At 37.0% G+C, this 72,089-nt stretch overlaps 2 long non-coding RNA genes across 2 annotated transcripts; both read right to left on the bottom strand.

Annotated features, from left to right (window-relative positions):
- Positions 1–22,366: 22,366 nt before the first annotated feature.
- Positions 22,367–22,790, bottom strand: LOC121253287. The gene is made up of 2 exons (XR_005938392.1): positions 22,709–22,790; positions 22,367–22,505 (listed from the first exon to the last, which is right to left on the bottom strand). It is a non-coding gene; the product is annotated as an uncharacterized LOC121253287 (long non-coding RNA).
- Positions 22,791–23,074: 284 nt separating this feature from the next.
- Positions 23,075–41,702, bottom strand: LOC121253286. The gene is made up of 3 exons (XR_005938391.1): positions 41,693–41,702; positions 34,250–34,257; positions 23,075–23,310 (listed from the first exon to the last, which is right to left on the bottom strand). It is a non-coding gene; the product is annotated as an uncharacterized LOC121253286 (long non-coding RNA).
- Between the last annotated feature and the right edge of the window lie 30,387 nt (positions 41,703–72,089).

Below are 72,089 nucleotides of genomic sequence, written 5' to 3'. Positions count from 1 at the left end.
TAATGAATAGTTTGTCTTAAGAATGAGTACACGATGTTTAAGCCTTAGAGCTGGCTTAAAGTTGTGTATTATGCTTGGTTTGGATTATAATAAAATGTTGGTTAGATTGTGCATGAATAGAGGAAGAGATGCATGTATTAACTAGGGTTGAGTTGTATATGTTGATAGTGTGTCTTAACCTCTAAAGTGAATCATGGAGGTTTACTTTAAAGGATAAGAACATGAAGTTGAATGCTATGTGTTGACCTCAAGTGGGTCTGAGGCTACAACTTGAGAATTAGAAGATGGTGATAAAAAAATCATAGATGATGGATTGGATAATAGAGTATGTCTAAGTGAAGAAAGTTTAAGTAAATGGTAGTATTATCTAAGTTCTAAGTTTAAGTTACTTATGCACTTGAAAAGGGAATTAAATTAAGTTGTAAATGCATGTAGGTTGCCATCTAACATGCACATGAATGTACTATATGAAATGAAACTAGCATGGAGTCCAAGTAAGTATTATGCTCATATGCTTCTAGAGTTTTCTAAATAATATGAAAATGAAATTGTTATGAAAAATATTCTTTTTATGCAATAAAGGAAAATGAAATGGTGTTTATGAAAGTATGCTAAGTACTAATGTTTTAAGATATATGTATGTAATGGCCTTCTTTGGCAGCCCCTATCTATGCACCTCAAAGAGTAATTGTATGCATGTGAATGGATGTTATATGTAGTTATTGTATTTATGTTCTATGAAATGAATTGTTGAGGCTTAAGCTTGATGCTAAGAAATAATGTTTGTATGATGATATGAAAGAGTATTTAAATGAGGATATGAAATGATATTTAAATGAGGCTATGAAATAAAGTTTAAATGAGGCTATGAAATGATATTCAAAGGGTGCTCTGAAATGATGTTTACTAATGATGTTTATGCTTGTGCTTTGGAATTATGTTTGTAAAATGAAATGTACAGATGAATGAAAAAAGGGAAGGAGTGAAAGGAATGAATGAATGAAAAGAAAGGAAAGTAAATGAACGAAAGTTTAATGTATGAAGCTACGTAACGACCATGACTGAATGAATGAATGATGGTACCAATGGATCGGCAGAATGCAATGTCGGATAAGTAGTACTAGTAGTGCACCCAGTGTTGTCCACTGACTGAAAGGGATTCCCAACCTGTGGCCACATGTGGAATCCGGGTCCAAAAGACCTCTAACCCCAATACATGGGGCGTAGTAGTGTGTACCAAGCAGAGGAAAATTGATAAGAGTTAATTAAATGTTGTGAAATCGTTGAACTCTTTATTAATGAATGTACAATGTGTGGGAAATGTTTTATAAGAAAGGAAAAGCTTTCTTTTTTTTAAAAAAAAAAAAAAGAAAAAACCCACCTTGTAATGTTTTCAAAGAAATGAATTCTTTATGCAAAATATGTGGATGAATGTCAAATGAATGAATGAAAACCTATGTTAATATATTTTTACAGTATGAAATAATGCTTACTAAGTATTCAACTCGTTTTGTTTTTATGTATGTCCCTCCCCCTCCCAAGAACAAAATAAGAATGAAATAAGTGTTAGCATAAACATAGCCCAAGGGAAGAGCGACTGACGTCTAGTCTCATTCTATGTAATGTATGAAAGAATATTTTGTAAAAAGACTTTTCAATTTAAACCCTAAACTGGTAATTCTAGTTTTATCAGTTTCAGTCCTATTTTTCCAATTTTAGTATAGTATTAGTGGATTATATAGTTAGTATAACTATAGTTATATTGTGATATATAGTAGATTATATAGTGAAATAATATTAGTATAACTACTAATACCACAGTGATTTATATAGTTATTTATATATAGTGGATTACTGATAGTATTAGTATTAGTATTAGTATTAGTGCATATATATATATACATATATAATAGTATCATACAATGATATAATATTTGATTATGTATGTTAGTGATAATATGCTAGTGATAATATGTTAGTGATAACATGCTTGGTTACATATTTGTTAGTGATAATATAATGATTACATACACTTTTATATGAGTGTATATGATCAAATGTATGAAAATGTCTTTATTAAAAAGAATATATATTATAATGTATTATGCTATAAAATGTATGTATCCTTAATATATATATATATATAGTTTATATTAATAACATATGATCAAATGTTCATGTTTAAGATGAAAAGTTTATGTTGTATTAATTTTATGTTATAAAATTAACATCTTTAATGATAATGTTATATATATCAAATGTTATATTAAAATTTATAAGATTAATTTTATGTTATAATTTTAACTAGTTTTGTTGATTTGGTATTTTGGGAGGCTTTCTAAGATGTAGATATTTTTAAGTCTTTATAGATATTTTAGTTTGTTATGTTGAGGTCTTTCTTCGGCTTCCTTGTGGAGGACCATATATGTTTGTTTTGAACAAGTTTATTTATATTTTATGGAGTTTTGGAGTATATATAATTATGTTATGGGAGATCATCTTAGGTGATAGGAGCTAACTTCCTGAACCTTCGGGATCGTGGGGATACAATTGGTTTCAAAGGTGAAACCCAAAGATCGAAACCTATCTCTGAGATCAGTAACTTCTTAATATAAGGCCCAAACCATATAACCTAGACTCCGAAAAAACAAGTCAATAAAACAAATGGAACCTCATTGAAATATTATAAAAAATAAGAACTTCTCCTTCCCAAAAATGTGGGATTTCATACACCACTTACCTTAACATGATGAAAACAATTAATTCACATCTAGTTCCAAACTCCTTAATAATTTAGGAGAGTTGAGCTGATAACTATTAGTCCATGGTGTATATAATATGTACATGTGTGTAACACCCCGATCCCAGATGGGTCAGAGAGTTACTTCTATCATTTAAACTCACATATCACAATGCAGATATAGACTCCAATTTCTTAATTACACATACAAGTCACTATTTCAAACCAACTATTCCAATATAATTAATCTAAAACAACACAAGCTCTTAATATAAATGTCAACCTCTCACATACCATTTCACCAGGACCCATAAATTTATCAAATAACATTCTTAATAACCATGTCATCTTTTTGTGCTTAATCCACTATACTTAAATAATCTCGATCCTCAACTGAAACATTCAAATCATTTGAAAAATATTGTGGATCAAGAGGTATGTTATTAATAACTCGGTAAGTAGAGAACAAATACTAGTACGTAAACATGAGCATTTACAGAATTCAGAATGCAGAACAAACATTTACTTTTAGAATGCAAAATCAGAACATTTACTTTCAGAATGCAAAAGAATCAAACCATGTTATCAAAATATTAGAAGAAAACTTTCAGAAACATTCTTATTCAAAATCATTTGGCATATCATAATCTCAGACATCATCATCATATCATATCGAAGCATCAGATCAGGATAAAGACTATGTTTAACCTCTGTGGCAAGGTTATAAACTATCATTATATTTGTGGCAAGGTCATATACCACTATTATACCCGTGGCAAGTTCTTAATAGAACAAATCAGAAACAGAACAAGCCCATATACTGATACAGAATCAGAAAGTCTTGCCAAAGGTTTTCATTTACCACATCATATCAAAACATAGTACTCAATGGATTCAACTCATTTCACATATTCAAAAAAGAATTCAAAACATCTTCACATCACATGCACAAATTTTCATAAATTTCATATTCGCTATTTTTGCACAGTTCAGAAACAGAATGTCAAAAATTTTCCCATGTCTACACTTGTCATGACAGAAAATACTTTGTTATATAGATTTCATGAGTATGCAGATCACATATCTAAGGTTGTTTTCATATTTTTTTTCAAAACAAACATATGTATTTTCATAAAATCAACCTCAATCATTGCTTTTACGCAAAGTCTAGTATGAGAACCCTACTTAACTCAACTTTTTAATTTCTCTGAATTTTTTTTCCCACAACTATGCCAAACGAATATCAATCGTCATTTATTAAATAGACACATAACTTACTTAAATCCCTAATTAAACACGAATTTTGATATTTAAGCCTAAGATACTAAAATAATATATTCTTCCTAGAGATCTTAAATTCTCGTAACCCTAAAGTATCACGATTGGCAAAATTAATCGATACCTACTTAATTTCTCCGATTGTTACACTCTAAATTATTTATGTAAAATAAAACTAACATATTTACTCAAATAAGACTAAGCCCGCATAAAATGTGACACCCAGACTCCCACATACGGAAATACGGGAATCGTAACGTCGGGATGATGATAACACAGGTCATGCATCCCAACGATAAGTGCTAAGTGTGTGTACATGCAGAAAGTGTACAACAACAAAAATGCAGCGGATAAATTAAATGCTAGTCATTTAAGTACCAGAATTTTAAATACAAATTTACCAAAATAAAAGTAGTACAGAAAGGAGTTATACAATTATCCCAAAAATATAGTACAAAAATCAAAACACATAAACCAGTGGGAAACAAATCCCATAATCCCAAGTGACCTCATGTCACTCCTTCGGTGGAGTTGATCCCTCAGGCTCCACATCCTTATATGTATCAAAATCTACGGTACCATAAAACGATACCATAGGGTAAGGAAAACCACATGAGATATGAATCTGAGTAAGTAAGAACCCAAACAACCCAAGAGATAAAAGTGCATTAATGCAACCAACAAATATGTGTGCATATGACGGAACACGAATGTGACCCAAAACCCTCATTTTTTTCGAAAATGATTATTTTCTAATGCACGTCAAAAATCTCATTTGACCCAAAACATGCCATGAATAATATTCATCATTTTTCCAGAAAATGGACCAAACATAAACCAACCATTTTTCCAAAAAATGGTGCTCGTAACCATTAAATCGTAAACCTCCATTTTTTCGAAAAATGGCCCAACATAATCATTTATCAGACACTATAGGTGGGACTCTACTACCATCCCTGCTTACCACCATCCCTACCGCATGCATCGTAGGTGAGAATCATAGGCGAGACTACCAACATCCCTACAACTCGCGCTGTAGGCGAGAATCGCAGGCACAACTACCGCCATCCCGACCGCGTGCACCGTAGGAGGGAATCACAGGCAAGACTCTCCCTCCATCCCTGCTTACCACCATTCGTACAGTTCATTTTCACATAAGGGGTAACTATCAGAGCAATATAGGCAGGAATCACAGGCAGGACACTACCACCATCTCTACAGCTCGCGCTGTTGGCGGGCATCGCAGGAGGGACTCTACCACCATCCCTGATTACCCCCATCCCTACAGTCCCATTTTCCTCTCTCTCAAACTGTTTAATCCATTCATTTCAAACATATCCAAAATCATCTCTCATATGAAAACCCAGTTTTTATTCACAACACATGAGCATGCAATAAATGTCGTAATGCCAAACACAACATAAATGCACGCAAGCATAATTCAATTAAATAAATAACCTATCCTCACATCCAATCGACCTCCATACTCCTCGGACTCAATGTCCGGCACAACCAACCAGACTGCAGAAGATTTGTTAGTCTAAAAATATATTTAGATCTCTAGAATTCTTTGGAAAATTACTTACAATGTTAAAATATAATTTTTGAAAGATCAATGAAGTGCAAGAGGTGGCGATACAACAATGTAACAGTGCAAAATGGACAAGGGTTGTAGGTCTCAAAAATCCAACTTTTGAACGAGGACAAACAAAGAGCTGGGATGGCTAGGGAATGGCTTAGGGGTGGTGGTGAAACTACTGGTGGTGGTCGTTGATAGTGGGTGGTGGCGAGGGTGGCAATTGAAGGCCAAAAAGCAAAAATCAAAAAATGCAATGGATGGGCTTCACCGGTGGCGAATCAGAGCTGAGGAAAGGTGGTTTTGGAGACTGAAGGGTCGGCGGTGTTGTGGTGAATAGTTGGTGGCCAACGGCGACATGACGACTACACTAGAACGAAAAAGGGCCTCAACTTAAATTCCCTCATGGCGGTTAAAGGTGGCACGAGAGGGGTTGAGATTGGAAAAGGAGGGATGCCTACCAGAGGGGATGAGAATGAGAGAGGCGGTGTCACTCACGAACGACGCACTAGGCCGATGAAGAAACGGACGGAGAGAGGGGAGGGGGTTGTAACACATGAGAGGAGAAAGAACCAGAGGGAAGAAGGAGAAAAAGGAAAAGAAGGAAAAAGAGAAAAGAGGAGAAAGAAAAAGGGGAAAATGAAAAGGTGAGGGAAAGAATGAGGTCCAATCCTCACAATTTGAGTCACAAAATTCATCCAATGAAAAAATTTCAAAATAGTAAGTTGAATAAAATAATTTAAACGCAAAGACTAGTTAAAATAAAATAATAATAAAAATCCAACAATACAATAATCTTAAAGTTCAACATTAAACTAATTTAAAGTAAAAAGCAACTTAAATGCAAAACAATAATTAATACCAAGAAAGCACATCATAATAAATTTCACAACTTAAAAATCATAAAATAAATCCAACGAGAAATCCGATAAATTTAAAACAAGAGAACCAATATTTAAATTAATTAAAATATTCCTTTAACTACTAAAATACGGAGTATCACATCCTCTCCCCTTAAATAAAATTTTGTTCTCGAAATTGGTAAGGTCAAACATTAAAGCCAAAGCCGATACAAGATACAACTTAGAACATGCTTGAGAAAAACATACCATCAACAACTTCCAAACGAGCATGAGTAATGCTATTCCAAGTCTACTCCTATAGGCGATTCCATCATACTCGAATTAGTCCCCCAGTGGCACATCACGCCCAGTATTCCTAGGGTGGCTATGTTATCCAAAATCTCTTTTTCCACAAGAACCTTAATACAACATCCAATAAATTTCAATAATTAATGGCACCATACAATAATCTGTGCTAACCTTAATCGACTCCTATGCTATAACTTCCAAACATTCATTGTATTCTACCCTTGGTAACCTAATGGCCACTTTCAAAGTTAACCATCAATAACATAATTGGTACAATTGAGTGATTAATCTCTAACTACAAGTATCATCTCAAAATTTCAAGTCACCACTAATTCCTCAAAATCAACACAAAATTTGAACTCCTAATTACAACCAAAATATCAAGCTCTTACTGCGCACTCTCGTAATTCGCCACATGTATAAAATTTATGTCCTCATAAAAATAACACCATCTAGTACAAGGCGACTCCATACTTACTAACCAGAAAACTCTTACCACATTTTGGTAGAAAATACTCTCTTTTCCAAAACCATGAGTTATCACTCATATTCCTCGATTAACTCTCACTGCCTTAATCAAAATCAATATTCTGCAAAATCCATCTATGATCATTGACAGAAAACTAGTATCAATCAACCTCAGCATCCCAAATTGAAAACAAGTAACATCACCCCCAAATACACCCGTCTCATATAAGATACAGAAAATACCTTAAAAAGCTCGAATCCAACCCGGCCAACCAATAAGAGTGCCTATAAACTTCTACCCAACAAACTAAACCCAAAAGCTCATCACTGACATTCTGAATATTATCTAATCTAGTAGTGACTAAACTCACTATGAACCACCATTGACGTCACCAAAACATTATCGACACTTTCTTGGTAACTCACCCACCTACTTCTACTCTAATAAGCTAGTATTAGCACGACTAGTTCCTTCAATAGCACATCACTATTAAACCTCAAGGCAAACCATACTGCTCAAATCTTCAATCCACTAAAAACTATTGCACAACACCTATGGATCCTAATGCTTTATTAACTCACATACTTGATTATGTTATCCACCACTGATGCCTAAGCTTCAACTTCCAAGATTTTATCATACACCATACATAGTGACCCAACAATCTCTCTTCGAGTTAAATAACAATGTCCATAATTCTCTCAACTGGATGCTCAATCTCCAAAAGAAAGTATAGCCTCAAAATTTAAATTTCTATGTGACCTCAAGTCACAATTCATTCCTGAAGGTAATCACAACAATTATTGCCAACCATCATTCCATTGAGTAACCCGTTTTGACTGTACACTTCGATCAACTCACTAAAAACTCAAAGCCAAGGTCTCTTGAATTTAATACTATTGTATCAACTCCTCTTCAACACCTACCAAAGCCACTTCTTCCAAGGCAAAAAAAATGAGACTAGGACCTGTACTCTCCGAAATCAATACACACTCACCACTACTATGCATCGATCTCATGCACCCTTAGCCAAAACCAATAATCCTCCAAACGTACAAGTGATCCATCACTACCATTTCTATCATCTGGATCTATATCCAAAAAATCAACAAGAATCATTTCCTAAATCCGCACCATCTATTATCCTTGAACTAGATATGGATCAATCATAAAACCTGCCACTATAACCTTAAACTAATAACAATTATTTTCCCGAATTCAATCCAAATATTCAATCCTCAGAGAAATACACGAACTAAATCAATACCTTCAATCCCTAATGAAATATTCTCCTTCAAAGTTCCCATATCAATAGCTCAACTCTGATCAACCCCATTTTAATGGTTATAGCCTAATCAGTCTCCAAAATAATTCAAGCTAGCACATCAAGCCTGCGGAACTAAAAACTCCACTCTCATTATAAATCAATTCGTCAAGTTTGCAATTCTAAATCTTAAACTATATTAGAATCACTTTTCAAAATCTGTAAAATCGATGAACTTATATCAAATAAAAAAACAATCTACTCCCAAAACTTTCAAAATCGAAAACATTAAATGATAACAAATTATTTTCTAAAGTCTGAAAAACCTTAAACTTTTGGTGAAATTCTCATGAACCTATCCTTGGAGTTGGTTGAACTTACAACCTCCTACTCTATAGACTATTTCATAAACTCCACAAAACCTAAGACCTCAATTATCCTACTCCCTGAAGAGATCACCCAGACCATGTTGTTCCCTTCATGCCTCGATATTATAAAAGCAACTCAAGTCGATAAGAGTTCAGACATACTTCACTAAATATTCATACCTATCAATGACATCCTTAGTCGTACCATCTTTCTGCCATAGCGTAATCTTTAACCTCACTTTGACTCAAAACAAATTAAAATATAATATAGTAAAATAAATTAAAATAAACACAATAACATAAAATAAAATAGAATAATAAAATAAAATAACATACGACAAAATGAATAAAATAAATGAAGTAGTACACAATAAAATAATTAAAACAAATAACCTACCATAAAATAAAACAAATAAAATAAAATAAATGAACAAACAAAGTAGTATACAATAAAATAAATAAAACCAATAAAAATAACAGACTTTAAATTAAATAATTTCAATCTACAACTTTATAATTTTCTGGTACTTCACCTACAGGACATATGGTTTTACCTAGAGCTGAACAACTCTGATACCACCTATGAAGTCCTGACTTCAATATTAAACTAATTAAAAATAAAGAGCAATTCAAATGCAAAAAAATAATTAATACCAAGAAAGCACATCATGATAAATTTCACAATTTAAAAATCATAAAATAAATCTAACGAGAAATTTGATAAATTTAAAACAAGAGAATCAATATTTAAATTAATTAAAATAATCATTCAATTAAAATACACTAAAATACGGGGTATCACATAAAGTACATCTCTAGTTTATTATTTGCTTAAAATAATTATAACAAAATCTATTCAAATAACCAGCAGAATTTCGTAAAATAAAAATAGACTTGATTCGATTTAGAGCGTTGCAAATAAAGCTAAACACTTACTGTTTACTATTGGAATTCTATTGCAAATAGAAAATTTAATTCCAGCTAATATAATTAAAATCTTTAACCATTTCTTGTTAAACAAACTTTTTTGGGCTAATATAAAGTGAGACGAAACCCACATAAAATAACATAATAATTTTATATAATCAAATTGAGGCTCATTGTAAAATAATGCCTCACCTAAATTACCTGTTCAAAACACCGTTGTCTTGCTTTGTGACTAAAAGGGCATAAATATAATTTAATCTCAAAAAGTTTACTTTACTTTACGTAAATGCCTTAGGGGAAATTTAAGCAAACCAGTGACCACTTTCATTTTATTTGAAAACAACCATGCTTCATTGTGGGTAGAGAGCAGCAGAGGACTTATCGAGATAACAAAGAGTGGCGGCAAGTGGCTAGGTGCAGTGGCAGATCACTATGGAAGGGAGAGAGAAAGTGCTGAAAGAGAGAGAGAGAGAGAGAGAGAGAGAGAGAGAGAGTGAGAGTGAGAGAGAGAGAGAGAGTGAATAAGGGAGGAAGATACAAAAGCTTCCGATAGTGTAATGGTGATCGACTTGGGCAATGTCGCACAGTTGGGCTATGGTGCACGTCGGCAAGTAGCTGTGAAGCTTTAGTCATTAGAAGCGGAGGTGCAATGGTTGACTCTGTTTTCAGCCTCTAAAAATAAATGCTCTTTGGTTTAATCGCAGTGATGGTGCAACGGTTTGCAGCTGTGTTTCCAAATCTAGAAATGACCTACAGTGGCTTTATGGCTAAGGTAGGCGGTGACAATTGTGTAATGGCTTAAACCTAGTTGATAGAAGGGTTGAGGGAGGTAGGTTGATGATGGAGGCTACCGTGTCTGGGTGTGCAGTTTTCTATTTTGTCGTGAAGCATGGTGTGTGGTGCTGGTTTCCATTTGACGACACAAAGTGGTTAACGGTGGTAGAACACTGCTTGGCTTCATGTTTGGTGTGGAGGACGTGCGACAGTGGCTGGTGAAAAAAAAAGGTTTTGTGCGTTGGATTGGTTGGGTTTACAATGGGGGATGCAAGTTCTTGGGGCAGATTAGGGTGGCTGGGTTCGTTGGTGTTGGGTCTCAAGTAGTGGCCACTAGTGGTCTGCAATGATCGGGAGAGACTATGAGAGAGAGAATCGAGAGCATGAGAGACATGGATAGAGAATTGGGCATATATGTCCAAGCACATAGTATTGATCAGCATACTCTCTAGGGTCCAGTTCAAATTTAGAAATATAATCCTTAACATGAAATTAAAAGCCTAACAATAATTTCACCCCAAATTCTTAGATTAACTTCACATGAAATAGTAAATAAAACTCTCAACATAGATATTGACCTCATATGAATAGTAAAAGTAAAACTCTCTAAATTTAAGTCTCAAGCGATCTCAAGTCACTAATTTTCGAACCCTCACCACATTTACCCTCAAACCATCATACTACCAAAACCATGCTTCCATTCTAGTACCTATCAAGATAACTCTTATCATGCCTTGATAGCAACCCGACTTCTTGTCACTTAATTTCACATCTCACAATGTAGATATAGACCCTAATTTCTTAATTACACATACAAGTCACTGTTTCAAACCAACTACTCCAATATAATTAATCTAAAAACACCACAAGGTATTAATATAAATGTCAACCTCTCACATACCACGTCATCAAGGCACAATAAATTTACTAAGTAATATTCTTCAATTACCATGGCATATTTTTGTGCTTAATTTACCATACTTAAATAATCTCACCCAAGCTCCCTAATCTTGATCCTCAACTGAAACATTTAAATCATCTAAAAAATATTGGGAGATAGGGGGTGAGTTATCAACAACTCAGTAAACAAAGAACATATACTAGTATGTAAATATGAGAATTTTTAGAGTTTAGAATGCAGAATCAGAACATTTGCATTCAGAATACAGAATCAAAACTTGTTATCAAAATATCACAGTGAAAGTTTTAGAAACATTCTTATTAAAAAATCATTTGGCATATCATAATTTTAAACATCATATTCATATCATATCAAAGCATAACATTGGACAGATACCACATTTAAACCTCGTAGTAGAGTTATAAGTCATCATTATACCCATGGCGGAGTGGTATACCACTATTATACCTGTGGCAACACCATATACCACTATTATACCTGTGGCAACACCGTATACCACTATTATAACTGTAACTGGGCCGTATACCACTATTATACCCGTGGCAAGGTCGTATACCAATACTATACCCTTAGCGAGGCCTTAACGGAATAGATCAGAAAGTCATGCCAAACACTTTTAGATGCCACATCACATCGAAACAGAGTACTTAATAGATTCAACACATTTCACATATTAAAAAACATATTCAGAATATTTTCACATCACATGCACAATTTTTCATAAATTTTATATTCGTTATTTTTGCACAATTTAGAAACAAAATATCAAAAATTTGCTCATGTCTACACTAGTCATGACAAAAAATACTTTCTTCTTATACAAATTTCTTGAGTATGCATATCACATACCTATGGTTGTTTTCACTTTTTTTTTCAAAACAAACATACATATTTTCATAAAATCAACGTCAGTCATTTCTTTTATGCAAAATCTAGTATAGAAACCTCACTTATCTCAACTTTTTAATTTCTCTAAATTTTTTCCCCAGATTTTGCCAAACTTATATCAATCGTTACCTATAAAATAGAGACGTAACTTACTTAAATCTCTAATTAAACACGCGCTTTTATATTTAAGCCTAAGATACCAAAATAACCCATTTTTCCTGAAGATCTAAAACTTTCGTAATCCTAAAATATCATGACTTCCAAAATTAATCAATACCAGCTTAATTTCTCCGACTACTACACTCTACATTATTTATGTAAAATAAAGTGCACGGCTAACATATTTACTCAAATAAGACTATGCCCGTGTAAAATACATCTCTAGTTTACTATTCACTTAACATTATTGTAACAAAGTCTGTTAAAATAACTAGTAGAATTTCGTATAACAAAAATAGACTTTATCCAATTTAGAGCGTTAAAAATAAAGCTAAACAGTTACTATTTACTATTGGAATTCAATTGTAAATAGAAAATTTAATTCCAGCTAATATAATTTAAATCTTTAACTATTTCTTGTTAGACAAACTTTTTTAGGCTAATATAAAATGAGACGAAACCCACATAAAATAACATGATAGTTTTCTATCATAAAACTAAGGCCCATCGTAAAATCACGCCCCACCAAAATTACCCATTCAAAACACCTTTATCTTGGCTTGTGACTGAAAGGGCATAAATGTAATTTAATCTCAAAAAGTTTACTTTACTTTACGTAAAGGCCTTAGGGGAAAGTTAAACAAACTAGTGACCACTTTCATTTTATTTGAAAACAACCCAGCTTCATTGTGGGTAGAGGACAGTAGAGGACTTACCGAGAGAAGCGACGAGCAGTGGCAAGCGGCTAGGCGTAGTGGCAGATTATTGTGGAAGGAAGACAGCAAGTGCTGAGAGAGAGAGAGAGAGAGAGAGAGAGAGAGAGAGAGAGAGAGAGAGAGATGGAGAGTGAGAGAACACAGGAGGAATATACAAAAGCTTACGACAGTGTAATGGTGATCTACCTGGACAGTGTCTCACGGTTGGGCTATGGTGCACAGTAGTAAGTGGCTAGGAAGCTTCAGTCGTTGGTAGTGGAGGTGCAGCAGCCAACTCTGTTTTTGGCCTACTAAAACAAAGACTCTCAGTTTAATCATGGTGATGGTGCAACAGTTTGTAGCTATGTTTCCGAAACTAGAAACTGACCTACGGTGGCTTTATGGCTGAGGTAGGTCACGACAATTGTGTAGTTGCTTAGACCTAGGTGATAGGATGGTTAAGGGAGGCAGGTAGACGATGGAGGCTATGGTGGTTGGGCGTGTAGTTTTTGAAGACTTTTGCTAAACTTGTCTCACTTGCATGAGATGCTAATTGTTTTGAGAATATATAGCAACAAATATTACAAGGAAGGAACTATAAAAGGGATGATATAGAGGATTTTCAGGAGGCTTTTTGGGGATTACAAGTATTCAAGAAACAAGTTTCTATACATAGTGTCCAAACAAACTCCTAGAGTTACGGTGTGTGAGCTATAGGGCTATCACTCCCCCTTAAACGAGGTCGAGGCTGTAGGCCAAATTTGTTGCGTAGATGATGCAATGGCAGCTTTGCAAGAGGCTTTGTGAATATGTCTATGAGTTGATGCTGAAAAGGAACAAACTTTGTTTGAAGAGATCCTAGTGCCACCTTTTCACGTACATAATGGAAGTCCAACTCTATATGCTTGGTGCGGCCGTGAAATACTGGGTTTACAGTCATGCGTAAGGCACTAATATTATCACATTGCAAAACATGGGATAAGGTAGGTGAATGTCAAGGTCATGAAGCAAGAAGGAGAGCCAAGTAAGCTCTGCTACAGTGAAGGCCATAGATCGATTTTTGGCCTCGATGCTTGATCGAGCTACGATTGGCTGCTTTTTGGTGCTCCAAGATATGCATTTGCTACTAAGAAAGGTGCAGAAACCAATGATGGAGGACGAGTGGTGGGGCAACAAGCCCAGTAGGCATCAGAGAAGGCGTATAAGTCCAAAGTGCTGGAAGAGAGAATGTAGAGACTATAGTCAGTAGTACCATGCTCGTAGCATAAGATATGCTTGACAAGCTTGAAACTTTCAATCGTTGGTGCATGCATGAATTGACATGCATAATTGACACAATAAGAAAATCTAGATGTGTGAATGTTAGGTACTAAAGACCACCAACCAGGTTATGATAGTGAGTAGGATCATTGTATGGTTCATTTAAGGATGGTTTAGTGCGTGCTCTGGAAGGCATTGGTGTGGAGATAGGTTTGCACGAACCCATGGAGGCGCGCTCGAGAAGGTCTGAGGCATAACGAGTTTGAGAGAGCACCATGCCAATTGTAGAACGCTGAACCTCAATGCCAAGAAAGTGATGGAGAGTCCCTAGGCCTTTAACGAAAAATTATGTGCTAAGTTGAGAGATGAGCCAATCAAGCTTGGTTGGATTTTCACCGGTGAGGACCATGTCATCAACATACAAGAGTAGGACCAAGAGACCATCAGGTGAGTTGTAGATGAACATACTAGGATTGGTGACACTACAGTAGAAGCCAAGTCAAAGGAGAAATTGACTGAGATGATCAAACTAAGCTCGAGGAGCTTGTTTGAAGCTGTATAATGCCTGAGAGAGTTTACAAACATGGTTCAGATGATTTGGGTCAGTGCATCCCGATGGCTATTGCATATATACTGGGGTAGATAGGTAGCCATGGAGGAATGCATTTTTTACATCAAGTTGCCAAATGTCCCAGCCTTTAACAATAGCCACAGTGAGCACAAGTCGAATATTTGCCAGTTTGATGATCGGAGAGAATGTGTTCAAGAAGTTGAGACCATCTACTTGATTGAATCCTTTTGCGACTAACTGAGCTTTGAGGCGATCCAAAGATCCATGTGGCTTAAGTTTTGCTCGATAAACCCATTTGCACCCAACTATGTTCATAAAGGATTGTGGAGATACAAACTGCTAGGAGAAGTTGGCAGCAAGGGCTGCAATTTCTTATTTCATGGCGGTTGTCCGGTCAGGATGGCGTTTGGCCATAATGACTGAGCGAGGAAGAGAGGGTATGTCTGAAGAGAGTAAAGCCACATGCAAAGATTGGTACTTTGGGTTTGGTTTACAGATTCCATCTCTGGAATGTGTGAGCATTTGATGTGTTGCCATGGTTGGAGCCTTTGAGATAGTTTCAGAGGAGACTATGCAAGTTGTAGGGCTTGTACACTTTTGAGCAGTAGTGTTTGAATTGGTAGACTGGATCAAAGAAGGCATCAATTCATGTGAAGAGGATGGCATAACAGCTGTAGATGGCTGTCGAAGTATCAGTGGTGCAAAAGCTGATGCACGTGGAGTGTCACACAGTGTCTATGAAGAGCCTTGTTCATAATCAAAGAAGGTACTAAGCTCACTTTCAGTTGTGTCATCGTCATAGAGTTTAGAAGGAGAGTTATATATGGTCAGATAGATTCGTCAAAAATGATGTGGTGAGAAAAATACATGTACACAGTGCTTGATGCTATACCCCAAAAATACACAAGGTAAAGATTTTGGATCAAGCTTATTGTTCCTGTAATCACCAAGAAAAGGAAAACAACATGAACCGAAAACTCTTAAACTAGAATAGTTTGGTTGATTTCCAAACAATCTGAAGTATGGAGAATCCATCTGAAGTGTTTTGGTGGGAAGATGATTTATTAGAAATACTGCAGTGGAGAAGCACTCAACCTAGAATCAGGGAGGAAGATAAGCATGAAATATCATAGTGAGACCCAACTCGGTGATGTTTCTGTGCTTTCTTTCGGCTTTGTCATTCTGTTAAGGCATATTTGGGCATGCAAATTGGTGACAAATACCTTTGGCTGCAAGATGTTTGAGAAAGTTTTGAACGTTGAACTCACCACCCTCATCGGTTTGAAGTACATGAATTTTGGAGTTAAATTGGCTTTTAACATAATTGCAAAACATAGTGAAGCTATTAGAAAAGTCTGACTTGTGGTGCATGGGAAAAAACCAAGTGAAGCCAGTGTAGTCGTCAACAAATATAGTGTAGAAGCGAAATTTTTCATGAGAAAGAACAAGGGCTAGACCCCATAATTCGCAGTGAATCTTTTGGGAAGGCGATGTCACTTTATTTTCACTATTGAGAAAGGGAAGTTTACAAGATTTTCCCATTTGACAACTTGTACAAATGGGGCTGCTATCATTATTTTGTAACTCATCATAGAGATAAGTTTACAAGAATGTAAATTATTCAGGACTTGAGGGTGGGGATCTCCAAGTCGGAGATGCCAACGATCATAGGGCTCATGTCTAAACCTGTTTGAGAAGCAAGCACTAGATGGATGATCAAGCACTAAAAGGCCACCATTCTTATGCCTCGTCGCCATTACTCGTTGTGTTGCCTTGTCCTTTATCACAAAACCATCACCATTAAATTCCAAAGCATGTGGGTAATCAGTTGTAAGCTTGCTAATGGATTACAGGTCCTTCTTAACTTTCGGAACAACTAACACATCATTCAATGAAATTGAAGAGGAACCAGTACCAAGTTGTGCTTGACCAATGTGAGTAATATGGAGAAATTCACCATTGCCCACCATGAGACCCTCATACTAGTATAAAGTTGAAGAGAATGTAGTATACTTGGGTTGTTAGTGACATGATCCGTAGCTGCTATGTTAGGCAACCAATCGGTCTCTTATGCATCAGCAAGCGTAACAATAGCTACAACTTGGGGAATGCTATCTTTCATGAAAGAGTGATTAAATCGATTGAAGCAGCGAACGGCAATATGATTTCTTTTATTGCAGATTTGGCAAAATAAGACATCATCCTTTTCAGCTTTGTGAGAGATGGAGTTGGAGGAAGATCCATACTGGCCATTTGACGAGCTGTAGGATTTGTTTGTTGAGTTTGAAGAGCCTTGATTGAAACCACAATCCTTAAGAGTTCAATGAAGAGTTGCCTTGACTACCATTGTGTAACGCCCCAGTCCTGGATGGGTCGGAGAGTTACTACTTGTCACTCAAAAATATAAATCACAGTTCATATATAAACTCTAACTTCTCAATTACACATGAATCTCAATGTTTCAAACTCCTACTCCCAAAATAAATAACTATGAACACCACTAAGTCTCAAAATAAACTTCAACCTTTCAAAATACCCAATCGACAAAGTAAAATATAACTATTGAATAAAAATGCTCAGATAACCAAAGTAGTCTCTTTATACTTATTCCACTATGCTCACGTAGCCTTATACATGATTTCTAGTATTAATCCCCAGTTGTACCATCAAAATTATCTGAAAAATATTATGGAGATAAATGGTGAGTTATCAACAGCTTAATAAGCAGAGAACATATACTAGCATGTAAATATGAGTCTTTTCAGAAAGTTTGGTATGCTGCAACAAAACATTTCATTTTCATATGTAGACCTTAGAAATGTGTCATCAGAAAATCAAAGCGATTTTTCAATCTTTCCACACTCGAAAACCAATTATTCATATTCAAATATTCGTCTCATATTGAAAGACCCTTTTATATTCAAAACGCTTTGGCATAATATAACTGAACATCTTCATCTTATCATATCATATCGTATCGTATCATATCATATACCATGTTTAACCCCTGTGGTAGGGTTGTGCTATCCCCTTTTTCAATTTTGGAGCCCCGAGTGTGCACACATGAAAGAACACATAAAAGACCACTTTATTTCTAAAGAGGGTACACTTATATCATATCATATCATGTTGGTACTAACCATATCATGCGAACTAGTATTATCATATCAGAATCATATTCAGAATTAGAATCAAAATTGATAAGTATGCCAAAGGTTTTTCATATCCATATCATATCAAACCACATGCTGAACATATTCATATCATTTCCATTTGATCAAAAACAAACCAAATCATTTTTATATCACATGTACAAAAATTCACAAACATCATATTCGTTCATTTGCACATTTCAGAAACATGTCAAATATTGCTCATGTTTACACTATTCATGTCAAAAGCATTTCTTTTCTCTTTCATACATATCCCATGAGTGAATACAAAATATATACTAAGGTTGTTTTTCACATTTTCATTTTAAAATAAGACGCACATTTTTACAAATCAATCTCAGTTCATTTCTTTTTATGCAAATATAGCATAAGAACCCCGCTTACCTTGACTTTTTTACTTTTCAGAAAAACTTCACAATAGTGTCAAATGAATATCAATCATCACCTATAGAAACATTCATGTAACTTGAATAAATCTCCAATTTGAAAAGTTACTTCGTAATTACACCTTAAATACCTATTTTAATTAATTACACCTTAAATACCTATTTTAATACCTCAAGACCCAAAATTCTCATAACCCTAACATACCATCATTTTCCAAAATCCATCAATATCCGCTTACATTCTTCGACTAAGATATTAAATTCTAACTTATTTGCTATTAAAATCAAACTATAAAGTTTAATACAAGATGATATAATTATATCAAGATATTCTAAATTAAACAACAAAATTTATTTGATAAAAATAAACTAGAACATATTTAAAGTGTTTAAAAAAATAAAATTACACTGTTATTGTTTACTCCTAAAAATAAGTTTGAAAGAAATCTTTACTTAATAACAATTTAAATCATTTCAATAATTTTGGTATATATAAAAGTTTTTAGACTATTATAAAATAAAATAGAAACAAATCCACTATCGTCTAAAACCTTGTGAGACCAAGCCCACCTTAACAATTTAAGGGTACTATCGTAATTACACCCAAAGGTAAAGGCTAACATGCAGACTACGTAATCGGAAACGCCGGGCAGGGAAGGGCATATGGTTATCGAAAGCTATGTGTAGTAGTGGCGCCGCTGGGAGCGGTGGCAGGTCACTGTGGAAGAAAGTGAGATATTGACAGAGAAAGTGAGTGATGATAGATAGAAGGAGCAACCGTGAGGGAAGGTTCGGCGCGGCTTACCAAGAGGGAAGGAGGCGTGCAGGGGGCACTTGGGCAGAGCTGGGAGGCTGACGCTGGCGATCTGGACTTCCCTGTCCCGTGGCTGGTGGCACTTAACGGAAACGAGAGCTGGGAGAGTGGGCTGCTCTGTTTTGAGGAGCAAAAATAGGGGTCTTCTGCGAGTTAAGTGAGGTGGTTTCCAACGTGTAGGGTGCTGTGAAGGAGTAAGGGCGGTGGTGGTGGTTTGTTAGGTGGTTTCTATGGCGGTCTTCATGTTGCACTGCGGTGCAGTGGGTGATCTGGTGCAGCAACGCCACAGATTGCTACACCGGGTTGTGTCTCTGGCTGGGCTCGTCGTGGCAGTGGTTGGGGTGCTGCACGGCTATTCCTCGATGGTTCCCTGGTTAATGCTAGGAGATGTAGCTGCTGGGCTTCACGCGGTGGTGGGGACATGCACTGAAGTTGGACGGCGGGAGGAGCATGGAACGCTGCTCAGAATCATGGTTAGTCGACAGTGGTGGGAGCAACACAGTGGCGCACGGCGGGGCTTTGGCCTCACCGTTTGCTTGTTCCCACAAGGGTGGTGCTTCCGTGTGAAGCCTCTCGTGGCTGTAGACGCTGATTCACAGTGTTATGTGTGGGGGTGGCATCAATTTTTTTTTTTTTTGAAGGATGCAGCTGGCCTTGCTGTGGCTGAGGAAGAGAAAGCTCGCTGGAGAGAAACCTAGGAACTGCTGTTTTGCTGTGGGCTGTGGGAAGAAATTGACCAACCGAGTTGGTTTCTCTACAGGTCACAACGGTTGTGGCATGTTGCCGTGTTCTTTGAGTGCTTGCTAGACGTGGAGACATGGGGGAGAAGGAGCAGGGACGAGAAACCGTCGAGTGGGTGTGGGGTGATGGGGCTATGTGATGGTGGCTTAGAGCGGTTCCATGGTATTGTGATTAGGAGAGATCTGCCATGATAGCTAACAACATTGTTAACGGCTTAAAGATGGAGAGAGTATGAGATTCTATTTTCGTATATGCAGCCTTAGTTTTGCTGGAAACCTTGAGAAAGGGGAGGAAAAAAATGTCGTTTATCGAACGGAGTAAATGACGTTAATAAGGGTTTTGGGCTCAGGTCATTGGGTCTTAAATTAGTCTCTACATAGGTACGTACGTACGTACATACATACATACATATATAAAGGGTAGGGCCTGCTAGACCCGGGTGTTACATATTGTGCCTTTTACTTTTATTATTGTTGTGTTGGCCACAGAAAGCCATATGAGGTGTTGCTTTAGCATCTAAGTTGTGCCTTTTAGCATAACTTTCAAGCAAGGTGACCATTTCTGAGTAGGCAGGAATAGGGGGGTCGAAGCATGAGTTGGTAACCAACATCATCTCCTTCAACATATTGAGGAGGGGTCTTGGTTTCAGCGGAGATAAATCCTTGGAGATCATAACTGTCAAGAATATTTAGCATTTAGGTTTTCCAAAGGAGAAAATTTATTGAGGTGAGGCGAAGAGAGACAAAATTGGCAATGTTTTGGGAGACAAGATATGGGTAGTCCTCCTGTGGAGTGAAAATGGAAGGAGTGGAGGTAGTGGACATGTTTGAAGGTATTGTGTAGAGAGTTCTTACAACTTACCATTCGCTATGTGATACCATGAAGACTTCTGCTAAACTTGTCTCACCTGTGTGAGATGCTAATTGTATTAAGAATATATAGCAACAAATATTACAAAGAAGGAACTATATAAAGGATGATACAGAGGATTTTCAGGAGGACTTGTGGGGATTACAAATATTGAAGAAACAAGTTTCTATACATAGTGTATAGACAAACTCCTAGAGTTACAACGTGTGAGCTGTAAGGCTATTAGTTTTCTGTTTTGCCGTGAATCGTGGTTTGTGGTGCTGTTTCCATTTGAACACAGCTGGGCTTCGCGTTTGGTGTGGAGGACGTGCGATAGTGGCTGGTGAAAAAAAGAAGGGTTATGTGTGGGATTGGTTTGGTTTACAATGGGTGATCCAAGTTCTTGGGGCAGATCATGGTGGCTGGGTTCGTTGATGTTGGGTCTCAAGCGGTGGCTGTTGGTGTTCTACAACGAACAGGAGAGACTTTGAGAGAGAGAATCGAGAGCATGAGAGACATGGTCAAATAGAGTTTGTTGAGAGAGAACTTGAAGGGAGAAAAAGGTTGAAGAGGTGTAAGGAAGTGGAACTCGAGGAGGGAGAAAATAGGGGAGAGGGATTTGGAAGAGGCAATCGTTGAGGAGAGGGAGGGAAAAAAAGATGAAAAGAAAAGGGATCCCTTACCTAAATGACATCGTTCACCAAAGGGGCTGGTATCTTCGCAGGATGGGCCAGGTTATGGGCCTGGGTAGTACGGTGTGTGCATGCTTTTGTGTATTTTCTAACACATTCAATTTTGGACCATGTTTTAGCACAAAACGACAATTAGAGAAGAATGGTTCAAACAAAACATGCAAAGTTTTCAGCATAAAAAACGACTGAAATTGCTAGACGTACTACAAGAACATTAAAAAACTACATGGATCCATTCCATTGCCACTGCTTATTACCAACGTAGTCAATATGTCATGCATATTGCATATCAATCTTCCTAACATAAGTGGTGGAATGGTTACAATAACAAAGGCAAATGAAAAAAACATCAGACACTCGAGGATCTTTCCAACATTAACGATTGAGATGTCAACTTCCTGGTAGCTACGCACCTTTAAAGCCCTTCGTAGCAATCCTTGAAACATTTATCAAAGCCAAACTCATTCACAACATCTTTCCAATCATCAAAATTTTCCAAGACCTTCAAAATTGTTGTCCCCTGATCACCAACGACTATCTTGCCATGAGTAGTACCTTTGCAGAGCACAACCCATCCACTGTTACTTTGGAAGGAATGTAACAATTCCTTGTGATCCGATTGCTTCGCATTCACTAGTTTTTGTACATCCCGTATTCTGCTTCCTTCTCCAATCAATTTCTTCTCTATCCCAATGTTCAAACTTTTTGAAGTTATATAATCACAAATTTTATTGAATTCAGTAGTAAAACTTTCCCTAAAGCTGCTGGAGACGGCAAATCCATAGTTGAAAGTGTAATTCCTATCATCCTGATGATTTTGAACAACATATGTCAAACCTAAAATCGTGTTGGAAAGTACGTTAATATGCATGTATTTTGTTTAAAACAACTTATAATATGCATGTATAGGTAAGTTGATACGTGTATGTCTCCGGCCAAGACCCCTGATCACCATCTCTTTTCATTTATGTGTACGTATGCATGCATTTAAAGTTTCGTAAACAACTTTACCTACCTCAGGCCACTGCTCGACGTGCCATACCCCTTAGGTTGAAAATGCAATCCTTCAGGCATTATAGCATTTTCATCTCCCTTCGTGGATGGGAAGACCTTCATTCCGAATAGCCGAATCATGCGGAGAGCATTTGGATGCACCACCACCCCTTGTTGGTTTATCACCACGACAATAGGCTTATTCATTAAGCTACAATATTCATTCTTCATGATCCAGATGTCTGCTACTGTTGGTGGAAAACCCTGCAGTATGTACCACGACAAGTTGGACTGCAACATCTCGAACTTCGCTTGCATGTCAACGGTCCAATGCTCCACTATTGGCATCCATACAATTTTATATGGTTCATCCTTATATCTCTAATCCCATAAAAAATGGGCTTTAAAATCGAGATTTCTTTAACGAAGATGTCCATGACGTCCGAAATGAACAGTAAAACATTCTTATTTTCAGAACATCGATACTCAGCTGGGTTTGCAATTAAACAGTTCAAAGTATAAATGAGTCAAAGAAATAATGTTAAACTGATTAATGTGATCTCTACTGCACATATTTTAAACGAAGTAGTAACATAAGATTTTGTAGGTAGCATTAATTGCTATTTTTCCATCCCAATAATGAAGACCCAGCTCGCTGCCAAGCCCAGGCCCGTGGAAGTGTTTCCAGAGCACGTCGCATCTTTTCGCGCCTTTTTGCCATTTTCATGCATGCCCTTTCATCCGCTTCCTCTAGGTTTTTATCTCTTTACTTTTTATAGCTTATATATATGTGTTAAGCATCCTTGACCTAGATTCAGTGCCGCTACTCTCTCTTCACGCTCGCAGCCATCCAAACTTTTCTGAGCCTCCACCTCTCACTATGAACCTCAGTCCAGACCGCATCACCATGCAACAAGCCGTTGTTTCTCCATAAAACACAAAACCAAAGGGCTCGATTAGCAACCAGTAAACTGCCACCACCAAAGCCGATCCACGTGCCGCAACTCCACCAAACACAGCCCACGCTGGTACATCAGCCACTCTGAGTTCACCACCCCAGTCGTGCGCCACCGCCCCTCCGAGTATCCCGTCCAGTTCTCAGATGTCGGTAAAAACCACCACACCTGTTTTTACACCAAGAAACAGAGGAGTGTTTCCTCCATAGTGTGCCCTCAACCTACCAACCCGCGCCGCCAGTCGTCGTCCCGTCCCCTCAGTCCGCCACATGCCACCTCAGTCCTCGGTAAGCCACCAACACTCCCTCGCTGTATCTTCCCCTTTCGGCTTTGCTCTCTCCCGTCTCTTCTCTCACATTATCTCCCTTTCCCTCATTTTGCTGCTCTCTCTCTCTTTCTCTCTACCTGTGCGATGTCGTCGGGGAAGTCACCACCACCGTAGCCCAGCTTCCATCGCACTCCCACGGTGCCACTGCCTCAGTTTTTCGTGGGTATGTACCTGCCGCTACTCACATTTTGGGCCTCGACTTGTTTTTATTTTTGTTGTTGTTTGTTGATACTTACTTAAAAAGGAAACATAGGGTATATATCGGTTAACTTAGTAGGAAGGAGAGTGTATTTTGGTTTTTACCGTTCTACCCTTCTAATTAAAAGCATGCTTTATTTTTTTGGAAAGGTTTGGGCTACAAGCACTACAACAAAAAGGGTCTTTTGGGACAAAAATTTTCATCCCAAAAGATCCCAATTTCGTCCCAAAAATGTTTTTGGGACGAAAAAAATTCATCCCAAGGTCGTTCCAACATCACTGTGCCAAAAGGTATTTTGGGACGAAAATCACCATTTCATCCCAAAAAATATCTTTTAGGACGAAATTGAAGGAAACCGTTCAAACATGTTCAAACGGTAATTTCTTTTTGTCACGATTGAAATTTGTCCCAAAATATCGTTCGAACGGAAACAATTTTAGGTTTGAACAGTAGTGACGTGTTTGAACGATTGCGAAATATGTTTGAATAAACATGAATTCGTTCGAACGGTATGAATTTATCTTTGTATTCAAACGTTAAATGGTCAAGTCGAACGGTATATGGGTTCGAACGGTATAGTTTATGTTCGAACACGACTGAAATAAATGACGTTCGAACTTTACGAACATAAATTTCGTTCGAACATTATGTTAACGTTCGAACGCTATTGTCGTTCAAACATAGAGTTCGAACGTTTTATGTTCGTTCGAACGAAATCTCTTTAATTTAAATTAATAATAGAAAACTAAATAGATATTCATAATATTTGAAAAAATACATTAGAAACTGTTTAACACTCACAAAAGTGTTATAATAAGCGCAAACTAAATAAATAACAGTCGAGACGGGCATTGTTCGAACATAAATAGATAATCCCAAAATCTGTACTTAAAAAGCCATCAGTTGCTTGGAGGCCTGTAATGTTGCATAAGCCGCTGCATTTGGAGTTGCATCTGTCTTTTGAACTCTTCTTGTTGTTCTTCATGTTGTTTGAGGCACATCTCCATATCTGCTTGTTTTGCCAATTGAGCCTCTAACTCATGCTGCCTTATAGTCAATTCTTCGATTTTGGAATTCGCATTCTCTAGAGCTATAGAAGTCATAGATGCGTTCCCAGAAGAAAAGGAAGAGGGACCAGGCTTTACACAACGACCCAAACCCCTCAAATATCTTGAACGTTGACCCAGGACTTGTGTAAAAATATCAATATCACTTGTTGAGGAATTTTGATCTGACGCAAATTCAGCACATAGGGCAACCATTTTATCCTAGACATATATAAGATAAAGAATTAATATCATCATAAATGTTCTAATATATTTAATTAAAATAGGTTATAATACTTACATAATTTTCACGGGCATCAGGATGAGTCCACTCTCCATTACGATCAGTGTGCGATACAGCATATAATTTTGTCAGATCATAATTGCTACAATAAATGTGTTAAGATATAAAGTCATTATGATTCATCCAAATAATTAACTATATCCAATAAAAAAAATAGCAATACCAATTTCTTAGAAAGACGATGGAAAGATCTTGAGCCTGCATGATGATTAATTTAAATTTAATTATACCTGATATGATGGATCCTCAAACATGTCACAAAATTTTTCCCACTCAGAAGGTTAGACATCCTGAAAAGGACGATGGCGTGCATCTTCTTTCTTCTCAAACTTATTATAATGCTCATGACACCTCGTCTTATATTTGCGGAATGCATTACCCATAAGCGCTTCCACAGTCTTACGCTCCTCTCTCCGACCAAAATTTAATTCGAAATCATCCTTGAAAAAAATAGTCACAAACACATTATCATTTATAATATTCTAAATTTAAGTAAAATATAGAAATTTATTCTATTAAATCAATGTTTTAAACATTACCAAACAATGCTTCTTGATAAGCTCTTTAACATCTTGGGGGACTTTCTTCCATGAAGTCGTTGCCAAAGGTGCGTAAGTTTGTGTAAGTGCACCCACATGCGATGCAAGCCAAGCTGCTCATTGTCCTTCGCCTCCGATATGTTCGTCAGGAATGTTAACCTTGATCTTACCCACCTTCTAATATTTTTCTAACGTCACCCCTCTAGTGGTGCCTCGACCTTGACGAGATTGTACTGTAGACTTTATAAAATATAACATTGTAATCAATTTCGTTTATATGTCTATTATAGGACCTTAATTAATAATTTTTATGAGTATTAGATTTTTACTTTGTTCTGTAGAGTCAATCTCTAATGGTGAGTCTGAAGGAGAGTTAGGAACAGGTGGAGATGGGTTGCGAACTTTCTTCCTCTTTAGCGGCATAATTTCAAACTACTGATACATTCAATAAGTAAAATATTTGTCATCAAGTGTAATGTTAACACATAATTGGTCAATCATAATCTGTATTAGTTTCATTTGACAATTCGCTCTCATCATCTGTAGATATTTCAGATGATTCAACATTTTCCTCAACTGTCGCATCAACAATTTCAACTTCAATATCTTCTCTATTTAATGGAATCATCTCATTCTGGCTCAAATCCACAAACAAATTTAAGGCGGGTTGACTCTCTTGGTATGCTTCTTGAGTAGAGGAGTCATCTTCTTCTTCATCTTGTCCTTCCGCTTGAGGGATAACATCATATATATTTCTTCATACCATTTTTGTACTACTCGCCATTTATTTCCTAACTTCGTGTCATCTAAGTAGAATACTTGAGATGCTTGAGAAGCCAAAATAAAAAGATCATCTTCATACCATTTTTTGATATATTAACACTAAAAAAATATTCATCATCACGGACTCCAGTACGAGGATTGTTTAAATCCCACCAATCACACTTAAACAGATACACCGCAAGCTCTCCCAAATATTTCATTCCAATTATATTGACAATAACCCCATAGAAATAAATATTTTCTCCATCATGACTTCCTTCGACTAGGACACCACTATTTCGGGTTTTCCTATAACAATCTCGATCCATTGTGTGATACCTACTTTTCCGAGAAATACATGCAGAATATCGAGCAATGCTTCTCAATGGGCCACGCGCCAATGCATAGAGTTCATCTGATATATCATTTGGATTATTCGCATGCATTTGTACAACCTACATATTGAGTAAAGCATATACTATATCAAAATTGAAATTAATATTTTTTCATTGGTTATGAGTAACGCATATGTAATGTCATTACCCGTTCTTCAAACCATCTCGGGAACTCCTCTTCATGTTTCTGGTTTATATCATTTACTCCCAGTTCTTTGAGCACGTTAATATGATCACTGAAATTGATGATTACCACAAATCTTTTATATTCTTAGACTTTTTTAAAAGTAAATGAGGGAATTTAAATTAAGAAAAAGTTAAAACTTATTTCAAGTAGTTCCCTATCTCAAGGCAATTGTTCAGCACGCACCACTGAGCTTTCTCGAACTTTCTTCCACAGAAGTCATAACCACACATTGCACCAATTGGATGAACTTGTTGGGAAAACACAAAAAACACATTTCGTTGTCTTGCTCGGTCAACGTCAAAGTTTCTTTCTGGCCGATCAAACCGAGTGTCAACTCTGTGGAAATATTTGGAATAGAAGGTATGCCACTCATCGTCAATATATGCTTCTGCAATTGATCCTTCTAGACAGGCCTTTTTACCCACTGTACGTTTCAACTTTCCAAGAAATCGTTCAATTGGATACATCCATCTATATTGAACTGGTCCTACAAGCCGAGCCTCACGTGGCAAATGAACGGCTAGGTGAACCATGACGTCAAAGAATGACGGTGGGTAAATACTTTCTAGCTTACACAATATTATGGCAATTTATCGTTCCATTCGATCCAAAGCTTCAACATTCAACGTCCTAGCACATAAGTCTTTAAAAAATGCATCCAACTCAGTCAAAGCCACACGCACATCTCTGGTCAAGTACCCACGGATACCAATAGGCAAGATATGCTGTAAGAAAACATAAGAATCATGACTTTTTAATCCAGTTATTTTCCAATCATTTGTTTTCACACACCTTGTTAGATTCGAGGCATCACCGTCCGGTAATTTTATCGTCATTAGCCACTCACAAAATGTAACCCTTTCATTCCTTAACAATGTATACCACCCAATCGGCATGTAGACAGACGAACCATTTTCTTGCAATTGCATTTCCCGTCTTATTCCTGTAACACCCCGCATTTTAGTGTATTTTTACTAAAGGATTATTTTTATTTATTTAAATTTTATTCTCGTATTTTAAAATTGGTTGGATTTTTAATGAGTTTATTTCTATGATTTTAATTGGTGAAAATTAATTTTTATGTGCTTTCTTAATATTTATTTATTGTTGTGCATTTAAATTGTTTTTCATATTTAATTAATTACTGTGGGATTTAATTATTTCAATTTGACTTTACAATTACGTTTAAATTGTTTTATTTAACTTGAGGTTTTGAAATCGTTTCCGTTGGATTATTTTTGTGACCCAAGTTATGAGGATTGGACCTCATTTCTTTTCCCTCTATTTTTCTTTCCTCTCCTTTTCTTTTCTTTCTTTTCTTTTTTTTCTTTTTTTCTTTTCTTTCCTCCTTATTTCCCCTCCCTGCGCGCAACTCCCTCTCCCTCCCTCTCTCTCCGTCCGTTCTTCCTCTTCCCCAGCCCACTGCCGTGCGCCGGCGGTGGTCGACACCGCCTGGCCGACCAGCTCCCCCTCCCACCGGCGACCTCACCCCCCAAATCCCAGCCCCTACCTCTCCGCCGGTAGCCCGCACGCACCCCTCGAAGCTGCGGGCCACTTTCACGCCAAAGCCGCCGTGAGCCAGCGGTGGCCTTCACCGCCCACCCCATTGTGTTCCCCTGCCGCTGGCGACCTCACCCCACCAACCTCACCTCCATCCGCACCACCGTTAACCACCAGTAGCCCTTCAAAGCCGCGGCCACCATTCGTTCCAGCGCCGCCGTCGCACCACCATTGGCCACCATCTTCCTACCACATCATCCTCGACCTCTTAGCAACCCATTGGACCCAACCCCACCTCCAATCCGCCACCGGTGAAGCTCCCCATCCACATTTCCGATTGGGTGTTTTTGGTCTTCTACCACCCATTTCGCCGCCACCCATGGCCAACCACCACCACTACTAGCTTCACCGACCTCCCTAGGCCCTACCCTATCAATCTTGGGTCTTTGTTTGCCTCCGTTTGAAAGTTCGTATTGTGACCCACGGCCACAGTGTATTTTACACTATAGTGTGGCTCAAACGTCGCCTTTTTCAACTTCGTGATCCTCGTAAAATTATTATATTGCACTGTAAGTATTTCTCCAAAAAACTTTCGTAATTTAAATGTATTTTTGCACTAACCCATTTCACTGTATTTTTTGGCATGCCGAACTGAATCCGAGGAGTTCGGGGGTCGGATGGATTTGTGATTAGAGTTATTTGGTTGGATTTGATTGGATTGGTAATTGTTGGTTTGGATATTGTGTTGGTACATGTGCATTTCATTATTTCATGCATGATCATGTTTGTAAAAGAAAACTGGGTTTTCGTGTATTGCATTTATGTTCATGTGTTTATGAAAACTGGATTTTCATGTGAGAATGGATTTTTGGTGCGTGTGTATCACGACCCCAAGCCGAGATGGGGCATTAACTCGGTGGAGCTCCTCTGGTTACTCGGGAGCGGAATATACTGAGTAACGTCCCCTGGATTGTCGCCGGACGACAATGGGATCGGACAAGATGGTCTCGTGCCGACTCCGTGGTCCTTTTGCTGGCGGGGAATAGAGGATGTCTGACCACGTACGCGCTGGGCGCGGAACTGGGCGTCGCTCGTTGCGTAGTGTGGGTGCTTGGCCATGTACGCACTGGGCGCGGAACTGAGCACCGCTACGAAGCCAGGACGTGCAGATGGTCCATAGGGGAGGCCATGGTGCATATGGAAATAATGCATGGTGCATTTGGAATTATTTCACTATTTTCTGGAAAAATAGTGCGAGTTGGATTTTGGATAAATCATTTTCTGGGAAAATATTTTACGGATATTTTGGGCCAAAATGAGATTTTGGCGTGTGTTGGAAAATTATCATTTTCGGGGAAAATGATGTTTTGTGGAAAAATGCATATTTCATCATGTGCATGCATGTTAGTTGCATTTAATGCATTTTATATTACGTTGTTATTTGAGGTCATACTTACCTGCGATACCATTTTGTGGTAACGCAGATTTTGATGCAGATGAGGAGGAGGAGGGCGAGCCTGAGGAGACGGCTCCTCAGGGTGTGATCGTGTTGTCACCATCCTGGCGTCTCAATCCCTGTGTATTTATATAAGGGGGATTGGGGGCGCCACAATTCCCAACCGCTTCAAATCCTTCCTTGAGTTTATTGCATCATTTGTTTTTCCTTCAATTGATATCAATGTTCCCATTCGGATTTGCATATATTTTTTTTCAATATGTATAACATCAAGGCTATGCCGCAATTTTAACTTTAACCAATACGGGAGTTCGAAAAATATACTCTTCTTTGTCCAATTCAACTCATTCGTAGCTTTTTCTATTTCGTTGTTTTTTACCAAATTCATTACAACCAATATCTATAAATTGTGCAAGTACATCTTCGCCAGACAAATATAGTGGAGGTTGGCCCCATTTAACAGTTCCATCAAACATTCTAGAATTTTCACGCCATATATGGTAACTAGGTAAAAATCGACGATGACCCATGAAACATAATTTCCTCCCGTATATAAGCCATTCAGATTTGGTATGTTTGTTACAAGTTGGACATGCCATTTTCCCCTTAGTACTCCAACTTGACAAATTTTCATAAGCGGAAAAATTATTGATTGTCCACAACACCGCGGCATGCATCTTGAACGACTTTCCGGTTGACGAATCAAATGTGACAACCTCATTCTCCCACAAATTTTTCAATTCTGCAATCAATGTGACAACCTCGGACTGGGATGAGCAAACTCATCATGAAATATGGATCTTTCATACACTTCCACGGTGGTAGATTATACGGCATAAGTACAACTGGCCAAGTACCATGACTAGTACTCATGTTCCCAAACGGATTAAATCCATCTGTTGCGAACCCAAGTCATACATTACGCGGTTCTTCAACAATCCATGGGTGTTCCTGATCAAATTCCTTCCACACCTGGGAGTTAGCAAGATGTGACAAAATATCATCGTTCCTTACTCTGTCTAATGAGTGCCATGTCATGTTTACAGCCGTTGTGCGTGACATAAATAATCGTTGTAATCTAGGTATCAATGGAAAGTGGCGTACGACCTTTTGTGGAACATTTGCCTTGTCCGATGTCCATCTTGACTCGTGGCATATAGGACACTAGTTCAACTGCTCATTCTCTTGCCAAAATAATATGCAGTCATTCTTACATGCATGTATTACGTTGTAATCAAATCCGAGTCCTCGTTTCAACTTTTTTACTTCATAGAAGTTACGAGGTAAAGTATTGTCTGTCAGCAGTGCCTCTTTAAACAGCTCAAGTAACATATTGACTACCTTAATAGATAATTGACACATTGATTTTATGTGAAGCAATCTTACGGTAAATGACAACTTACTGTATCTTCTGCATCCTGGATATAGCTCACGCTGTGAATCATTCCACAAGAGTGCAAAAGTGTTATGGCCCCCATCATTTGAGCTTGATGTGTCCGTGTCACCTTCATCCATAAACATTCTCACACCAATCGCACCTAACATTTGCTCCATATCCTCATCGTATTCATTTCCAACAATCTCTGGTTGTACATCTTCATCAATCTCTTCTTCTTCATGTGGAGCCTCAAATGAAGTTGGATATGGTTCGCCGTGTAAGACCCAATCAGTATAACCCTTATCAATACCTTTGACAAACAGATGCTCTCTCACCAAGTCTATCTTATGAGAACGCAAATTCCTGCATTCTCTGCATGGGCATCTGATACGCCCATCACTATCACATGTACCCAGTGCAAACTCCAATAATTTCTTAACACCTTCAGCATATACATTGTAATTCTGACTCAACCGATTGCTAACTCTCATCCAACTCTTATCCATGCCGACTATATTCATTACAAACAATCACATGTGCATCAGCAAACAACCATGTATCATGTACCAATCAATGAGTATGTCACGTTTCACCGGGTAGTTGGTCTTATCCCATTTGGGATTGTAAGATCATAGTTGCCAACCTATGATGTATTATCTGTCACGTCCAACAAAATTTCGGCAGCATCTCCCCATAGTTCTCCAAATATGCTCGTTTGGTTGTGTTCACTGATGATTAACACGTCGTTGCACCATCACTGAAACTACATATCTGGAGAACAATGGATGAATCTACCAAAATCATAATGTTGGACGACAACAGATATAGTTCTATAGTTTGCGAGAATGATCTTACAATCCCAAACTGTCCACTCTGGACAATTCAAGAGTTATCAATCAAGCATTGATCCGGATTGATAACACTCGAATGGGTCTAAGCTTTATTTTGATGAACAAACAATGCAAGATATGCTAACATATGTCAAACAATAACAACATATTATTTATACAACAATACAACAAAAACATAATTAGTAGGTATTATTTCAAGATTTATTCCAGATTTTAATTTAAATATTAGTTTTATTAATTTAGAATTAAGTATTTAAGTATTATTAAATCTTAACTATTTCTATTTTAATTTAAAGATTTAGTAGTATTTTAATTTACAAAATTAGTTTTATTAATTTAGAATTAAGTATTTAAGTATTATTAAATCTTAATTATTTCTATTTTAATTTAAAGATTTAGAAGTATTTTAATTTACAAACTTCATTTTATTAATTTAGAATTAAGTATTTAAGTATTATTAAATCTTAACTATTTCTATTTTAATCTAAAGATTTAGTAGTATTTTAATTTACAAACTTCATTTTATTAATTTAGAATTAAGTATTTAAGTATTATTAAATCTTAACTATTTCTATTTTAATTTAAAGATTTAGTAGTATTTTAATTTACAAACTTCATTTTATTAATTTAGAATTAAGTATTTAAGTATTATTAAATCTTAACTATTTGTACTTTAATTTAAAGATTTAATAGTATTTTAATTTAAGTATTAATTTTATTAATTTAGAATTAACTATTTAAATGATATTAAATCCTAATTATTTGTATTTTAATTTAAAGATTTAGTAGTACATATAATTTATAACTATTCGGAAATATTTGTATTCAAAATGTAAATACATTGATGTAATGTTTACGTTCGAAGGATGCTAACCTATGTTCGAACATAATGAATACGTTCAAATGGTAATCCTAACCCCTTCGAATGTATTCATTTCAGATTTCAGTCGTCCTCAACAACGCCGAAAATCCCATTAATCACAAACTCACAGCAACATAAACAACAATATCAAAGCATACAAATTTCTAACATTGCAAAATATTAAGTTCAAACCATGCATGAGAATATAAACGGTATACTTGAATTTTTGGAGATGAAAAGGGAAGGAGATGGTGATATGCCATGCGAAGAAGCTCCCCTACAAGTAGTAATCTGAGAATAATTGAGTGAGATGGAAATTGTTTTGAGTTTGGGAGCTAGTTTGAGGAAGAATACCTCTGGTACGCGAGGGGGTAAACTTCGGGCGACACTGAGAGGGCGCGCGAGAGGAGAGCGACAATATTGTGAGGTTTTGTCGTGTTTTTGTAGAAGATTTAATGGTCGAACGGTTATTTACTAACCGTTCGAACGAGAAAATATTTAGCGGGAGAAAATTCCCTCCTAGATTCTCACATTCGAACGTATAAATAGTATGTTCGAATGTTATTGAATTGTTTTCGCTTGAAAATTATCCGTTCAAACTTTTATTTTTAATTGTTCAAACGGTATTGTAAATGTTTATTAATCTTTTATTTTTCATTATATCTTTGAATAAATGAACAACATTAATATATATAGACATATTAGATGATACTATAGTTTAGTTGGCGGGATATTTTCTCACCACTGCAATAATCCGTTCAAACTATAATAAATTACGTTCGAACTGTAATCCAACAGTCTTTACTTGGCGGGAGTTTTTCCCACCATTGCAATAATCCTTTCGAATGTTATTTTCATACGTTCAAATGCCACATATGTGTTCGAACGGTTTACGAGTACCGTTCGAACACATAACCTTTATGTTTAAATATAATTTTTTTCATCATTAAATGAGAAGTACTATAAGATCATATGTATTGGTTATATATACTATCATATATATAGTAATATATACTATCATATATATAGTGATCTATACTATCATATGTATTAGTAATATATACTCACATATATATAGCCTCAAATATACTGAGGTCACATAATAAAGTATAGAGAAATTTATAAGATGATAGTATATTAGTAAGCTATACTCTATATATATATATGCTGTATAGTATCATATATAACTTATATAGTAAAGTATAATGGAATATATAGTATGATATATATTAGTTAAGTATAAACTCATACCATATAGTACTATATGTTATCATATAGTACTATATATATATTACAACTTGATATATAACACTTTAATAGTAAAGTATTATGATATATTACTATTATAATATAAAAAAATACATATAAGTTATTATGTTTTCATTTAAAGTAGTTGGAGATGATGCCCAAATATATACTCTGAATAAAGAAGAGTTTAAAATTAACAAAAAATATCTCAAACAAGATTATATGAAAAAAGAAAATAGTCACAAAAGAATAACATTTTTCTCAACCTTTACAAAAATAGAAAGAGATTATATTCAAGAAAAATATTACGAAGATTTAGAAAAAGTACAGACCAATATACCTTTCTTTACATGGTTTGAGATATATAAATCAAACCAATTATCTACCATAAACAGGACTACTAATCAATGGATTAAAGGAGAAAATAACCAAATTATTTATGAAGAATATCCCCCTTTTAAAGCCATCAAGTACAATCAAAGGAATACTCAAATTCTGGCTACACCAATAAAAAAACATAATATTGCAAATACTGAAAAAAACCTTGATAATATAATACAACAAAACAATTATACTAATTTATATTTAAAAATCATGGGTAAGCAATTAAAAAGGATTGAAACCCAAATATCTCCTATAAAACCCACTATTAAAGAAATAGAAGAAACTCCCTTATTTGTTCCCCACGAAATTCCATCCCATTTAAAATCGATTTTTTCCAAAAACAAAAATGATTTATTGGAACAGATCTCTAGTAAATTAGAAAAATTAACTATTAGTAACACTGCTACCACCTCAAAACAACCACATATTAATGTATTAAGCAAAATAGACTCACCCGTAATATCTGACTCTGAAATTAGTAATATTGAAAACCAATTTAAAAATCTAGATTTACAGATAAACAAGATTAGAGGAGATCATGTTAATAACTTTTCGGCTAGAGATTCAAAACAGCATGTCTCTATTACTCGTAATTGGTATCCCAGACCTACTCCACCGGATATGCAATTCGAGGAAAGAGAACATATAGTAAGATCAGCCTTCGCACCAGATGTATTATACGAATGGAATATAGACGGATTATCTGAATATGAAACACTAAATCATTTTCAAGAAACGATTATGGTAGCCAACGTCTATAAAAGTTACAGAAAAATTGATCATCAAGTAGCACACATTATTGTTACAGGATTTACTGGCCAACTAAAAGGTTGGTGGGATCATTATCTTTCACATGATGAAAGGTCACGTATATTAACAGTCTATAAATATGATGAAAATATGCAAATAATTAAAACGGAAAATAATTTACCCCTAGAAGATGCTGTCAATACATTAATATATGCATTAACTAAACACTTTGTTGGTGATCCCGTTCAATTTAAAGAAAGAACTAGTGATTTATTGATTAATCTTAAATACCATCAATTATCTAATTTCCGTTGGTATAAAGATGTATTTCTAACTAAAGTTATGATCAGAAATGATTGCCAACAGCCATACTGGAAGGAAAAGTTCATAGCCGGACTTCCATATTACTTCGCCCAAAAGGTACGAGAATCATTATTAAGATCAGACGGTACTATTGATTTTCATAATCTCACATATGGTGATATAATAAGTAAGATTAACAGAACTGGATTAACTATGTGCAATGATTTAAGATTAAAAAAGCAAATGAAGAAAGAAAAGAAGTTTGCTAGAAAAGAATTAGGTACTTTTTGTGAACAATTTGGTTATACTCATTTATTAGCCCCCTCAAGAAGACACAAAAATGAAATCAATGAGATAAAACAGAAAATTAGAAATTTAAAAACATACAATCTTAAATTAGAAGTTTCAAACGAACAACTATTACAAGAAATTATATTATTAAAAATAGAGAAAAATGGGAAAAACCTTCAAGAAGAAAAACATAATATTGAACAGGGAGAATGTTCAACATTAGATGAAACGGACAATTTTATTAATATTCTTAATAAGATAAATTTTCAAAAATGGTATGTTGAAGTAACAGTCTTAATTAATCAAGAATTCTCTTTTACTACAATTGCCCTATTAGATACAGGAGCGGACTTAAATTGTATACAAGAGGGATTAATACCTTCTAAATATTTTGAAAAAATAAGAGAAACATTATCCCAAGCCAATGGAACAAAATTGAATATAAATTATAAATTATCCAATGCACATATATGTAATAATGGACTTTGCTTTAAAACAATATTCATCTTAGTAAAAAATATTAATACCAAAGTAATCTTAGGAAATCCTTTTCTTGCAGTACTTTACCCTTTCTCTGTAACAGAAGAAGGAATTTCTACTAAAATACTTGGACAAGAGATACAATTTAAATTCATATTTTCCCCGGTACCAAAAGAAATTAACTCTTTAAAGAAAATTTCATTAACCAGATAAATTAATTTTTTAACAAAACATAGAATTAGAAGAAAGGAAAACCAAATAAACTTCTTAAAACAAGAATTAAAATATAAAAGAATTCAAGAACAGTTAAAAGACCCATTATTAACCCAAAAAATTGATAATTTCAAAATTACAATTGAAAATGAAATATGTGCTAACCTACCCAATGCCTTCTGGATTAGAAAACAACACATAGTAGAATTACCCTATGAAAAAGAATTTTCTGAGAAAAACATTTCAACTAAGGTTAGACCTATCCAAATGAATAACGAATTACTAGAATATTGTAAAAAAGAAATTAATGATTTAAAAACAAAAGGATTAATAAGAAAAAGTAAATCACCATGGAGTTGTGCTGCCTTTTATGTCCAAAAACAGGCAGAATTAGAAAGAGGAGTTCCTCGTTTAGTAATAAATTATAAACCTTTAAATAAGGTATTACAATGGATTAGATACCCAATTCCTAATAAAAAATATTTATTATCCCGATTACACAATGCTACAGTATTTTCAAAATTCGACATGAAAAACGGGTTTTGGTAAATCCAAATCGCTGAAAAAGATCGATATAAAACAGCTTTCACAGTCCTCTTTGGACATTTTGAATGGAATGTTATGCCCTTTGGATTAAAAAATGCCCTAGTGAATTTCAAAATATTATGAACAAAATATTTACTCCATTCACTTATTTTTCAATAGTGTATATAGATGATGTATTAATATTTTCTTCATCTATTGAACAACATTGGAAACATTTAAATATTTTTGTTCAAGTTATCAAACAAAATGGATTAGTTGTCTCCTCATCAAAAATAAAACTATTTCAAGAAAAAAATTAGATTCCTTGGACATGAAATTTATCAAGGAACTATTGTTATTACTATTTTATTGCTATTGTTATTCATATCTTATTTTTCCTGATATTTACGATGGATTTTTATTATGCTCATAGTACTGGATTTCGCGATTTGTATGAGTTAAAATGCACAGAATATAATTTAAGAATGGAACTACAAATCTTGATGGATAATATAAAAGATCTTAAAAGACAACAACAATTAATGAGGCAAAATTATACATTAATGATGTTTAAATATCATGTATATCAAAGTAGGCAGTCTGCGATAGAATACTATGAAGCTGACTGCACTTTCCTAAGAAACGAAATTAATAGCATAAGAAACCATCTGAAGATACTTGCTTTATAAAAAAAAAAAAAAAAAAAAAAAAAAAAAAAGAGTAGGGGAATCACTGATACAAATTTTACAAAGATAACCCATAACTAGAGAGAAAACGTAATCTTGTACAGAATTATTTGTCGCTTTGCTGGGCAATAATCTGTCACGAATAAATTTTTAGAGGGATAATATTTTGATAATTTCTGCATGTCATGCTGGTTAGTCAGATAATAATTTTTTGGAGTCACAAATTATGAGGATCATAATTTGTTAATTCCAGTTCAAATGGATCTTTAGAATCCATCAGTTGTACCGGATGGTAAGTTGAATAATCTGGAGAAGGAGATGCAGCTTGGTTGCCCTGAAATTGAGAGGCCTGTTGAGAAGGAGAGGCCTGATGGGCTGGTGATAATGCGGGTTGCTGTAGTGGAGATAATCTGGGTTGTGCTTCTTCTTCATCGTCACTGTCTGATATTTGTGACATCACTTCAGTTATTTTTTTCAAATCCTTCTTGTTTGTAATGGATGCTAATTGTGCTTGAAATCTGCTTCGTTGGACTAGGACTTCCGGAGCTTTGGTAACTTTTAAAAATATCTTCAGTACATGATCATAATTGTATTTTTCCCACCATTTGATGGAAACTCAATTAGTAGAGCAATAGAATTTGCTGATAAATTTCCAGATGAAATAAAAGACAAAAATCAATTACAAAGATTTCTAGGAAGTCTCAACTATGTTGCAGATTTTTACCAATCTCTCAGACCATTATGTAAACCATTATTTAAAAGATTAAAAAAGAATCCACCTCCTTGGACAGAAAAACATACTAATATCATAAAACAGATTAAAGCCCCTATTAAGAAATTACCATGCTTAAGGCTTCCATCTCCTCATACTTTTAAAATTGTTGAAACAGATGCCTCTGATATAGGATACGGAGGAATTATGAAACAAAAATTATCATCCAACTCGGAACAGATAGTTCGATTCCATTCAGGATGTTGAAATCCTACTCGAAAGAATTATAGTACTATTAAAAAAGAAATTTTAGCTATTGTATTATGTATTTCTAAATTTCAAGATGATTTATTGAATCAAAAGTTTTTGCTTAGAATAGATTGCAAATCAGCCAAGGAAGTTTTAATTAAAGATGTGAAAAACCTGGCTACCAAGCAAATATTTGCCAGATGGTAAGCTATATTAAGTATTTTTTATTTTGATATTGAGCATATTAAAGGAGAATCTAATTCTCTTCCTGATTTTCTATTCCGAGAATTCTTACAGGGAAAATCATGTCATCTTCAAAGTCAAAAATAAAGTCCAAATCCTCATACGCACGGCTGCCATCTCCTCCCTATCCTTCACCCTGTCCTTCTGCAACTCCAAGACCTTATACGGTATTGGGGTCATTACCACAAAATATTAGACCCTCTTACAATCCATTTTCACCATTAGCCTCTCCAAAATTAGCAACCTATTCCAAAGCTGTTTCTCCTCCTTCTCCTTCCCAAATTATTAATCCTCCATTATTATCTCAACCTTCTTCATCTCCTATTATTAGCAAATCTCATTGGCATCCAGTTTTTCCTATTGAATCTGAAATTCAACATCTGTCTGACCCTCAGAAATTACTTGATGTCTTTCTCCTACCAGACTGGCATTATGTTCCACAAAACATTAAGAAAACCCAGCATTTTTATGAATTTATATTAATAGATACTGACTCAATTATTCTCTCAGAAATTCCTTGTTCCCTTCAAACTCAACCTTCTCCACCAGCGTCTCCAATTATTGCTTTTCATAAAGCCACTATCAAGCAAGTTCTCACCCTGGAACAACGGGGAAAAAATCCCTACTTAACAAGAAAATTCTCTCATCCCTATGATCCTCCTTATTATGATTATTACGATTACCAACAAGCATGGACAAAAATGTTTTTAAAACAAAACAAAAATTTGCATCATTCATGGTTCCTTCATTTTGATAAACTACAGGAAAGTAAAACACTCTTGAAATGGTTCTCACTATGGTGGGAATATTATGGACCCGAGCCTCTTCTCCTTCCTCTTCCCCTTCAGGAAAGTCTCCAAAATTTCATTTCACAGAATGACAGTCCACCAGCATTAAACCATTGCTCACCCCTCTTACTCTTCTTTCTTAAAACAAAATTAAATTGGATTATGAAATGAGAATACGTTATCAAACCTCATCACTCTCTCAAAACCATTATGTTCCTAGCCCGTCAAGTTTCCATCAAATGGTGGGAAAAATACAATTATGATCATGTACTGAAGATGTTTTCAAAAGTTACCAAAGCTCCGGGAGTCCTAGTCCAACGAAGCAGATTTCAAGCACAATTAGCATCCATTACAAACAAGAAGGATTTGAAAAAATTAGCTGAAGTGATGTCACAAATATCAGACAGTGACGATGAAGAAGAAGCACAACCCAGATTATCTCTACTACAGCAACCCGCATTATCACCAGCCTATCAGGCCTCTCCTTCTCAACAGGCCTCTTAATTTCAGAGCAACCAAGCTGCATCTCCTTCTCAAGATTATTCACCTTACCATCCGGTACAACTGATAGATTCTCAAGATCCGTTTGAACTGGAATTAGCAAATTATGATCCTCAGAATTTGTGACTCCAAAAAATTATTATCTGACTAACCAGCATGACATGCAGAAATTATCAAAATATTATCCCTCTAAAAGTTATTCGTGAGAGATTATTGCCCAACAAAGCGACAAATAATTCTGTACAAGATTACGTGTTCTGTACTATGTTTGTTTTTAGTGTCGGCTGACACTGTTCATGTCTTTAATGTCAGCCGGTACTGTGTTTGTCTTTAGCGTCGACTGATACTGTTCTTATAACGGCCGGTACTGTTCATGTATTATTAAAGTTACTGTTTTAGTGTCTATATAAAGGGGTTCACGAGGCAAAAAGGGCATTCAGAATTCTAATCTGATATCCCTTCCTCTCTCGCCCAAACCTCTCCAGTCCAGTCCTGTCCTCCTCTCTTTGTAAATCTTTCAATCGTCCTTTCCTTATGTCTTCAGCTTTCAACTCATTTGAGAATTAATCTCCTTGTAAGTATTATATTCTTAATGAAAAAGTTTATTTCATATCTCTTTTCTTCAATTTTTATTTCCTCATGCATATGGTCGGTTATACCGCCTGCCTACTTTGCTATCATGCATATGGCCGGTCTTACCGCCTTTAATTGTTATTAATACATTATTATTTTATTAATATCTTATTATTCTACTACCTGGGATATACACCTTTATATTATAATATTACATATATATTACAGTATATATAATCTACTATAATAGTATATATATTATATTAATTTATAGGATTATAAATATAATGTACATTTAATATAATTTTTACTAAACTTAAAAAACTTCCGTTCGAACGTGAAATATTAACGGTCGAACGATTTTATATTAACGTTCGAACGTTAATATTTAACGTTCGAATGGTTATGCACGTATAAGTTATCGCAGGCAGAGATTTCTCTCACGCCGCCGTCCCCACCGTTTGAAAAAGCGAGAAAACGTTTGAACGCACTACAATCGCCGCCATCTGCCGCTGTAATCAGCACCTACGTCAATCACTTTTCCTCCCAAGTGAAGGTATGTATTTTCAAACTTATTTTACCGTTTATTTTATAATTTTATAGTTTTATTTGTTTTTTTTAAAAAAAATAGATTTTTTCATCAATAGTCACCGTAGTGCGTGCTAAGACATCTACACATGCTGAGGTATCACACACATCTATTCGCGAGGAGATGGCTGACATATGCTTGCTGAGATCGACGTATACACATCAGCAGTGATTGATGCAGTGCATACTGCCATGTCTGAGTTGCGTACAGAGATTATGGCTACCGTCTCTGGGTTATGTACAGAGGTTAATGAGTTACGTACAACAATTAATACCAATAATGTAACTCAGGTCACGCTCAGTACTCGACTGACACAAGTAGAGATACAATTAGCTGCAGTCGAGGATATGTGTAGAGACCTCGCATCACAGTAGTTTCTATTTTTTATTTATATTTTCTTTTGTTATACTTATGAACAATATATATGGCGTTTTGATAATTTACTTTATTTGGTTGATTAATATATATGTGGTTGATAATATTTATTTAACTAAAAATCTTATTTAACATAAAAAGAAATCATTAAAATATTTTAAAATTAATTGTATAAAATTAATTAATGAATTTGTATATATGATATATATTTTTTATATTTTGAGTTTCGTACCGAGATTAATATTATACCTTCGAATGTATAAACATGGTGCTTGAATATGTTCTAACTAAATATATTCCGTTCGAACGGTTTAGAAACCTTCTTGCCAGGATTTGCCACCAAATATTTTCCATTCGAACACAACAAATTATCGTTCGAACATTTTTGAACTTTTCCCGCCATAATAAATTAATCCTCCGCCAAATTTTACTGTTCGAACGGGAAAAATTTTTTGGGATGATTTAATTCATCACAGAAAAATATATTTGAACGGTTATTTTAACGTTCGAACAATTTTGTAAAGTCATCAATTTTTTAGGACGAAATTTAAATTTCATCCCAATAAATGACTTTTAGGGACGAAAAAAATTTCATCCCTAAATAATTTCGTCCCAAAATCTCAAATTTGTTGTAGTGAAAACTTATATTGTTGGGCTCAGTTTTAATTGATTGGTGTTTAAATCTAGTGAGCTTTTCTTTCCTAGTGGGCTAGGCTTGAGATTAATTAGATATACATCATTTTGATAAACTTGTATATTTTTTTTATTAGGCTTGATTTCATTATGTTTGATAAATTGTTTTAGTAATTTTATTGGACTGAGATTTTTTTTAGCAAGCTAAAGTTTCACTGTTATAAATATGTGTAGTTGGACTCAAATTCTTTTTATAATTATATTATCTAGTATGAGGTTTTATAGTTACACTTCAATAGTAAGTAAGTTAGCTTTTTTTTTTTAATGTTTAGTCAAAGTTATTAAAGGGACATTGAGGAATTTAGAAAGTGATATTGATATTTTAGGAATAATGAGAATTTTGGGTTGAGGAATTAAAAAATGGATTGTTTTAGAAGTTTAGGCTTGAATATCGCAATACAAGATTGATTAGAAACTTATGGAAATTTATGTGATTATCTTATAGGTAACGATTAATTTGTTTTTTGTTCGGCATTGTTAAGGAAATTTTCAAAGTCCAGGTAAGCGGGGTTCCTATTCTAGATTTGCATAAAAAGAAATGAACTTAGTTTGGTTTATAAAATTGTGCATGCTATTTTAAAAAGAAAAGGTGAAAAACAGGCTCAGTATATGTTTTTGCATCCACTCATGAAATATGTATGAAAGATTAAAGAAATATTTTTGACATGAAAAGTGTAGACATGAGCAATATTTGACATGTTTCTGAAATGTGCAAAGGAGCGAATATGAAAATTGAGATTTTTATACATGTGATATGAAATATTTTGGAGCTATTATTGATCATCTGAAAATGATATGAATGTGTTCGGCACGTGGTTTGATATGGAATGGATATGAAAACCTTTGGCATGCTTATTTGTTTTGATTCTGATTTTGAATATGGTTCATGTGATATGGTTGGTACCAACATGATATGATATGATATGTGTTCTTTCCTGTGTCACTCGAGGCTCTGAGGTTGAAAAAGAAGAAGTTTCACAATACGATACTACTTGATTTGGCCACAGGGGATAGCACAACCCTACCACAGGGTTAAACATGGTATATGATATGATATAATAAGATGAAGATGTGCAGATACATTACACCAAAGCGGTTTGAATATGAAAATATTGAAAAGTCACTCTAATTTCTTTCGATAATGCGTTTGAGATGTGTACATAAAAATGAAATGTTTTGCTCCTGCATACTAAACTTTCTAAAAATGGCTCAGGTTTACATACTAGTATATGTTTTCTGCTTACTGAGTTGTGGATAACTCATCCCCTTATCTTCATTATTTTTCAGATAACATTGATGACCCAGCTGAGGGCCAGGAATAGAAATTTAGGGCTTGACTAGATACAGATAGAAGGTCGAGTATCTGAGAGTAACATTGTCAGTAGAAGAATTTAACTTGACTTTGTTTCCAGAGTTATCATATCATATCATGTTGGTACCAATCATATCACGTGAACCAATATCATCATATTAGAGTCATATTCAGAATCAGAATCAAAACATATAAGTATGCCAAAGGTTTTCATATCCATATAATATCAAACCACATGCTGAACACATTCATATCATTTTCAGATGATCAAAAACAAATCCAAAATATTTCATATCACATGTATAAAAATCTCAATTTTCATATTCGCTCTTTTGCACATTTCAGAAACATGTCAAATATTGCTCATGTCTACACTTTTCATGTCAAAAACATTTCTTTAATCTTTCATACATAATTCATGAGTGAATACAAAATATATACTAAGGTTGTTTTTCACTTTTTCTTTTTAAAATAACATGCACAATTTTACAAACCAGCCTTAGTTCATTTCTTTTTATGCAAATCTAGTATAGGAACCCCGCTTACATGGATTTCGTAGCCTTTAGAAAAAGTTCCTCAAAAATGCCGAACAAATATTAATTTTCACCTATAATACAATCACAAAAATTTTCTTTTATAAATTTCCAATCGAACACGTATTCCAATATTTAAGTCTAAGGTGCTAAAATAACTTACTTTAAATTCCTCAAAAATCTAAATTCACGAAATCCTAAAATTTCAACTAAAACTCTAACTAAAGTATTAAACCCTAACTTATTTACTATTGAAAAACAAACTATTAGATTTAATACTGCATAACATAATTATACCAAAACTTCTTTTTTAAGTTATACATAAAGACTATATAACAAACTAGGTAATGATAAAATTACAACATTATCACTTACGTTTAAAAGAAGCTTTACTAAAAATAAATTTAAATTTCCAAAAATCATTTCTGTAAACATGGAAAACTTAGAGTTTACAAATACATATTAAAGATTTAAAACACAATAATAAAACTTGTAACTCATAGGTAATAATGAATTTTGTTTTTTTCATTAGACTGACTATGCAATGCCTTTTGAATATCTATATAAACATATATATATATATATACATATACAACTATTTAAAATCAACAACATGACAAGAAAAACAGAGAGAAGGAGTGCAGTGGCGAGAGCTTACGACCAAACCAAGTGTATGCGTGGAGGGACAAGGCACAACGGGTTGGCTGGAGGAGCTACGGTGGCACGACTGGAGTGCAACGGAGGTGTACGGTGGCGAGGCTACATACGCTGGACGGCAAGAGTGAGAGAGAGATGCACAATGAGAGAAATGAGGGAGAGACTGAGAGGGAAGAAACACCAACCAGAAATGGCATGAGCTACCGGGGGACTTGAGGTGGCTTGCGGCGAGCTACGGTGATGGGAAGTCCTCGCCAGCAATTTCTCTGGGGGTCACAACATGGTGGAGCTCTTGGTGGATGATGATTTCAACAACTCAAGGTGGCTGAGCAAAGCTCTATTTTTTGGAAACTAAAACAGAGGAGTCTGAGGCTTGCAATAGAGGCTACGATGGGGCTAGGCTGCAGCTTCGTGTGGCTGAGCACGGTGGTGAATCTAGCCAAAGATTCACAGTGGAGAGTGATGGCTGAAAAGTTTGGGTGGCTGAGGCATGAAGACAAACAGAGGAAATAAATTTGGGGTTGAGAAAGCTTAACATAAATATGAACTATAAATGGAAAACGGATAAAACCTAAAGAAGACGAATGGATGGACGTGCATGAAAAAGGAAAGATGGCATGAACCTGTGCGACGTGAATTCTGGAAGCATTTTCCACGAGCCTAGGCCTAGCAGCAGGCAGGGTCTCACATCTTCCCCCTTACTAAAATTCTGTCCTCGGAATTTGTTATAAACTATCAAAACTCCCATCGAAAAGTCATTGGTACTTATCTCTCATTTATTCCTCCAACTCCCAAGAAGCTTCATTAGTAGCAAGATTATTCCACAACACTTTTGTAAAGCCTTGTAACCGGAAGGTCGGAGAATTACTACCTGTTACTTACAAACCTGTCTCTCCAAGCACCTAAAACTCCAAGGATTTCATAAATAGCACACAATCTCATATTTTTCAAATAACTATAATACAAATTCCATAAGTCATCATTGCAAAACAACATAAACCAAAGGGGTCCATAATTTTCCAATAATCTCAACGAAATAAAACGATACATCCTTAAATCTCAATAGGTCCAAACAACTCAAAGTACTTCAAATACTCAAGTTATACCCTTCTACTAACAATGGGACTCGACCTTCTATCCATATCTAGCCAAGCTCCAATTTCTAATCCTGATCCCCAGCTGGGTAGTCAATGTCATCTGAAAATATATGAAGATAAGGGGTGAGTTATCCACAACTTAGCAAGTAGAGAATATATACTAGTCTGTAAATATGAGCCATTTTTAGAAAGATTGGTATGCAGAAATAAAAAATTTCATTTTCGTATGCACATCTCGAGACGTGTTATCAAAAAAATCAGAGCGATTTTTCAATCTTTTCATATTCATAAACTATTTTCATATTAAAAAAAAACCACTTTGGTATAACATAACTGCAGATCTTCATCTTATTATGTCATATCGTATCCTATCATGTCATATGCCATGTTTAACTCCCGTGGTGGGGTTGTGCTATCCCCGGTGGCCAAACTAGGCAGTATCATGTTGTAAAACTTCTCTTTTTCAATCTCAAAGCCCCGAGTGTGCACACAGGAAAGAACACATAAAAGACCATTTTGTTTCCAAAATGGGTGCACTCATATCATATCATATTATGTTCATACCAACCATATCACGTGAACCTGTATCATCATATTAAAACCATATCCAGAATCAGAATCAAAACAGATAAGTATGCCAAAGGTTTTTCATATCCATATCAGATTAAACCACGTACTGAACAAAATCATATCATTTCCATTTGATCAAAAATAGATCCAAATCATTTCATATCACATGTAGAAAAATTCACAGATGTCATATTCGTTCTTTTGCACATTTCAGAAACATGCCAAATATTGCTCAGGTCTACACTATTCAGTCAAAAGCATTTATTTTCTCTTTCGTACATATCTCATGAGTGAATGCAAAACATATATTGAGATTGTTTTTCCCCTTTTATTTTTAAAACAAAATGCACATTTTTATAAACCAACCTCAGTTCATTTCTTTTTATACAAATCTACTATAAGAACTCCGCTTACCTGGACTTCTTAGCTTTTCGAAAACTTCCTCAACAATGCCGAACAAAATTAGTCGTCACCTATAAAATAATCACGTAAATTTCCATAAATTTCCGATCAATCTCGTATTTCAATATCCAAGCCTAAACTTCTAAAATAACCTATTTTTAATTCTTCAAAACCCAAAATTTTCATTATTCCTAAAATACCAACATCATTGTCTAAACTCATCAATATCCAACTTAGTAATTCCAACTAAAACATTAAATTCTAACCTATTTACGATGGAGATCTTACTATAATTTATAATACTAAATAACATAATAATATCAAAATCATTACAAGTAGAAAGTCATACTTTTGTTTAAATAATAATAAAAAAAATATTCCTTTAAAAGAATTAAAAAAAATATATATTTTGCACTTACTAATCATTCCAAAAAACACTTATCGGTATTTAATTAATAACCATTCCAATAAAAATATCAGTCTCTTGAAAATACCAACTTAACAAAATAAACCCACATGTGCCTAAGTCTAAACATAAAAATCACATGCAGCCCACGTTTCAATCGCAAAAATAAAAACTTTAGTTTATGTTTTAAACAAAAAGAGCAAAAGGGTAATAACACCCTTCATCTACTAGTTACCCGAGACACACACAGTTCCCTTTTTAAGTAACTGTTGTCAACAACAATAACTAAAAACCAGAAGAGTCATAACGTGAGTGACGACAGGGGCATACCATGAAATGGAATCAAGGCAACGGCACCGTGGGAGTGGGACGAACTATGGACAGAGGTGGTGGTGACTCTCCAACGGTGTCGCACAGGGGGGAGAGAAAGAGAGAGAGAGAGAGAGAGAGAGCTAGAAATGAGGGAGAGGGAGCTAAAGTGAGAGAAAAAAAATGGATGAAGGATAGCCGAAGGAGGGAAATACGGTAAGGGAGGTTGGTGGCTTACCGAGAGGCTGAGGTGGCGCACGGCTGGCTTGGTGGTGACAGGACGATGACAGGCACCGTGGGTGGGTAGGTTGAAGGCTCATGTGGAGGAGAAACACTCCTCTGCTTCTTGGTGCGGGAATAGAGCTTTTCGTGAGGTGGGGCGCTTGATTTCATCTGGATGTGCAGTGGCTAAGGGTGTTATGGTGCACTCCATTGGATGCAGGTGAGCCACAGCAGGTGGTACCAAGGGGTTGGGGTGGCTACAGGTGAGGCTCTGCTTCTACGATGGAGGTTGTGGTTGAAGGAAAGGTCCCTTGCTAGCGCAGTGAAGTGGAGTTCCTGTTTGACCCTGTGAAGAGGAGGACGAGTGGCACATAAACTAGGGTTGAGGATGTTAAACACACTTATATATATATATATATAAGATATAAATAACAAAGAGAAAAACCTAGAGGAAATGGATGAAAAGGGCATGCATGAAAATGGAAAAAGAGCGCGAAACTGTGCGATGTGTACTGGAAACACTTCCACGGGCCTGGGCTTGGTAGCAGGCTGGGTCTTACATCCTCCCCCCTTACAAAAACTAGGTCCCTGAAATTTGTTATAAATTTTTAAAACTCCGATCAAAGAGTTGTGGGTACTTACCTCGCATTTCTTCCTCCAAATCCCAAGAAGCTTCATTTGTAGCATGATTCTTCCACATCACTTTAACCAAAGGGATAGCTCGAGTCCATAACACTTGTTCTTTCTTTTCCAAAATCAGAACTGGTTCCTCCGCATAAGTCATATCCTCCTGAATATGAAGTGGTTCATAGTTAATAATGTGCGTAGGGTCGAGAATATATTTCCTCAACATGGAAATATGAAATACATTATGCACTCCTGCAAGTGCCAGTGGAAGTGCTACTCTATAAGCCACCGGTCCAATCCAGTCAAGAATTTCAAATGGCCCAATATATCTTGGGCTCAACTTGCCCTTCTTTCCAAATCTCATAACTCCTTTCATCGGTGCTATTCTCAAGATACTTTATGTCCAACCTCAAACTCTTACGGGTGGCGACGTTTATCTGCATAACTCTTCTGTCGTCTTTGAGCTACTTTCATTCTGCCTGAATGATATCTATCTTCTCCGTGGTCTGCTGGATAATCTCTGGCCCCAAAAGTTTCCTTTCCCCTACTTCATCCCAATACAATGGAGATCTACATCTTCTGCCATACAAAGCCTCATAGGGTGCCATTCCAATGCTAGCCTGGAAACTATTATTATAAGCAAACTCGACCAATGGAAAATGTCGCATCCAAGTTCCCTTAAAATCCAACACACACACCCTTAACACGTTTTCCAAGATCTGAATAGTTCATTGACTGTCCATCTGTCTAAGGGTGAAATGCAGTACGAAAGCTTAACTTAGTACCCATTGCCTCCTATAGGCTTCGCCAGAACTTGGAAGTGAAACGAGGGTCTATCTGACACAATGGATATCGGTACCCCATGCAACCTCACTATCTCCGACACATATAGCTCAGCTAGTTTCTCCAGTTTACAAGAAACTTTAATGGGCACAAAACGAGTAGTTTTTGTTAAGCGATCCACGATCACCCATATAGCATCTTGTCCGCTCAATGTCCTCGGTAGGCCTGTCACAAAGTCCAGGGAGATATGCTCCCACTTCGACTTTGGAATCTAGAGTGGTTGTAATAATCCTCCTGGTCTCTGATGCTCCGCCTTCACCTGTGGGTAAGTTAGGCACTGTTCCAAAAATTTACCAATTTCTCCTTTCACACCATTCCACCAAAAAGACACTCTCAAGTCCCGATACATCTTAGAACTTCCCGGGTGAATTGTTCTTAAGGAACGGTGTGCATCCTCAAGAATTGACCTTTTCAGTCCTTTATTAGCTGGCACGCATAATCTACCTCTCAACCTTAAAACTTCATCCTAAAAAATGCTAAGTCAGATTTGTCCCCGTTCCCGACTTCTTCCACTTGCTTCACCAACCCTAAATCCACCTTCTGAACAGCTTTGATTCTATCTATTAAGGTTGGTTGAACTATCAAACTAGCCATGAAAGTACCCGTATCGCTAGTAATGACCTCAATACCAGCTCTTTCTATGTCCATTAACGACCTATGTTGAGTGGTAAGTGCGGCAACTGCCAGTCCCATAGACTTCCCACTTAAGGCGTCAACAACAACAATAGCATTTCCTAGGTGATGATTGATGGTCCAATCATAATCCTTGATCAACTTGAGCCATCTCCTCTACCTCATATTTAATTCCTTTTGGGTGAAGAAATATTTCAAACTCTTGTGATCTGTATAAATCTCGCATTTTTCCTCATACAGATAGTCTCTCCAAATCTTAAGTGCAAAGATGACTGCTACAAGTTCCAGATCATGTGTGGGATAATTCAGCTCATACGCTTTTAGTTGGCGTGAGGCATATGCTATAACCTTCCCATGTTGCATTAGTACACACCCCAATCCAAGCCTTGATGCATCGCTATAAACTACAAATCCACCTCTAGCAGAGAGGACTATTAACACTGGAGCTGTCACTAATCTCCGTTTCAACTCCTGCAAGCTTTCATCACACTTTGTTGTCCATTCAAAGTTATTATTTTTCCTGATGAGTGCTGTGAGAGAAATCTCTATCCTGGAGAAACCATCAATAAATCGACTATAACCACTGCTTCCACTTTTTCTGGGTCCACTATAATGCCATCTTTCAAAACTACATGCCCCAAAAATGCGATTGAATTAGGCCAAAATTCACACTTCTTCAATTTAGCAAACAACTTTTTATCTCTAAGTGTCCCAAGTACCAGCTTCATATGTTCCTCATGCTTTGTTTTGCTTTTGGAGTATACCAGTATATCATCAATAAAAACAACTACAACCTTACCAAAAAATTCATGGAACACCCTGTACATCAAATCTATGAATACTGCTAGGGCTTTAGTCAAGCCAAAAGGCATGACCAAAAACACATAATGGCCATAACGGGTCCTGACGGCCATCTTAGCTACGTCTTCTGCCCCGATCTTCAATTGATGGAAACCCGATCGAAGATCAATCTTTGAAAATACCTGAGCACCCTGGAGCTGATCAAACAAATCCTCTATACGGGGTAACAGATACTTATTCTTTATGGTCACCCGATTAAGTTCCCTGTAGCCAATACCCATTCTCATCGATCCATCATTCTTCTTCACAAAGAGGACTGGAGCTCCCCAAGGTGATACATTAGGCCTGGTAAAACCCTTATCCAATAGGTCTTGCAGCTGCTCCTTGAGTTCCACTAATTCAGATAGTTCCATCCGGTAAGGAGCTTTCGAAAGCGGTGATGTACCTAGGACTAGTTCGATAGTAAACTCTACCTCCCGCTCGGGAGGGAGTCCAGGTAAATCTTTCAGGAAACCTCTGGATATTCCCTGACCACAGGTATCTGCTCTAACCTCAAGTCCTCTTTTGGTGCTTCTACCATGAATGTTAAGAATCCCTGACAACCAACTCCAAACAATTTCCCAACTTGAGCGGCAGATATGATGGGTGGATGCATCCTCACTTTCAAACTTATGAACCGAAATTCACTTTCTTTTGGGGCTCTAAATACCACTTCCTTATTAAAACAATCTATACTGGCATGGTAGCAAGCCAACCAATCCATACCCAAAATCACATCAAACCCGGTCATATTAAACCCTACCAAATCTGTTGGCATCAATCTTCCCTCAATTGATAAAGGACACCTTCCTAGAATCTCGTCAAAGACTGCCAAATTTCGTGTTTAGGCCGCGACCACCAACTTGGACTATAACATTTTGGTTTCTAAGGTACAAAATCGAGCATAAGTCATGGAAACAAACGAATGAGTCGCTCCGGAATCAAATAACACAGTGACATTATTAGAAAGTAGAGAAAGAGTACCTGTGGTCACAATCAACATCATTCATGAACTAAAATTTCCAGGTCTTAACCTCAACCCACAAACTAAAATCTTAAAACATAACAAAGAAGCCATACCCATGATCACATCATTCCTATCCTCTGCCACTCCAAATGTCAGAGCAAAAACCCGCGCAGGAGCCGTTGTATGCTGGAAGTTGCCTCACATTGTCCCTTCTGCCCTAGGTGGTGGTGGCTTGTTGTTATCCAATTGCCAAGGGCAGTCCCTGAGATAGTGACCAGATTTGCCACAGTGGTAGCATAGTTCTGCTTCCTTCCTACATACTCCGGCATGTACTCGAGTGCAAGTTCTACATTGATATGCTTGTTGGGTGCTTGGACCAGCCTCTTACCAAAGCTACTACCTTCATTTCCCTTTTTCCACACTCCTTGGTCAATGCCAGAATGATGCCCCGATGAAATAGTCCTCTTCCTCTGATCGTGCAATGCAGTGCTCCTTTGAAGGCTTCGTTCAAAAATTATGGCCTTATCTACCAAGTCTGAGAAATTCTGAATCTAGAAGCCCACAACTCGTTCATAAAGTGTTTAATTCAGCCCTTATTCTAATTTACGCGCCTTCTTTTCTTCGTTAGGAATTAGATACGTAGCAAAACGGGATAATTCAATGAATCTAGCTGCATACTGGTGCACTGTCATGGTTCCCTGCATCAAAGTGGCAAATGTCATTGCCTTATCCTCTCGGGCCGAGTTTGGAAAAAAGCGCTCAAGAAAAATCTGCTTAAATTGTGGCCAACTGACTATTTCCGTCCCACCTACTTCTCGGATAGTTCTTTTTGAGATGCACCATCTTTTTACCTCACCGGTCAGTTTGGATGTTGCATATGCCACCTTTTGTTCATCTGTGCAGGTCAACACCCACAATATCTCCTCAATATCTTGAACCCAATCTTCTGTTAGGGTTGGTTTGTCTTTCCCATCAAATGAAGGGGGTGCATCCGATTGAACTGTTCTATAGTACAACCTCCTTCATTATAGTTGCGTTGGAGACCCAAGGGATTCTGCCCGAGATCATCTATTAACTAATGAGTTGCTGCTCGTAGTACTTCGAAAGCACTCGGGTTTGCTTCCCTTTCGTTGTCATTTTTGTTCAAGTCCAACATCCTTCGTTCTCGACGACGAGGTGGCATCCTGACAAAATAACTTGGATTTTTAATGTTCATTTCAAAATGTATATCGTCCATATAAACATAAATAATTAGTGTTAATCGTAAAAACAAAACATATATATAGTACCTCAGACTTATAACGTACCTACAATAAAGAGGAAAGAAGTACGCATAACAATGGAAATGATTAATCTCCAAAGTCTAAAAACTTAACTCCATCAAATCTATTTAAAAAGTCTCTAGAAGCATACCGTACCACAAACAACAAAAATTCAGCTCATAGACCTGTAAAATCCTACACATCAAAATCATTACTAAAGTCTGCAATTTTAAGCCCTTGAATACCTATAATATTCTACCTTATAGTCCGCACCACTATCACATCAAATCTAAAAACGATTTCTTAAAGCCTATCTGTACTCCAAAATCTCACACACAATAGTCAGCAGAACCTCAAACCTGGCTCTGATACCAACTGTAACGCCCGTACCCAGAAGGGTCAGAAATTTACTTTTTGTCACTTACAAACCTGTCTCTCCAATCACCAAAATCTCAAAGGACTTCCTAAATAGCCCACAATCTCATATTTTCAAACTAACTATAATACAAACTCCATAAGTAATCCTAGCAAAATAACATAAACCAAAGGGGTCCACAATTTTCCAATAATCTCAACGAAATAAAACGATACATCGTTAAATCTTAATAGGTCCAAACAACTCAAAGTACTTCAAATACTCAAGCTATACCCTTCTACTAACAATGGGACTCGACCTTCTATCCATATCTAGCCAAGCTCCAATTTCTAATCCTAACACAGGAAATAACAGATAAAAGACCATTTTGTTTCCAAAATGGGTGCACTCATATCATATCATATTATGTTTGTACCAACCATATCACATGAACCTGTATCATCATATTAAAACCATATCCAGAATCAAAATCAAAACAGATAAGTATGCCAAAGGTTTTTCATATCCATATCAGATCAAACCACGTACTGAACAAAATCATATCATTTCCATTTGATCAAAAATAGATCCAAATCATTTCATATCACATGTAGAAAAATTCACAAGTATCATAATCGTTCTTTCTGTCAAATATTCCTCATGTCTATGCTATTCATGTCAAAAATATTTCTTTTCTCTTTCATACATATCTCATGAGTATATGCAAAATATATACTGAGGTTATTTTTCCTCTTTTCTTGTTAAAACAAAATGCATATTTTTACGAACCAACCTCAGTTCATTTCTTTTTATGCAAATCTAGAATAAGAACTCCGCTTAGCTGGACTTTGTAGCTTTTCGAAAACTTCCTCAACAATGCCAAACAAAATTAGTCGTCACTTATAAGATAATCACGTAAAGTTGCATAAATTTCCGATCAATCTCGTTTTTCGATATCCAAGCCTAAACTTCTAAAATAACCTATTTTTAATTCTTCAAAATCCAAAATTTTCATTATTCTGAAAATACCAACATCACTGTGTAAACTCATGAATATCCAACTAATTGAGATCTTACTAAAATTTATAATACTAATTAACATAACTATATCAAAATCATTACAAGTAGAAAGTCATACTTTTGTTTAAATAATAAAAAAAAAATATTCCTTTAAAAGGATTTAAAAAAAAAAAAGATTTTGCACTTACTGATCATTCCAAATAAAATTTATCAGTATTTATTTAATACCCATTCCAATAAAAATATTAGTCTCTTGAAAATACCAACTTAACAAAATAAATCCATATGTGCCTAAGTCTAAACATAAAAATCACATGCAGCCCACGTTTCAATTGTAAAAATACAAACTTTAGTTGATGTTTTTAACAAAAGGGCAAAAGGGTAATAACACCCTTCATTTACTAGTTACCCAAGACACACACAGTTCCCCTTTTAAGTAACTGTTATCAACATCAATAACTAAAAACCAGAAGAGGCATAACGTGAGTGACGACAGGGGCAAACCACGAAATGGAATCGAAGCAGCGGCACCTTGGGAGCGCGACTGACGTTGGACAGAGGTGGTGGTGACTCTTCGATGGAGTCGCACAGGGGGAGAGAGAGAGAGTTGGAAATGAGGGAGAGGGAGCTAAAGTGAGAGAAAAAAACTGGAGGAAGGACAGTTGAAGGAGGTTGGTGGCTTACCGAGAGCCTGAGGTGGCGAGCGGCACGCTGGGGGATGATGGGACGATGGCAGGCGTCGTGGTTGGGTAGGTTGAAGGCTCAATTGGAGGAGAAGCACTCCTCTATTTCTTGGTACGGGAACAAAGCTTTCTGTGAGGTGCGGGGCGCTTGATTTCACGTGGATGCATAACAGCTAAGGGTGTTATGGTGCACTCCATTAGACGCAGCTGAGCCACATCAAGTGGTACTGAGGGGGTTGGGGTGGCTGTAGGTGAGGCTCTGCTTCGGTGATGGAGGTTGTGCTTAACGACAAGGTCCCTTGCTAGCGCAGTGAAGTGGAGTTCCCTTTTGACCCTGTGATGAGGAGGATGAGAGGCACATAAACTAGGGTTGAGGATGTTAAACAAACTTATATATATATATATATATATATATATATATATATATATAAGATATAAATTGTAAAGTGAAAAACCTAGAGTAAGAGGATGAAAAGGGCATGCATGAAAATGGCAAAAAGGGCGCGAAACCATGCGACGTGTTCTGGAAACACTTCCACGGGCCTGGGCTTGGTAGCGGGCTGGGTCTTACAACAACCAAAGGGATAGTTTTAGTCCATAACCTTTGTTCTTTCTTTTCCAAAATCCAAACTAGTTCTTCCGCATAAGTCGTATCCTCCTAAATCTGAAATGGTTCATAGTCAATAATGTGCGTCGGGTCGACAATATATTTCCTCAACATGGAAATATGAAATACATTATGCACTCCGGCAAGTGCCAGTAGAAGTGCTACTCTGTAAGCCACTGGTCCAATCCGGTCAAGAATCTCAAATGGCCCAATATATCTTGGACTCAACTTGTCCTTTCCAAATCTCATAACTCCTTTCATCGGTGTTATTATCAAAAATACTTTATCTCCAACCTCAAACCCTAACTAGCAGCAACGTTTGATAGCATAACTCTTTTGTTGGCTTTGAGCTGCTTTCATTCTTGCCCGAATGATATCTATCTTCTCTGTGGTCTGCTGAATAATTTCTGGTTAGAAAAGTTTCCTTTCACCTACTTCATCCCAATACCTTAGAGATCTACACCTTCTGCCATGCAAAACCTTGTAGGGTTCCATTCCAATGCTAGCCTGGAAACTATTATTATAAGCAAACTCAACTAATGGTAAATGTTGCATCCAAGTTCCCTTAAAATCCATCACACATGCCCTCAACATGTCTTCCAAGATTTGAATAGTTCTTTGTGACTGTCCATCTGTCTGAGGTTGAAATGCAATATTGAAACTTAACTTAGTACCCATTGCCTCTTGTAAGCTTCGCCAGAACTTGGAGGTGAACCGAGGGTCTTTATCCGACACAATGGATACCGGTACCCCATGCAACCTCACTATCTCCCGTACATACAACTCAGCTAGTTTGTCCAGTTTATAAGAAACTTTAATGGGCACAAAATGGGCAGTTTTTGTTAAGCGATCCATGGTCACCCATATAGCATCTCGTTCGCTTAATGCCCTCGGTAAGTCTGTCACAAAGTCCATGGAGATATGCTCCCACTACCACTCTGGAAGCTAGAGTGGTTGTAATAATCCTGCTGGTCTCTGATGCTCTGCCTTCACCTGTTGGCAAGTTAGGCACTATTCCACAAATTTAGCAATCTCTCTTTTCATACCATTCCACCAAAAAGACTCTCTCAAGTACTGATACATCTTGGTACTCCCCGGGTGAACTGTGTATAAGGAACGATGTGCGTCTTCAAGAATTACACTTTTCAATTCTTTATTAGTTGGCACGCATAATCTATCTCTAAACCTTAAAACTCCATCCTCGAAAATGCTAAAGTCAGATTTGTCCCCGTTCTCTGCTTCTTCCACTAGTTTCACCAACCCTAAATCCACCTTCTGAGTAGCTTTGATTCTATCTATTAAGATTGGTTGAACTATCATACTGGCCTTGAAAGTACCCGTATTGCTAGTGATGACCTCAATACCGGCTCTTTCTAGGTCCATTAACAACCTATGTTAAGTGGTAAGGGCTGCAACTGTCAGTCCCATAGACTTCCTACTTAAGGCGTCGGCTACAACATTAGCTTTGCCTAGTGATAATTGATGGCCTAATCATAATCCTTGATCAACTCGAGCCTTATTCTCTACCTCATAGTTAATTCCTTTTGGGTGAAAAAATATTTCAAACTCTTGTGATCTGTATAAATCTCGCACTTTTCTCCATACAGATAGTGTCTCCAAATCTTAAGTGCAAAGATGACTGCTGCAAGTTCCAGATGATGCATGGGATAATTCTCTCATACGCTTTTAGTTGGCATGAGGCGCATGCTATAACCTTCCTATGTTACATCAATATGCACCCCAATCCAAGCCTTGATGCATCGCTATAAACTACAAATCTGTGGCGACTATTAACACCGGAGCTGTCACTAATCTCCGTTTCAACTCCTGGAAGCTTTCTTCACACTTTGTTGTCCATTCAAACTTATTATTTTTCCTGGTGAGTGCTGTGAGAGTAACCATTAATGAATCAATGGTAATAACCCGCTAATCTCAAGAAACTCTTAACCTGATGAATATTCTTCGGTGTCGGCAAAATAACCACTACTTCTTCAATTTAGCAAACAACTTTTTATCTCTGAGTGTCCCAAGTACTAGCTTCAAATGTTCCTCATGCTCAGTCTTGCATTTTGAGTATACTAGTATATCATCAATAAAGCCAACTACAAACTTATCCAAAAATTCATGGAACACCCTATTCATCAAATCAATGAATACTGCTGGGGCGTTAGTCAGGCCGAAAGGCATGACCAGAAACTCATAATGGCCATAACGGGTCCTGAAGGCCGTCTTAGTAACGTCTTCTGCCCTGATCTTCAATTAACGGTAACCTGATCGAAGATCAATCTTTGAAAATACCTGAGCACCCTAAAGCTGATCAAACAAATCCTCTATACCGGGTAGCAGGTACTTATTCTTTATGGTCATCCGATTAAGTTCCCTATAGTCAATACACATTCTCATCGATCCATCCTTCTTCTTCACAAAGAGGACTGGAGCTCCCCAAGGTGATACACTGGGCTTGATAAAACCCTTATCTAATAGGTCTTGCAACTGCTCCTTGAGTTCCACTAATTCAGACGGTGTCATCCGGTAAGGTGCTTTCGAAAGGGGTGTTGTACCTGGGACTAGTTCCATAGTAAACTCTACCTCTCGCTTGGGTAGGAGTCCAGGTAAATGTTCTAGGAAAACCTCTGGATATTCTCTCACCACAGGTATCTGCTCTAACTTCAAGCATCCTCACTTTCAAACCTGTGAACTGAAATTCGCTTTCTTTTAGGGGTCTAAATACCCCTTCCTTTTTAAAATAATCTATACTGGTGTGGTAGCAAGCCAACCAATCCATACCCAAAATCACATCACACCCGATCATGTTAAACACTATCAAATCTGCTGGCATGAATTTTCCCTCAATTTATAAAGGACACCCTAGTAGAACCTCGTCACAGACTACCAAATTTCGTGTTGGGGTCGCGACCACTAACTTGGACTTTTAACTTTTCTGTTTCTAAGGTGCAAAATCGAGCATAGGTCATCGAAATAAACAAATGAGTCGCTCTCGAATAAAATAACATAGCGGCATTATTAGAAAACAAGGAAAGAGTACCTGTGGTCACAATCAACATCATTCATGAACTAAAATTTCCAACTCTTAACCTCAACCGACAAACTAAAATCTTAAAACATAACAAAGAAGTCATACTCGTGATCCCATCATTCCTATCCTCCGCCGCTCCAAGTGTCAGAGCAAAAACCCTCGCAGGCGCCTTTTTAGGCTGGATGTTGCCTCAAGCTGTCCCTTTTGCCCAAGGTGGTGGTGGTGGCCTGTTGCTATCCAATTGAAAAGGGCAATCCCTGAGATAGTGACCCGATTTGCCACAATGGTAGCATAGTCCCGCTTCCTTCCTGCATACTCCGGCATGTACTTGATTCCAGGTTCTACATTAATATGCTTGTTGGGTGCCTTGGACCAGCCTCTCACCTGAGCTACTACCTCCATTCCTCTTTCTCCACACCCCTTGGTCATTGCCAGAATGATGCGCCGATGAAACAATCCTCGTCCTCTGATAGTGCAATGCAGCGCTCGTTTGAAGGCTTCGTTCAAAAACTATTGCCTTATCTACCAACTCTGAGAAATTCCGAATCTAGAAGCCCACTACTCATTCATAAATTTTTTCATTCATCCCTTGTTCAAAATTACGAGCCTTCTTTTCTTAGTCAGGAATCCGATATGCAGCAAAACGGAATAATTCAATGAATCTAGCTGCATACGGGTGCACCGTCATGGTTTCTTGCACCAAAGAGGCAAATTCCATTGCCTTATCCTCTCAGGCCGAGCTTGGGAAAAATCGCTCAAGAAAAATCTGCTAAAATGTTGGCAACTGACTATTTATATCCCCCTGCTTCTCGGATAAGTTTTATAAGATCCACCATCTTTTTGCCTCATCGGTCAGTTTGAATGTTTCATATGCCACCTCTTGTTCATCTATGTAGGTTAGCACCCACAATATCTCCTCAAATTGGGTCGCCAATGCCTCCTTCACTATAGTTCCATTGGCGACCCACGGGATTTTGTGTGAGATCATCTATTAACTGATGAACTGCTGCTCGTAGTACTTCGGAAGCACTCAGGTTTGCATCCCTTTCATTCTCATTGCATTCAAGTTCGACATCCTTGGTTCTCGATGACGAGGTGGCATCTTGACAAAATAACATGAATTTTTAATGTTCGTTTCAAAATGTATAGCGTTCCTATAAATATAAATAATTAGTGGTAACCGTAAAAACAAAACATATATAGGAGCTAAATTTTTAGACTTTGGAGATTAATCATTTCTATTGTTACGCGTACTTCTTTTCTCTTTATTGTAGGTACCTTAATAACTCTGAGGTATTATATATATGTTTAGTTTTTACAGTTACCACTAATTATTTATGTTTATAGGAACGCTATATATTTTGAAACGAACATTAAAAATTCAAGTTATTTTGTCAAGATGCCACTTTGTCGTCGAGAATGAAGGATGTCTGACTTCAACACAAATGAGAACAAAAGGGAAGCAAACCTGAGTGCTTCAGAAGTACTACGAGCAGCAACTCATCGGTTAATAGATGATCTCGCGCAGAATCCCTTGGGTCGCCAACGCAACTATAATGAAGGAGGCTATACCATAGAACAGTTCAATCGGATGCACCCCTTCATTTGATGGGAAAGGCGAACCAACCCTAGCAGAAGCTTGGGTTCAAGATATTGAGGAGATATTGCGGGTGCTAACCTGCACAGATGAACAAAAGGTGGCATATGCAACATTCAAACTGACCGGTGAGGCAAAAAGATGGTGGATCTCAAAAAGAACTATCCGAGAAGCAGGGGGAAATAAATAGTTAGTTTGCCTCATTCTAAGCAGATTTTTCTTGAGCGCTTTTTTCCAAGCTCGGCCCAAGAGGATAAGGCAATGGAATTTGCCTCTTTGGTGCAAGGAACCATGACGGTGCACTAGTATCAGCTAGATTCATTGAATTATCTCATTTTGTTGCGTATTTGATTCCTGACGAAAAAAAGAAGGCACGTTAATTCGAACAAGGGTTGAATGAAAAACTTTATGAATGAGTTGTGGGTTCTAGATTCAAAATTTTTCAGAGTTGGTAGATAAGGGCACAGTTTTTGAATGAAGCCTTCAAAGGAGTGCTACATTGCACAATCAAAGGAAGAAGACTATTTCATCAGGGCCTCATTCTGGCATTGACCAAGGAACGTGGAAAAAGAGGAATGAAGGTAGTAGCTCGGGTAAGAGGCTGGTCCAAGGCACCCAACAAGCATATCAATTTAGAACTTGCAATCGAGTACACGTTGAAGTATGCAGGAAGGAAACGGGACTATGCTACCGTTGTGGCAAATCGGGTCACTATCTTAGGGACTGCCCTTTACAATTGGATAGCAACAGGCCACCACCACCTAGGGTAGAAGGGACAATGCGAGGCAACATCCAGCGTACAACAACGCCAACGCAGGTTTTTGCTCTAACATTAGGCATATATAATACTATAATAGAAACCTTAAATAAGTTTTTTCTTGCTCAATGAAGTCTGGAGGACAATACCTCCAAACTATTTTCTATCTAGATCACCAACCTTAAATGATTTTTCTTGTATTTTCAGTTGGATTCCATATTAAGAAGCCTAATATTATATAACAAAAAACTTTAGGATCCATATTAACAAGTTTATTATTTCTCGTAAACTTAGTTTTGGTTTAGATTTTGTGAGACCACACCCTTGAAAATAAATAATATATAGATATTATACAAAATTATGGGACTATAGAAAAAAAATTGGAGTGACATTTCTAAGTATATTGGAATTTTATAAAATTTTGCAGAGCATATGGGAATTATAAATTTTTTTGGGGGGGCCATTTTCTATATTGATAAGATTATGATTAAAAACTAGGGTATATTTTGATTTTTCTTTTTTTTTTGGAGGGGGGGGGGGGGGGGGCATGAGATAACATAGGTCTGCCAATGCAGTTCCCCCCCTCCCCCCAACCTTCTTTCACTAAAAATGGGTATATGTCTTTGTAAAATAGCCTTTAGGCTTTAAGCCCTAATGGACACGATCTCCCTAATATTTACAAAGATTGCCATCAAGTCCTTTTCTGCTGTGATTTTTCGTAAAGCACTAAAGAATTCTTTTAAATGATTTTACGTTATTGCCCTTAATAGGTAAGTCTTGGTAGAATACTTAATTGACTTAGGCGAGGCTTGACTTTTAAAATTGGAGATGTATTTGAAGTTGGGCATGATGTTAAAGAGACTTATGATTTGAGTTGGAGTTATTTTACATGGAGATGTATTTTACATGGGCTTAGTTTTAGTTGACTAAATATGTTCGCCATACACTTTATTTTATACATATAATTTAGAGTTTAATGTATTAGTCGAAGAAGTTAAGTGGATATCGATGAATTTCGGAAGTGATGATATTTTAGGATTACAAGAATTTTAGATAATAGGTTATTTTCGTATTTCAGGCTTAAAAATCAGAATACGTGTTTAATTTGAGATTTAAGCATGTACATATCTATTTATAGGTGACGATTGATATTCGTTTGACACTATTGTGAAAAACATTAGAGAAAGTAAAATGTAACACTCCGTATTTTAGTGTATTTTTTAATTGAAGGGTTATTTTATTAATTTAAATATTGGTTATCTTATTTTAAGTTTTTCAGATTTTTTGTTGGTTTATTTTTATGATTTTTAATTTGTAAAAAATTATTTTGATATGTTTTCTGAATATTAATTATTGTTATGCATTTAAATTGCTCTTTATTTTAAATTAGTTTATTGTTGGGTTTAATTATTTTTATTTTCATTTATTCACTATGTTAAATTATTTTATTTAACTTCTTATTTTGAAATCTTTTTCGTTTGATCATTTGTGTGACCCAAGATGTGAGAATTAGACCTTATTTCTTTCCCTCATTTTTTCTTTTTTCTTTTCCTCTTTTTCTTTTCTTCTTCTTTTCTTTTCTCCTCATTTTCTTTTTCTCCACTCTCTCTCTTCTCTCCCGCACACGAGCCCCTCTCTCTCTTCCCCTCTCTCTCTTTTCTTTTGCGCTGTCGTAGTCGTCACTACCCCTCCCAACCTCTTCCCCTATAGCCGACGACCACCCCCTCCGGTTTCCAGCCCCTCTCGCACCGCCGTAAACCCCCACGCACGGCATCAAGCCGCGACACCTCTTGTGTTCGCAAGCCACCGTCACGCCGCCATTGGCCACCATTTCTTCACCACATCACCGGCTACCCCACAGCTACTTAACCCACCCATCCTTAGCTCTGATTCGCCACCAGTGCAGTCTATCCAACTCCATTTCCATTTTGGACGTTTTAGATTTCATTCGCCGTCTACGCTGCCATCCATGGCTAACCACCACCACCATTAGCTTCACCGATATCCCTAAGTCATTCCCTAGTAATCTCAAGTCTTCGGTTGTCCCCGTTCAAAAACTAACATTTTGAAACCCACGGTCATAGTACATTTTGCACTATTACGTTGTTGTGCCGCCACTTCTAGCACCTCTGTGATCCTTCGAAAATTATATTATACCGCTGTAAGTATTTTTTCAAAGAACTTTCATGATTTAAATGTATTTTGCACTAACTCATTTTTATTATGATCTGGTTTGTTGTGCCGGATTGAGTCTGATGAGTAAGAGGGTCGGATGGATTGGAGAATGGAGTTGTTATGAGTTGTGATTTGTTGGTTGTGGGATATTGTGTCGTACATTGCATATTTGCACGCATGTTTATGTGTATTTTATGAAAAATGGGTTTTCATGTTAGAAATAGATTTTGGGTGCGTGTTACGAAGGAGCTCCTCTGGTCACTCAGGAGCAGAATATACTGAGTGACGTCCCTAGGTTGTCACCCAGCGACAACGGGATTGGACGGAATGGTAACGCTCTCGTGTTGACTCCGTGGCCCTTCTGCTAGCGGGGGTTAAAGGATACTTGGCCACGAATGCGCTGGGTGCTAAACTGGGCATCACTCGTTACGAAGCCACTCGCACGGTCGTTACCCTTGGTGTGATGAAGGGAGCCAACGTGTGTGGATGATCCCTAGGGAAAATCATGGTACATACAGTTAAAATGGATTATTTGTTTTGGACCAATTTTTGAAAAAATGGTAGATTATTGATTTGGTCCATTTTATGGGAAAATGGTGGGAAAATGTTTTTATGGAAATATTTTGGGATTTTGGCGTGTGTTGAAAAATATTCATTTTCAGAAAAAATGACGTTTTGGAGCTAATTGTTAGTATTTCATTAATGCAGTTTTATTCTCGAGGGTTGTTTGGATTATACTTACCTATGGTACTATTTTATGGTAACGCAGATTTTGATGTATATGATGCTGAAGGTAAGCTTGAGGATTCATCTCCGCTCGAGGAGTGATATGGGATCACTCGTTCATGTATTCGGCCTTGTATTATATTTTTTTGAGATAACTATATAACTCTTTTTAAACATTTTACTTCTGTAAATTTGTGTTAAAAATTCTGGTACTTAGTTGACTTACTTAAATTATCCGCTACGTTGTTCGTTGTACACTGTTGCATGTACACACACTTGGCACAATCGTTGGGATGCGTGACCGTGTTGTCAACATCTGGGCATCTTGATTCCGAAGTTTCTGTACATGAGGGTCGGGGTGCCACGGGTGGTATCAGAGTGGTTTGGCTCTCGGTAAAACGACATGTCCCTTAGGTGAGGCACCAGAAATATTATTTTTGAAGTTGTAAGTTGAAATTATTTATTTTAAACTATGATATATTATGTGTTTATTTTTATGTTATTTTATGTTGTATTATTTTATTTTACCTTATTTTATTCTCTTTTTTTTTTGTGTTGCTTTTAGTTGTGTTTGATTTTGTCTGGAGTTTTAAAAGGGGTTAAAGATTGCTCTATGATAGGAAGATGGTAAGACCAAGAAGGCCAACTAATGTGCCGGAGGATGAATTACCGAGAGGCGATGGAAATTACGTCATGGCAAGGGCATTAAATCGGATGACAGAGTTCCTCCAATAGAATTTTTGACTGTCGCAAGGAGATCTAAATGGAGCGGTCCAAGCCAGGTGCACCTATGAGCGATTCCTATCGTATGGGACCCCTGCCTTTACTGGTGAAGAGGATCCATTATAGGCTAGAAGGTGCATTGAAGACCTTGAAAGGACATTTGAAGTCTGTGGTTGCACGGAGGCCCAGATGGTGTTGTATGGGAGTTATCTGCAGCAAGGTGAAGTAGTAAACTGGTGGCAGACTAAGCAGCAACTCCTAGAGATGGAGTTGGGATCTTTTGCAGCTGTGTCTTGGTAGCGTTTCAAGAAAGAGTTTGACGACCGTTTCTTCCCTGTTTCTCTGAGAAGGCATAAGGCACGAGAATTCAATAACTTGGTCCAAGGAGATATGATTATTGAGCAATATGCCAGAAAATTTATGGAGCTCGGGCGGTTCGCTACCCACCTCATTGCCGCTGAGGAGTTACGAGCTGAGCGTTTTCAAGAGGGTCTGCAACATGAGATACACAGACAAGTAGCCTGTCACCAGATTTTAGATTTTCAGAGGTTGGTGGATTTGGCCACTATTGCGGGAACGTGAAACTAGTTTTGCGGTAGGCTCCCCTCTGGGTCAGAAGAGGTGGAGCTTTGTTGGTGAGGGGAGTAGTTCTGGGTCGCCACACAAGTTTGTGCATAGGACTGGGGCCCGATCGTAGGCAACCTCCAGTGTTCGTGCAGGAGGCTGAGCTCCAGTCTGTAGTAGGTGTAATAGAGACCACGAGGTCGACTGCAGTCAGAGGGGGATCCAGTGTTTAAGATGTGGCCAGTTGGGACACTTTGCTCGTGAGTGTCCTAACCAAGCTCAACGAGGTCGAGGAGGTTGACGTGGTGGGAGAAATAACCAGAGACAACTGGTGCAATCACGAGTCTATGCTATGACTCCCAGAGATGTGGATTACGAAGCTCTAGAGACTCACGATGCCGGGGTGATTACTGGTATGCATTTAGTTTAATCTTTGGATTTGATGTTTGGCGTGGGTTGATTTTTTTGAATTTCACTAGTGTATGTGTTTGCCTCAGGTAGAGTTCGTCTGTATGATTTTTATGCCTATATCTTATTTGACTCTAGGGCGTCTCAATCTTTTGTATCCGCCACTTTTGCATGGATGTGCAATCTAGTCACATAGCCTTTATCACAATCCATGGTAGTGACTCTTCTAAATGGTGAGATTGTGCGGTGCTGCAAAGTTGCTTTAGGCTTTCCTGTGGATTTTGGTGGAGGACACTTGAGGCAGATTTAATTGTATTCAAGTTTCTTGGGTTTGACATAATTCTGTGAATGGATTAGTTGCATCGATATTATGCAAATATTAATTGTAGAAGTCGGGTAATTGGCTTTCAACTTTCAGATGGAGACTATTTGGAATTTGTGGGAAGCAAGTTGAAAGCAAGACCAGTAGTCATATATGCAATTCAAGCAAAGAGAGACATAGTTCGTGGACCAGATGCCTTTTTAGTTCAAGTGGTGTCTACGCCATCTGAGAAGAAGTCTTTAGTGGATATTCCAGTTGTGGAAGAATTATCTGACGTGTTCGTGGATGAGTTGCCTGGGTTGCCTCCAGTTCGCGAGATTGAATTTGTTATCGATTTGGAACCTGGAGTTGCTCCTGTGCATAAGGCTCCCTACCGTATGGCACTGGCTGAGTTAAAAGAGTTGAAAACTCAATTGCAAGAACTAGTTGATAAGAGACTTATTCAGCCTAGTACTTCTCCTTGGGGAGCACCTATTTTATTTGTCAAGAACAAGGATAGTACTCTCAGAATGTGTATAGACTATCGAGAACTTAACAAGGTGACTATCAAGAACAAGTACCCTCTTCCTAGGATTGGTGATTTATTTGACCAACTTCAAGGAGCAGTTGTCTTCTCGAAGATTGACTTGAGATTAGGGTACCACCAATTGAGGATAAGGGATAAGGATGTGCCCAAGATTGCTTTCAGGACAAGGTATGGGCATTATGAATTTAAAGTGATGTCTGTCGGGTTAGCTAATGCCCCTGCTGCCTTTATGGATTTGATGAATCAGGTGTTTCGACCTTAACTGGATTCATTTGTGGTGGTGTTCCTTGATGACATTCTGATTTATTCTTGAGATTTGGAAAAGCATGCTTGTCACCTTTGTCTGGCACTTGGGAAGTTAAGAGAGCATCAGTTATATGCTAAGCTAAGTAAATGTGAATTTTGGTTGGAAGAAGTTAAGTTTCTTGGACATGTGATTTCCCGAGAGGGAGTGGCCGTAGATCCTAGCAAGGTGAAAGCTGTTTTGTCATGGCCTCGCCCTTCAGCAGTGCATGAGATACAGAGTTCCTTGGGACTTGCCAGATACTATCTAAGATTTATGGAAGGATTTTCTCGACTATCCGGACCTCTCACTGCTTTGACCAGGAAGAATGTTGAATTTGTATGGTCAAACAAATGCGAGAGAAGTTTCCTAGAGTTGAAGAGGAGATTGACAATAGCACCTGTTTTGGTACTACCAGAGCCACACAAGCCATTTGTGATTTTTAGCGATGCATCCAAGTTTGAGTTAGGATGCGTTCTTATGCAAGAGGGATGAGTTGATGCTTATGCATCTCATCAGTTGAAAATTCTTGAGAGGAATTATCCCACACATGATTTGGAATTGGCGGCTATAGTTTTTGCACTTAAGATTTGGCAACATTATTTGTATGGAGAAGTCTGTGAAGTTTACACTGACCATAAGAGCTTGAAGCATCTGTTTTCTTAAAAGAATCTCAATATGAGGTAGAGGCGGTGGTTAGAGTTGATTAGCGACTACCAATATGAGATCAAGTATCATCCAGGAAAGGCGAATCTAGTCGTTGATGCTTTGAGTAGGAAGTCTCAACAGGTGGACAAGGCAGGGTCATCAGGTTTGGACTTTCTCCTCTATGGGATGAGAAGACTTCTTATTGAGAGTTCACAGCAAGAAGAATTGTTATCTTCGATTTTGGATGTCCGAGTAGTTGATTTTGAAGAATTTAAGACTCTCCAAAGAAGGGATCCAAAGTTGTTAGCCATCAGGAAGAGAGTTAGGAAGTCTAGAGGACCCTTGCATTATAATTTGGATAAAGATGGTATTCTTCGATTTCGGGATCGTAGAGTGATTCCCCGAGATTTAGAATTTAAAGAGCGAATTTTGGCAGAAGCTCATGTGACTCTTTATTCAGTTCATCCTGGAAGCACAAAGATGTATTGAGATTTAAAGATAAATTTCTGGTGGGAAGGGTTGAAGATGGATATCGCCATGTTTATTGAGAGATGTGACATGTGCCGTCAAGTTAAAGCTGAGCATCAAAGACTTGTTGGTAAACCTCAACCTCTCCCTATTCCTGAGTGGAAGTGGGATGACATTTCTATAGATTTTGTTGTGGGTTTGCCGAGGACCCCTAGTGGAAAGAATTCAGTTTGGGTGATTGTTGATCCGTTGATCAAGAGTGCCCATTTCTTGCCTATCAATAATATCGACTCTTTGGGTAAGCAACCTCGGTTGCATATCAAAGGGATAGTGCGTTTGCACGGAGTACCCAAGAGTATTGTGTCAGATCGGGACCTGCAGTTCACTTCCCATTTTTGGAAAAGTTTGCAGGCAGCTTTAGGCACTAAGTTGAAGTTGAGTACTGCATATCACCCTCAAACTGATCGTCAATCAGAGCGCACTATTCAGACTCTTGAGGATATGTTGCGGGCTTGTGTCATGGAATTTCAGGGGAGTTGGCATAATTATTTGCCGCTAATAGAGTTTGCTTACAATAATAGTTTTCATGCCTTCATTCAGATGGCCTCGTATGAAGCTTTGTATGGAAGGAAGTGTGGATCACCTATGTGTTGGGATGAAGTTGGCGAGAGTAAATTCATTGGGCCTGAGATAATTCAAGAAATGAAAGATCAAGTTCGGTTTATAAGGACTAAAATGGCGGAAGCACAAAGTCGTCAGAAGACTTATGCAGATATGAGGAGAAGAGACTTATCCTTTGAGGTAGGTAATTGGGTTTACCTCAAAGTCTCTCCTATGAAAGGCATTAAGCGCTTTGGTAAGAAGGGAAATCTTAGTCCGAGGTATGTTGGCCCTTTTCAGATTGTGAAGAAGGTTGGGCTTGTTGCTTATAGAGTTGCATTGCCGAACTATTTTGGGGAAGTTCATGATGTGTTCCATGTGTCGTCATTGAAGAGTTTTGGACAGCAAGAACCACGTTTTGTTGACCCTGAACGCATTCAGCTTCAGCCTAACAGTATATGAAGTTGCCCCGACGCAGATCATAGATTGGAAAGAGCAAAGGTTAAGGTCCAAGACGATATCTTTCGTGAAAGTGTCATGGGGCGATCCGTTGGCTCAAGATTTCTCTTAGGAAAGAGAAGCCAACATGAGGGAGCAATATCCATATATGTTCGATTGACCCTAACAGTATGTTTCTTAAGTCTGCTCGTAGTCAAATCTTATTCCTATCCTAGTTTTAATGTTTGGCCTTGCCAATTTCGAGGATGAAATTTTATTTAAAGGGGGGAGGATGTAACACCCCATATTTTAGTGTATTTTTTAATTGAAGTGTTATTTTATTAATTTAAATATTAGTTCTCTTGTTTTAAGTTTATCGAATTTTTCGTTGGTTTATTTTTATGATTTTTAATTTGTGAAAAATTATTTTGATATGTTTTCTTAATATTAATTATTGTTATGCATTTAAATTGCTCTTTATTTTAAATTAGTTTATTGTTGGGTTTAATTATTTTTATTTTCATTTAATCACTACGTTAAATTATTTTATTTAACTTGCTATTTTGAAATCTTTTTTGTTGGATCATTTGTGTGACCCAAGATGTAAGGATTGGACCTCATTTCTTTTCCTCATTTTTTCTTTTTCCTTTTTCCCTTTCCTCTTTTTCTTTCCTTTTTCTTTTCTTCTTCTCCTCATTTTCTTTTTCTCCTCTCTATATTCTCTTTTGCGTGCGAGCCCCTCTCTCTCTTCCCGTCCATTGTATCATCCTCCACCCAGTGCTGCCATTCTCCATCGTGGTCGTCACCGCCCCTCCCAACCTCTTCCCCTCTAGCCGGCGACCACCCCTGTCGGGTTTCTAGCCCCTCTTGCGCCACCGTGAGGCCCCATGCACGGCATCAAGCCACGGTACCTCTTGTGTTCGCGTGCCGCCGCAGCGCTGCCATTGGCCACCATTTCTTCACCACATCGCCAACTACCCCTAGCTTCCTAACCCACCCATCCTCAACTCTGATCTGCCACCGGTGAAATCCATCCAACTCCATTTTTGTTTTGGGCTTTTTAGACTCCAACCGCCCTCTACGCTGCCACCCACGGCCAACCACCACCAGTATTAGTTTCACTGACATCCCTAAGCCCTTTCCTAGTAATCTCAAGTCTTCATTTATCCCTGTTCAAAAACTAACATTTTGAGACCCATGGCCATAGTGCATTTTGCACTATTACGTTGTTGTGCAGCCACTTCTAGTACCTCTATGATCTTTTGAAAATTATATTGTAGGGCTGTAAGTATTTTTTCAAATGACTTTCATGATTTAAATGTATTTTTGCACTAATCCATTTTTATTGTGATCTAGTTGGTTGTGCCGGACTGAGTCCGAGTAATAAGGGGGTTGGATGGATTGGAGAATGGAGTTGTAGTGAGTTGTGATTTGTTGATTGTTGGATATTGTGTCGTTTCATGTGCATTGTATATTTGCACGTATGTTCATGTGTATTTTATGAAAACTAGATTTTCATGTGAGAAATAGATTTTGGGTGCGTGTGTATCACGACCCCAAGTCAAGATGGAGTATTATTTCGGTGGAGATCTTCTAGTCACTCGGGAGCGGAATATACTGAGTGATATCCCCTAGGTTGTCGTTGGGTGACAACGGGATCGGACGGGATGGTAATGCTCTCATGCCGACTTCGTGGCCCCTCTGCTAGCGAGGGTTATAGGATGCTTGGCCACGAACGTGTTGGGCGCGAAACTGGGCATCGCTCATTATGAAGTCACTCGCATGGTCGTTACCCATGGTGTGACGAAGGGAGCCAAGGTGTGTGGATAATCCCTCGGGGAGATCATGGTGCATACAATTAAAATGGATTTTTTGTTTTGGACTATTTTCTAGGAAAATGTTGGATTATTGATTTGGGCCATTTTCTAGAAAAATGACGGGAAAATATTTTTATGGAAATATTTTGGGCCAAATGGGATTTTGGCGTGTGTTGGAAAATATTCATTTTCAAGGAACATTACATTTTGGGGCTAATGCATATTTTATCATATGCATGTATAATTGTTGGTTGTATTAATGCATTTTTATTCTCGAGGGTTGTTTGGATTTTACTTACATGCGGTACCGTTTTATGGTAATGCAGATTTTGATGCAGGTGAAGCTGAGGGTGAGACTGAGGATTCGGTTCCGCTTGAGGAGTGATATGAGATCACTTGTTCATGTATTTGGCCTTGTATTATATTTTTTCGAGATAACTGTATAACTCTTTTTAAACGTTTTACTTATGTAAATTTGTATTAAAAATTATGGTACTTAGTTGACTTACTTAAATTATCCGCTGCGTTATTCATTATACACTGTTGTATGTACACTCACTTGGCACAATTGTTGGGATGCGTGACCGTATTGTCATCAT

The sequence above is a fragment of the Juglans microcarpa x Juglans regia genome, chromosome 2S (genome assembly GCF_004785595.1).
Source record: "Juglans microcarpa x Juglans regia isolate MS1-56 chromosome 2S, Jm3101_v1.0, whole genome shotgun sequence".
Lineage (NCBI taxonomy): Eukaryota > Viridiplantae > Streptophyta > Magnoliopsida > Fagales > Juglandaceae > Juglans > Juglans microcarpa x Juglans regia.
The sequence above is the reverse complement of the archived record's forward strand: the minus strand, read 5'-3'. Positions and strand labels throughout refer to the sequence as shown.